This window comes from Esox lucius, chromosome 24 (genome assembly GCF_011004845.1).
Source record: "Esox lucius isolate fEsoLuc1 chromosome 24, fEsoLuc1.pri, whole genome shotgun sequence".
NCBI classification, from domain to species: Eukaryota; Metazoa; Chordata; class Actinopteri; order Esociformes; family Esocidae; genus Esox; species Esox lucius.
Window position 1 is genome coordinate 24,272,806 of NC_047592.1, and position 72,089 is coordinate 24,344,894.

The following is a 72,089-nucleotide window of genomic DNA, read 5'->3' on the forward strand; positions in this document are numbered from 1 at the left end:
ATTTTTTACTATTGACTGTAATTTCCCTGTAATGTTCTCTGATATCAATGTCCAGTAACACTGGACCATATATGGAGTGACTGTGAGGGTGTGTTTTGGTTCCACAGATCTAACAAATGTGGTCCAACAAACAGGAATAGGAAAAACATGAAAGGTTAAAGGCTTAGGTTTAGGGGAAAGATTTAGGGGTTAGGTTTAGGGTCAACATTACAATTGCAGTTAGTCTCAGAATTGGGGCGACTTGTTGGGTTTAGGCATTATAGGTTAGGGTTAGCAATTAGTGTTGGTTAAGTAAAAGCATACATTTTAGGTTATTGAGGTTAAGGTTACGGTTAAATTAAGGTTAGGGAACATGGATTTTTTATTTAGAAATACAAGGCTGTGTGCGCGTGTGTGTAGGGTGATCTCACTACAGGAAGCTCCAAGGGTGAGGGATTGGTCACTAAATGTGGCTGTGCCCAGTGGGTGGACTTGGCACACACACACTGCCAGTCTCTGGCAGATGTACTGCAAGAAGGGAAGGAGAGAGGGAGTGAATGAGGGAAGGAGAGAGGGAGTGAATGAGGGAAGGAGAGAGGGCGTGAATGAGGGAAGGAGGGAGGGAGTGAATGAGGGAAGGATAGAGGGAGTGAATGAGGGAAGGAGAGAGGGAGTGAATGAGGGAAGGAGAGAGGGAGTGAATGAGGGAAGGAGAGAGGGACGGATGACAGAAGTGGTTGAGGTCGGGGAGTGAGGGAACAACAAATGGTCAGTATTCTCTCTCAGTCGAGCCATCCCTCTCTCTCTTTCACTCTTCCCATTCCACTCTCTTCCCCCGTTCTCTCATTTGCCCTCGCTCTCCCTCTTCCCCTCTTCTTCACTCCCCATCTGTACATTTCTCTCTTCAGCTTTCTTTCCTTGTCCCGACCGAGTGATGCATAACACTCACAGCTTCCAGACATACAGCAGAGGTGTGTGTGTGTGTGTGTGCGTGTGAGTGTGCGTGTGAGTGTGTGTGTGTGTGTGGGCGTGCGTGTGCACGTGTGTGTGTGTGTGTGAGTGTGTGCATGTGTGTGTTGTGTGTGTGTGAGTGTGTGTGTGTGCATGTGTAGAGTGAGAGACAGAAAACTGCTGAACACAGATAAAAGGGTGCAGATAGTGGGGGGGGGGTGTTAGCCTTAAAAAAAGATTCAGTACCACACCATTTGAGATAACTAAGCTTACAAGCGTTTCTTCCATCTGGCTTAAAGTCCTCATTTTAGAATGATCTCCATTGTGCGCTTTTCAAGAAAATTCCGTTGCCATTTCACATGATGATGCCTTGCTTACTCAACGACCTCCTAACCTGACCATAGTTCCTGGTCAGATCTTGACCTTGGCAGCCTCTCCAGTTGAAATCCTACACTGCATAAACTTTTGTTACATTTCAGTCAGTGACTCAGTCCACTGCAACTGTTGGGATTGTTGTACAGTACATGATCATCTCTCACCAGAGTATTTCAGCCAATGACACGCTTTCTGAATGTGCCTTTAACGTGTTCCGGTTCTGGCCCAACCCATTGTTTTATGGGACCAGCCGAAATGTTTTGCAATCTAAAGATAGTTTTGGAGCTATTCAGGTCCAGGGCCTGGCAAGGACAGATCATGAGTTCAGGAAAACCTCTGGGACTTGAGTGACCAAACTGTGAAACCTGATCCTGTATATCTGTCAGTATGTCTTACTGTCTTTCTACATGTCAGTCTGTCAATTTGTCTGTTTGTCATCTGTCTGTCCGCTTTTTCAGTTTGTCTCTCTGCTTTTCTCTCAGTGTGCCTGCCAGTCTGATTGTCTACATTCCTGCTAAACTGTCTGTCTGCCTGCCTGCCTGTCAGCCAACCTGTCTGTCTGTCGAGGATGCTGCAGCAATTAAAAGATTCACGCTAAGGAGCAATTTAGCTAATTTAGCTGTAGCATAATGGTTTACACAAATGTAACTACTAGTGACGTCTGGGCTGTTGAGGAGCTTGTTGTTGCTTCACCAGTGGAACTAAGTGAATCACCAAAACCTGAATCATATTAACAGACAGAGAGAAAGACAGGCGGGCAGACACTCGTAATTTACAGTTTTGAGCAAAAGTTGGAATTTCGAAAACTCCAACGCAAGCAGAGTGGAAGAAACAGGAGAGAGAGGGTGAGAGATAGAGAGAGATAGAGAGAGAGATAGAGAGAGATAGAGAGAGATAGAGAGATAGAGAGAGATAGAGAGAGAGATAGAGAGAGATAGAGAGAGAGATAGAGAGAGATAGAGAGAGAGATAGAGAGAGATAGAGAGAGATAGAGAGATAGGGAGAGAGATAGAGAAGTGTATGTCCAATCTTTTAACACTGCGTTCTGTTCCTCTGAAAGCAGCACAAAAAAAAGGGTCAGTGTTGACACAGTTGTGACCCCGCCCCCAACACACACACACGTTGACCCCCCATCACACACTCCCTGCGCCCCCAAGTGTGAAATTGAACACCGGCCAGAAAACACAGTGGTGGAGAGGGGGTGGAAGAGTGGAGGACAGAATAGGGAGAAGAGGGCTTGTGTCAGAAGGAAGCAGAGGGAGGAGAGGAGGAGTTGGTGGCTGGCAGGGGGAGGAGGAACAAAATACTTTACTAAAACCATCATCCCATCAATCAAACACTCTGGCTAGTTTACATCATGTCCACCCTCTGCGGCATGACCCACAACAGGAAGCTCCGTTATTTTCAGGGGAAAGAGGACCCCTGTGCTGTACCTTCAGCTTTTGGACGATGACAAGGCAAACACTTCATCCTAACACTGCGTCCGTGTTTACTGGATTGGTTGGAAAGAAACATGTTGTTCCTTATCGCCAAGATCATGAATCTGGGAAACACCTTCAGGATGTTTCCTGTAACAGCCTCTATGTTAGAGGCCGTTACACTTTCTATCAGTTAAATCAGTTAAAACTTCAGGGAAATGTTGAAGCATCAATGATAGTGAGTAGTCTTTTGTAAAAGTTGTCTATGAGGCTCTGAATTCTTGCAGGTGGTATAGCTGCCCAATCGTCTTGGCACAATGCCTCCAGGTCATGCAAAGTCTTTGGTCGTCTTGTATGAACCGCATGTTTGAGATCTCCCCAGAGTGGATCGATGAAATTAAGGTCAGGAGACTGATGGCCACTCCAGAACCTTCACCTTTTTCTGCTGTAACCACTGGAGGGTCAACTTGGCCTTGTGCTTAGGGTCGCTGTCATGCTGGAAAGTCCAAGAGTGTCCAATGCACAGCTTTCATGCAGAAGAATTCAAATTGTCTGATGGGGTGAATTGGGTGATTTCTGTTATCATTATGATTTAAAAAGGAGCCAAACAACAATGTGATAATAAATGGCTTCATATGATCTCTATCCTTAAATAAAAGACAATTTTATGGTCATTGTTGCATGATCAGTCATATTTTCAAAATTTCTGCCAGGGTATGCAAACTTATGATCACAACTGTATATGAAAGGTAAAAAGCCCAGACTAGCAATTTTACTAATTAATCTTCAAGGGAATGAGGAGGCCATGTAATAGTGACATGTATCTGATTCTTACTAAGTCTTTAATACAGATCAGAATGAATAGGATGACGTACATTGGACGACCTGATCCCAGATCTGCCGTGGGCTTTACCACACTGACGCTGTGATGACGCCGGGGACATTCCTTCCTCCAACGAATGAATAGAGAGGAAGAGAGAGAAAGGACAGTTAGAGAAATGTCAGAGACAGATAGAGAGCGGGTGAGATAAACAGAGAAGAAAACAGGTTGATTCGAAAAAGCAGTTGACTCAATTTGGCATGAGAACCCACTGTACAAATACATGAGGTGGGGGGGTTACAATATTGAAGAGTCTAGCAATAACTGCACAGTTAAAACTGGCAAGAAAAAAAGATGTGTTCCATCAGGGCCAGGGGGTAAGACAACATTTATATCAATGAATTGGCAGAGGGCACGAAATCTCTACAGCACCTGGCTTCTTACCGTATGGGAATCGGAAATAATATATCTACTGTTTCTGGATGACCTGGTGCTTCTGTCTACAATCAGGGAGGGCCTACAGCAGCACTTAAATCTTCTCACAAATTCTGTCAGACCAAGGCCTCGACAGTGTTGTAACAATTCTGTAAGACAAAAATATTGGTGTTTTAAAAAAAGACCAGAAGTCAGGACCGCAAGCATAAATTCTAAAAACATGCCATTGCTCTAGAGCAAACAAACAATTACACCTACCATCAGCCTAAATATTAACACCACAGGTAACTTCAACTAGGCTCTGAATGATATGAGAGACAAAGCAAGAGAGTCTGAGCAGGGGCTGGTCTTAACTCCTATAGCCACACAGGTGAAAGAATAGCCCCCACCTATCCATAAAATCTTTCTATCACTACTTGATTTCCCATGTTGAATATTTAGACAGAGAATATAGCTTTTTTTTGTTTTGTTACTTTAGCTAGCTATCCTACACAGCTCAGACTTTTAGTTAACTAGCTGGTGAAGTTACACCCCCAAAGTCACAGATTGGTCGAACTTAAAAATGCATTGTGGTGTGTAAGTGACTTTTAAATTCCAAAAGACCAATTTTCTAAAATGAATAGATCACATATCAGCAACAAAAACGGTAGAAAAGATTTTTACCCTGTTCATGATTTTCTTATAATGATAAATGACAAATATTCTTGTGGGCTGCCACTGCAACCACTGAAGCTCCACCTCTGTATCGTCCAGGTAAAATGCAGAACCCCAAATAACTCAGAGAACTACTGATGACTAGACCACCTATAAAAATCCAGGAAATTAACAAAACTTCCATGACACATTCCTAAAGAAATGATAGAAGAACACAGGAAGGAATCAACCAACAAACAGAGCAAGTTGGAACACTACCTTGCCCTAAACAGAGCGTACACAGTGGCAGAATACCCAACCACTGTGACTGACTCAGATTCATTATAGAACATTTTCATATTGGTATATTAAACAGAAAAAATACAAAAATCAGGCAAGATTTATCAAATACATATCAGAATTTGGACAAACAAAAATGCAGATCAGATAACAAATAAATGATTGTATCTGCCTAAGAATTATTCCTCTACAGCTGCTACCCATGTGATGTCATAGTATTTTTATTAATGTGCCAGTTGCAAACAACTTGTCCTATTCATACATGGTCCTATAGCTCTGAAATAATTGTTTGTTAAATGTTTACAGAGAAAAATAAATTCAGCCAGGCTTGGTTTTCATATGACTGCTGAAACTAAAATGCCAACTGGCCATATGAAATGTGAATTTGCCCTGCAATTTTGAAGAATAACTGCAAGAAAACTCGTTTCCCCATTCTCCAGCTCCATCTTGACCAAAGTCTGGAACTAACAGGACAAAGTTTACGATGTTAACTGCCCTAAGTTCAGTCAGTGATCACAGAATTATTTTAATGTAATTTGCGAAGTTATCCAGACATTCAACAAAATTTAAGGGGTTCGTGAAGTTGGGTTGAGGAAATAATTGATTATGCTTTTAATGGTGGATGCAATATTCCTTAACTTCTGTATAGTGTTTTGACTGGACTGTGATGATAATGTTATTTTGATGAATCCTGTTAATGAACTGTTATTGTGGCCCAAATGTAGTGGGAGGAGTTTGGATTGGAATTTCAGACCGAAGAAGTAGCCTCAAAGTAACAGCAAAGACAGGCTTTTCTTAAATGACCTCTTATGTGGAGGACTTCACAAATAGTTCAGACAGTAATACAATAGCTTATGTGAGCTTTGTTTTTATTGCCAGTCAGATTTGTATGGCTTACATATGGCAAATATATGGCAAATATTTTTAGTTTAGTATAAGCTTGGTTATGAATTGATGTTTGAGGATACTGTACTCAAATAACTAATATATTGAAAGATGTATTGATAGTTCTGTTTCAGAACTATGTTGAGAATAATAATTGATGATGATTTATAATAATTATATATTTTTGGCTACAGACACCGACACCAAATAGGGTACCTATTTGCCGGCAATGGGCACAGTGTTTAATGGGCACATTAAGCTAACATAAAACCTGACTGAGAATCAAAGACTTATTTTACTACAATGCAATCACATGTGCTCACAGGACATACAATAGTGTTAATAAAAAGCAGCGCTGGTAAAAATCTTTATTAATGTTCGTATTGTTTTATTTGTTATGTTAGCCTAATCAGCAAAAATGTTATTGACTTATCACTATATACTGAAAATGTTAATACCTTTTACATTTCATCACAATACTGTTTTGGATGTTCCTTTTGGGTCAGATGACCAACTGATAATTCTACTTCTTCAGTGGGAGCTGATAATTATTTGGCCTACAGTACATTACTATACCTATAAAGAAGGAAAATAACTAGTAGTTAAAAATGTATCATCATTATGATGTTTTCAAATTTAGTTCAGATGCAGTTTAATGTTAAGTGAGTTAATATTGTGAGGAGTCCACAGAATTTTAGCTAGCTAATGATAGCAGTGCTAGCTATTCTTGTTTTTCTTAACAGAATTTTCTACCAAATGGCCACATTGTCATCTGTCAAAATATGTAGTATATCGTGATGACTACATTCTTTTGTCAAGTAAATATTAGCCTACGAAACAATGTTAGAAACAAGCCCCTGTAGTGTAATGTAGACAAAATGGTAATTTGCCACATTGAAAGTAATTTAGCAGCGCAACTTGTTGTCATCAATATGGTTGAGGTGTCTATAGAATGTTAGTAACAGTGACAATCCATGAAGAGCCTAAACAAACAATAATGCAAGCAAGAATTACAGAAGAGCAATTTTTATGGAGCCAAATTGAGCTCAAAAGTATTGACTGTAAGAAAAGAAAAACATAACTGAAATATTTCATAGTATGAAAAAACAAAATTCAATGGTATGACATTTTTTTATTCAAACGTGGAAAAGGTGTATGCTAAAATCATTAAACGGATTTTCGCGTCTGATCTTAAAACGTCTTTGTTCAAACAAGTTTTTGTTCGCTTCTTCTTACGATTACAATTTCTTCCCACCTTCCTTCGAATAATGTTTTTTCAAAACCAAGTTTTTATGCAATTCTTAAAATTCTCTCCACAGGTTGCATTTGGAAAGCAGTGAATGGAAAGGCTATGGTTTTCACCTTATAATGGTGTGATCAGTGCTTGACATTAATCACGGGTGCGCAAGGCTTCAAACAGACCAGCATTGTTCCTGTAGAAACCTAAGAAACCTTCCATTACCTGCCTGAATGACTACCGCTCTGTAGCACTGACTTCCATCATCAAGAAGTGCTTTGAGCGGCTGTTCAGAACCCACATCTGCTCCACCCTTCCAGACACTTTGGACCCCCTTCAATTTGCATACCGCCCCAATAGATCTACGGACGATGCCATCGCCCTGACCGTACACACTGACTTCTTCCACTTGGAAAAAGGCAACACACATGTGAGGATGCTGTTTGTGGACTACAGCTCAGCATTCAACACTGTTGTGCCCGCTAAGCTCATTCCCAAGCTCAGGACTCTGGGACTTAACACCTCCCTTTGCAATTGGATCTTGGACGTCCTGACGAGTAGACCCCAGGTGGTGAGAATGGGCAACCTCACCTCCTCTACACTGACCCTGAGCACTGGAGCCCCCCAGGGCTGTGTTCTTAGTCCCCTCCTGTACTCCCTGTTCACGCATTACTGTGTGGCCACACACAACTCCAATGTCATCCTTATGCTTGCAGACCACACAACCATCCTGGGTCTCATCTCCAACAAGGATGACACCAAATACCGACAGGACGTAAGTGACTTGGCTACATGCTGCCAGGACAACAACCTCCCTCTTAACGTCTGCAAGACTATGGAGATGATCGTGGACTTCAGGAAGCGGCAGAGGGGGGTCACGCCCCCATACACATCAATGGAGCTGAAGTGGAGAGAGTCTCTGACATCAAGTTTCTCGGTGTGTTCATCAAAGATGACCTCACCTGGTTCAGGCAAGCAGACTAGGCAGTAGAAACTGCTCAAAAGTGACTATACTTCCTGAGGAGACTCAAGAAGTTTGGCATGTCTGCAAAAACTCTCACCAACTTCTACAGGTGCACCACTGAGAGCATCTTCTCAGGCGGCATTACTGCCTGGTACAGCAACACAAGTCCCTCCAGAGGGTGGTGAAGTCAGCGTTGTGCATCATCGGCTGCCATCACCCCTTAGTGCAAGGCATTATTATTATAAATTGTTATGTAGATGTTGTGTGCCATGTCACAAGAATTCCATTGTTCAGAATGATGAATGTTATTTGGTGCACATGACAAATAAGACATTGACTTGGTCTTTTTTGTATAATGATTCAACCACTGGCTGCCGTAGCCTAAGAAGACAGTGCGCCCACAAAATTGGTTGGAAACAGAGCTACACTTCCTAACCTCCTGCCAAATGAATGACCACATTAAAGACTACATTTCTCACAGTTTAAACCAACAAATAATTTGACATACAGCAATGTGCTATCACAGCCGAAATATGTTTGACCCATTGCCATAAAAGAGTATAAACAACATTGTGATCACAATCAAAATGTATCTCTATTAATTTTCCTTTTTTCCGTTTATGGTACACATGGTTATAACGTTGTATGTAACTATTCATATAGCATTTGAAATGCCTATATCCTTGAAATTGCGTGTGTCTTGCGTCTGTGTAATTTTCAATATTGTTATTCCAGTTATTCATTATTATATATTTTTTTACAATTGCTAACAAGCGTTTACCTATACTTAAGTTACTCTTCGTAAAATCTAAACAAAGTAACACACCTACATCGACCAAACAAATTGATAGTTTTCTGCTCAAAACCACTTTCTGTTTACTAAAAAGCAACTCTACATTTCAAAATGCAAAAATACTTTCTTCACATAAACTAACTCTATCAAAACACGGCAAACCTGATTCAATATCTAATAATTCTGTCAAAACACAAGCAGATTTTCTGTCCAAAAGAAACATATTGTCAATCATAGCACAATGACTTTCAAAACACGAACAATTGATTGTATTACAGGTATGGCATTACTGTTCATGTGTCAGTTCTACCTACATACAATATGAAATCCATTGTTTCTTATAATTCAGTTTCCTTATACTGTAAAGCACTCTTTTTTTGTAAACACATTTTTTTTTGGTAGTGTTGAATGTGTGCATTTGTGGCAACATACTATCTAAAAGTTAATTAGTCATCTTTATAGTGAGTACAGTAGAAAAAATTTTTTTGTGAAGAATTGCTGCAGTAATAGCTTTATTAGCAACATGAAATACACTCACCTAAAGGATTATTAGGAACACGATACTAATACTGTGTTTGACCCCCTTTCGCCTTCAGAACTGCCTTAATTCTACATTATTGATTCAACAAGGTGCTGAAAGCATTCTTTAGAAATGTTGGCCCATATTGATAGGATAGCATCTTGCAGTTTATGGAGATTTGTGGGATGCACATCCAGGGCATGAAGCTCCTGTTCTATCACATCCCAAAGATGCTCTATTGGGTTGAGATCTGGTGACTGTGGGGGCCATTTCAGTGGACTCATTGTCATGTTCAAAAAACCAATTTGAAATGATTCGAGCTTTGTGACATGATGCATTATCCTGCTGGAAGTAGCCATCAGAGGATGGGTACATGGTGGTCATAAAGGGATGGACATGGTCAGAAACAATGCTCAGGTAGGCCGTGGCATTTAAACAATGCCCAATTGGCACTAAGGGGCCTAAAGTGTGCCAAAAAAACATCCCCCACACCATTACACCACCACCACCAGCCTGCACAGTGGTAACAAGGCATGATGGATCCATGTTCTCATTCTGTTTACGCCAAATTCTGACTCTACCATCTGAATGTCTCAACAGAAATCGAGACTCATCAGACCAGGTAACATTCTTCCAGTCTTCAACTGTCCAATTTTGGTCAGCTCGTGCAAATTGTAGCCTCTTTTTCCTATTTGTAGTGGAGATGAGTGGTACCCGGTGGGGTCTTCTGCTGTTGTAGCCCATCCGCCTCAAGGTTGTGTGTGTTGTGGCTTCACAAATGCTTTGCTGCATACCTCGGTTGTAACGAGTGGTTATTTCAGTCAAAGTTGCTCTTCTATCAGCTTGAATCAGTCTGCCCATTCTCCTCTGACCTCTAGCATCAACAAGGCATTTTCGCCCACAGGACTGCCGCATACTGGATGTTTTTCCCTTTTCACACCATTCTTTGTAAACCCTAGAACTGATTGTGCGTGAAAATCCCAGTAACTAAGCAGATTGTGAAATACTCAGACTGGCCCGTCTGGCACCAACAACCATGCCACGCTCAAAATTGCTTAAATCACCTTTCTTTCCCATTCTGACATTCAGTTTGGAGTTCAGGAGATTGTCTTGACCAGGACCACACCCCTAAATGCATTGAAGCAACTGCCATGTGATTGGTTGATTAGATAATTGCATTAATGAGAAATTGAACAGGTGTTCCTAATAATCCTTTAGGTGAGTGTAGCTGCCAGTAATAAAAAAATCCAACATACATGGCCCTTGGTTCCAAATGTGTAAAAACAAGAAACCAGGCAAGCCTAGTTCAGCCGGCCAGCAATAGAAAGTGTTGCCATCTCAAGATTATTTCACTAATTAAAGTGCAAATCAATTTATAGGTTTAAGGTTTTGACATGCGTTTTTCTGGATTTTGTTGTTGTTATTCTGTCTCTCACTGTTCAAATAAACCTACCATTAAAATTTTTGACTGATAATCTCTTTGTCAGTGGGTAAACGTACAAAATCAGCAGGGGATCAAATACTTTTTTCCATCACTGTACTCCTCTCCCTGGTCCAGCTACTCCTCTCCCTAGACCAGCTACTCCTCTCCCTAGACCAGCTACTCCTCTCCCTAGACCAGCTACTCCTCTCCCTAGACTAACTACTCCTCTCCCTAGACCAGCTACTCCTCTCCCTAGACCAGCTACTCCTCTCCCTAGACAAGCTACTCCTCTCCCTGGTCCAGCTACTCCTCTCCCTGGTCCAGCTACTCCTCTCCCTGGTCCAGCTACTCCCCTCTTTAGACTAGCTACTCATCTCCCTGGTCCAGCTACTCCTCTCTCTAAACTAGCTACTCCTCTCCCTGGTCCAGCTACTCCTCTCCCTAGACCAGCTACTCCTCTCCCTAGACCAGCTACTCTTCCCCCTGGTCCAGCTACTCCTCTCCCTGGTCCAGCTACTCCTCTCTTTAGACTAGCTTCTCCTCTCCCTGGTCCAGCTACTCCTCTCCCTAAACTAGCTACTCTTCTCCCTGGTCCAGACACAATTTGTTCTCTCTGCTCCTCTGTGTTGTTCTGTATCCACATAGAGCATAAACAATTCAAGAAGTCCCCTTTTTACTGTGTATATCCATGTAATTGAAATAAATTCAACACCAGGCTATGTCTCTGATTGAGATTGGAATCGGCTGGGGTTGGTTTATTTTACACAACCTACAGTAAATCAGCAATTTCTCAATGTTTCAATAAGCTGTTCATTGAAAAATGCTTATCAGCTGTTTCAATATCGCTTTTGAGGTGCTGTTGTTGCAAAAGTAGAGGCTTTATAATATATTTAAGGTTTTGAACATTAGGTCTTCATTTCTGGCATGCTGTGTGCAAGCATTTGGAAATAAGACAAGAAATATCCATCATTTTGGTATTGGGTAAGTTTGTATGCAAAGAAAAGTGAAGCATGTTCGAAACGTGTTAATCGACTGTATGTTCTGTAAAAACAATATGAATTGTGTTAATGGTATGTTCCGTAACAGAAGGATGCTGTACTAATTGTGTTTAGAGTTTTGAAAATATGACAACAGATTGGACCAAGCATGTTGTGACTGTAAAAAACTGTAACATTATTTAAATTTTACACATGCTTTGGTAAAGTGAATACATGTTTCCCGTGGTTATGCAGCAATGTAATTGAAAATGCAAAGGGGGTTGCCCAGAGTGATGAGGCCTCTTTCAGTAAAAACTCTTCCAACCACATTTCCCTACTGTCTCTCTCAACGAAGCGTTCCAGTTTTTCCCTGTTGCTAACAAGCATCGGTCAATACTGAAGTCACATTGTCAAAACGCTTCACACTGTCATTGAAACTGAAGTGTATCTGAACCAAAATGTGAATCATTTTACATTGCCTTCACATAAAATGCATTCAGCGAACAAATTCTTCAAAATCGATGAACTCTTTTCTCATTCATACTCCACCACCTACAAAAACAATATATTCACAGCACTGTTCCCAAAACTGTTAAAAACAGATTCAAAATAGAATGATGTCAACTGTTGTGCATTTCTGCAGTAACCAGATTGAAATATAAAGATAATGTTAGCAGAATATTTAGTCATTCCAAACACAGTTGATTGCAGTTTCAGCTGAAAACCTACCAAAGTGTTGTACACTGAACCCTTTGAAAGAAACGGTGAATGTATGAAAGAACTCCAGTATCGCATAATGTAAAGTAGTGTAAAACTGTGGATTTACTGGGTTTTTTGAGTAATGGAAATGGAAGCCAGTCAAACTGCACATAAATTCATCTTTGTGGATGAAGCTGGATTCAACCTGGCAAAAACACGCCGCAGGGGAAGAAATGTGATTGGTCAGAGAGCCACCTTGGATGTCCCAGGCCAGAGAGGAGCTGACATCACAATGTGTGCAGCACTGTCCAATGATGGTTTGCTGTTACACAAACCACTCATTGGCCCCTACAATACCTGTGAGAGTGAAAATAGTGATTATACTATACTTGTTGATGTTTGATTGTTATTATTGCAACCCTGGAATCTTGGGAAATTAGTTTTATGTTTAAATTTTTTTATTTTTCAATAGTATAATATGCAAAGATATAGAAAATATTAAGGATATTCCTTCGAATTGGTGCATTTCTGAATTATTATTGTTCCATATACATTAATACAGTCAATAACATGAGGTGTTTTTCTTATTCTATAATCAAATACTGATCTATGTGAAAAATGGTTTTTAAAACGTACAAAATAAAAGTTCGTAATTTATGTAATGCTCCCTGTTGTTAGTGTTTTTTATGTCAGTGTGATATGAGTGACAGTGTGTGTTTCTAAGTGAGAATTGTTGCCAGTGTTATGGTTGAACAAACTTATTTTGAGACATGTATGAAGTGTTTTGGTGGTTTGAATTAGTTTTGGAAGTGAGAATAACTGTTCAGCCTAGATGAATGCTAGAAAAGCATACCCTGTGAAGTGTTTTGCAATTGTAGTTTCAGTATTGACCGATGCTTGTTAACAATCGGGAAAAACTGTAAAAGCCCTGATAAAATCTTTAAGCCTAAAAAATGCCATCGAATTAACTCTCCCAGGCACGTCTGACAGGGACTTTACCAAGGGACCAGGGTGGGAGAGAAAATGAGACAGAAGGGAGATTCATGGGACTGAGCAACGGTACATTTTTAAGAAAAAGGTATGATGTGAGGCTAATGTTGTTGGGAGGAAGGAGGGGAAGCCGTGATGTAATAGCTGACCTATCCAACTGTTTTCCTACACTGTGTGTGTCTGTGTGTGTGCATATGTGTGTGTGTGCATGTGTGTGTGTGCGTGCAAACGTGTGTGTTTCTGTGCGTGTGTGTATGTGTGTGCATGTTTGTGTGAGTGTGTGCAAGTGTGTGTGTGTGTGTGTGTGTATGCGCATGTTCTTGTGTGTGTGTGTGCAGGTGTGCGTGTGTGCAGGTGTGTGTGTGTGTGCCCATGCTGACTCGGGACATTGCTGGCATTCTTCAGAGGGGAGCTGCATTGTGCTGCCGGGATGTTCCCATTCAGAGCCACCAGGACGGGAAGGAAGAAGGCACGCACGTGAGTGTGTGAGTGCGCGAGCACCAACTGGAGGACGGTGGACGGGGGAGGGAAAGGGGCAATCGGAGGTTGGGGCGGTGGGATGTGGGTGGGAATTGTCAACATGTTTATTTCATGTTTAAGTTTAGAGGAGTGAAATGCTGTTCAACAGAGGTGACATCAAATGCCCTCCAATGTTCCATAAGACCCAGTTCAATTCCACTGGTTATTATGACCCAATTCTATTTCCATTGAGTTATAATCTGACCATACTAACAGATTGGGATTGAGAGTCATAGTGACAACAGTTCATTCCACTGGATAATCTCACCAGTTGTTGTAATCCCAGTGTGATTTCTCATGTGTTTAGTTCCAACTACAATCATCCCATTGCCCCCATAGATGAGCTTTCGATTCCTAATCGTGAAATAAACCCAAATCGTCCAAACCCAATCTAGCTGTAATACTGGGTTATCCATCACTCAAGCAAACATATACCCCACCCCCAAAAAAAATATTATAAAAGATTAGAAAGTTTTCGTCCTTTAGTCAAACCTTCAGTTTTGTGATAGAATGCCCCCTAGTGGCCTTAGTTCTACAGTGCACAAAGACTCCAGAGCAGCTGACTACAGAGTTCAATGCTTTCCCAGTATCCTAACAAGTCACAACCAGTGACCGAGTGGCCTTTATGCCACACCCTCCATTCTCTAAGAGCACACACAGATTCAGCAGGCTCACTGTTGTCCTTAAGAGTCACAAGTCCATCCCCTCCCAAAGCCCATTAGCACGGATCATCTATTTCATCAGTCAATTAAAGAGGAAGTAAAACCCACAGCGGCGGGTAACAGGTTAACTGGGTAACAAGCTGTGGTAAAACACTGTCCGCCATGGAATTACACTAGACAAGGACACCTTTCTCTCTCTCTCCACATTACAAATCAGGTTCCCTCCTGCAGCCCAGAGAGTAGTTTTGAGGAATAGAGAGAGAGAGACACACACAGACACACAGACACACAGACACACAGACACAGCAGGGAAACAATGGAACTAGGGAGAGAGTAATTAATGAGTGTGTAGGAAGAGAGGAAGTTTGCTGCCAGGCTGCCAGAATATAACAGAGATATAAAAGAAGGGGCGCTCACGTTGCTTGCGCGAGCGTGCATGCGTGTATGGGGGAAGGAGGGGCACCGACAGAGGAGAAAGACTCTCTGTCAGCACTAAACACTCACACACAGACACACACACAGACACACACACACACCACCACCGCTGAAAGTATAAAAGAGAGCCGGAGGGCATGTTGTTGTAAAAACACTTCCTGTTTCTAACTAGAATAGAGAGAGAGACATCGAGAGAGAAAGGGAGCAAGGGAATACTGAGAAACAGGGAAAAAGACAAAGAGAACAGGGGCATGAATTATCAAAAAGAAATGGAAAAAGAAGGAGAGGAGGGAGGAAGAAGGAATGGGAATTTGGAAGAGAGAAGGCTGGAGACATTTTGTCCAACGCTTTTGGCCTCTCTTTCAGATTCAATATGCTTTAATTACACAGACGACAAGGTCAGTGTTGCCAAAGCACACATGCAAATTAGGAAATGACATCTAAAACCAATATGGGAATAATAAATCATATAAAAACAACAATAAGGATAGTGGATGTCAAACCAGCATTGGCAATAGTTCACAGCATATCTGGAAAGCACATACATAAAAAATGGACTGTACATACGTTTATTAGAGAGTGAGATGTGTACCATCAGTAACCAGTTTATTAGGTACGCCATGAAAAGGATGTGAACAGGGACATATTGTGGTCATACCCCCTTATCCACAGAGACTTCAAGTGCAGAGGGTGTACATTTTCATACCGGTCCTTTGTGGGAATTGAACCCACGACCCTGGAATTACAAGGTCCATTCTCCAGTTGGTTACACGGGACCCTACCCCAGTGCCCGTGGAATTTGAAAGGGATTTCATGACTGGCCAAAAAGCACCCTCCCTCTTTCGCACACTCTCGCCATATCTCTTTCTTCCCTCCTGCCTGTCTTCTTCCTTTCATAGAAAATCCATCTACCTGCCTCCCGCGCCCCCTCTCTCCCTCTGCCTTCATTTTGTGATCTACTGTTCATTTTATTCTCACCACAAAGCCTCTCTTTCACATCTTTCTCTCTGTCCCTCTCCATCGCCCTCCTCCCTCCCGCTCTGATGCGCTCTCTTTCTCTCTAAGAGTCAAATGGTGTCAGGCACACACACATTCCTCTCTTGACACACTTCATCATCTGTCGATAGAAAAGAGACCTTTCTCCTTCCCTCTCTCTCGTACTCCCTCTCTGTCAATCTCTTTTTGCGCCTCTCTTTCCTGCACTCACTCCGTTTCTTTCTCGCTATCCATCACTCTCTCCGCCTCTCCCTGGACTCCCCCCCCCCTCCCCCTTTCTCCAACCACCCGTACTCCTCCCCTATCTGCCCTCTAAAAATCAATATTACAGACACTGCTTGTTATCGCTCAACTGAGAGACCGGTAACGGCCAAAATTAAGGAAGAAACAACCGGTGTATATATCCCCTTCACATATTTGCTGCATTTTTTCCCCTGAAAGATAACAGCTAATATGTTTGTATGCTCCCCTTGTACACGGAAAGATGTGTATTCCTTTCTTTTCGAAATGCACACTTCATATAGTCCTTGATGTTGATGGGAATTCTGGAAGAGGAAGTAGATTATAGATAATGCATACATCAGATGGGTGAATCACTCAGGGGTCCTGTTGTTTGGTTCATGATCAGACTGTTATATTCAGCTGGGATTCTAAAAACCTGTTGGTCAGGTTTGTGGTCCACTAGTTGAACGGTTACTGGCTAAAGAAGGGCTAGAGACTGATGGAATGTTGCTGATTGGCTGCGACAGACAAGACAAAAAGGCCCTCAGGGCGATGTGGCATCGTGCTGCCACCAAACGCGGTTTCCATAGAAATTGGCTATGTAGTACAAAATTCACAAACGCTGACTGTTGATGTTTCATGTGTGAAAGTGCGTTCAAGACATGTTGGGAAGACAGAGCCTTCCAGTTCCTTTGTGGTTACTGCAGCTTTAAAGCATGTGTTCTGCTTTCTCTTGTCAGACTGCAACCCATGACGAGAAAAAACTATGGAGGTTAATCACCTTGTTTGGTCATCTCTTTAAGGTTACCAGTATGTCCATTTCCCATTTTCCCATTCAACTCTGTTAGTATAACACACACACAGGGAGTAAAAGGGAAGATTTGCAAAAGGAGAAAAAAAACCTGCTGACTTTGTTGCCGACATATCTTTCAGATAGAAAGAAAGTTGGAGAATAATTTAGGGCATGGTTAAATTGGCTTTTAATATGAAAGGGCGTTGAGACACCACAATCCGCCATAACAGCTTCAATGTGTCTGGAACTATTGGAAGGATACAACACTATTCTTCCACAAAAAATTCCATGATATTGTCTCTGTTGGTGGAAAATGCTGTCATTGGCAAGGCTATAGAATCTCCCATATGTGTTCAATTGGGATGAGAAAGTCTAGCTATCTTCGTCATTGAAACTTCTGCCAAATGTGCCCCAATAATCATTCTAAATCACTGAAGTCTCTTCAAACCATGATAACCAAAGTAAAAGTTAACTAGGGCTGTCTGTTTTCATATACATGACCATCAGCATAAGTGGATGTTAATGATTCCACTCTGCCAGTCTGTTTGCAATGGACTTCATATCCCACATATACTCTAGTGTTTCCTTTATTTTGGTAGTTCCCTGTACACCAGACAGACAGAAAGACCCCTCACACACACACACGCACACACACACACACAGTTATTGATCTGTCTGGAAAAACGCTGTCCTCAGTCCTCTTTTTTATAGAGAGAGTGAGGGACAGGGAGAAGGAGACGTCAGACTACAAGACTCTGTTTGTGTACCTGTAGGCTTCGACATTAGCTCATCTCTAGACTCAGACTACAAGGCTCTGTTTGTGTACCTGTAGGCTTCAACATTAGCTCATCTCTAGACTCAGACTACAAGGCTCTGTTTGTGTACCTGTAGGCTTCGACATTAGCTCATCTCTAGACTCAGACTACAAGGCTCTGTTTGTGTACCTATAGGCTTCGACATTAGCTCATCTCTAGACTCAGACTACAAGGCTCTGTTTGTGTACCTGTAGGCTTCAACATTAGCTCATCTCTAGACTCAGACTACGTTATGTATGTGTGCATGTGTATTTATAATGCATAGCATCAAAGTTACCATTACTTAATTGATATACTCTATAGATAACATGTCTATATATTAATGAACAATACACGATTCTGTAAGATACTACATTTTAAATGCAATCTAATGCCGCGGTCGCTTGGCCTAGCTAGCAGATTGGTGTAGTGATGTTTTTTGAGTTCTGTAGTAAGTCATGCCTGACTGCTATGTATGACATTCAAACAGCTAGGTCAAATTTTTACCCCCCCCACCACCCCCCGAGTCTACAGGTTCAGACAACAACATAGTCAAAACAAACCTGTATCTGTTATATTACACAATGTTATATACTATATACTGAAGGGCCCCACTTCAGACAAGAGCTCTATGGGCCATGGATAACAATAGAGCACTACATAGGGGAAGAGTGCAATTTGGGACACCCGTCAACTGTGGCTGTTGGAATGTAATATTGCTTGTGTGTACAGGTCAAAACTCTCTGCAAGGGTAGACAAACAAAGAAACTCTGACCTTGTTGGGATATTTTGCCTATCCCCCCATGGGAGAAGGAAAGTCTATTTTCAGCCAAGGGGTCGTGTCAGTATCAGAATGGCTTTCTAAAGTACATTTACACACATCCAGACATTTGCTTGTGTGATAAGGTGCTGCGGGCATTAAGAACAGTGTACGCCAGACAGAAAAATGACAACAAACCTACTTGAGTTGACACCCATTCATAAGAACCAATAAGGGCATGGTGATGTATCACTCCTTCTTGACCAATTGCGTCACACACCAATGTTGCTCCCACGCTGACCAGGGAGGTCGGCAGTTGACCTCTGCCCCATGACACGACCGCGGTGCCTCTCCGCTTTAATTACCCGCTTCGTCCACAACCACAAACTCGTCACGGACAGCACTCAAATCAGTCTTCGCGATTCTCCGTGGAGAAAATGGATCAGGTCATGAGCATCACAGACAGTACATCATGCAAAATACTAGGTACGTCAGAGGACGGGTAGGGTAGATATAATGCAGAGGTGAGGATGGAGTTCTTATTTGCAGTACTGTATGGTAATATACATGTAAACATACGGCAGTGACACTTTACCTGAGCCTACTAGCACCACAACTCCTTCACCATGTCAGTGTTGTGGTCATCAGGGACTCCAAACACTATTTTCTTTCTAACACCTTAATTTTTTTTTTTAAAAGAACGAGTCTATGGTTGCTGCACTGTCGGTATCTCGGCAAATATTTGACCATCTTGGATCATGTTTTGATTGATACTCTGAAGGCAAGCTGTTCTCCCAAACCATGTCCACTGTTGCAGTTCCTTGGTCTTTGAAGAATCAACGATGGCCACCTCTGAGTTAGAGGACAATAAAAGTCTATCTCAGTATTTAAAGGACTACAACAGATAATTGTGCCGCTAGACCATGAAATCAGTCTTGATTTACAGTAGTTCACGTACTAAAATGTCATTTGACTTCCTGAGCGTCACTGACAAGATTGATGCCATAAGATCTTGCATCTTATCTCCAGATCATGACCCCTCTGATTTAGCCACATGTTCTGCTCCTTTTAACCAGTTTAAACCTGTATCTCTTTCACGTGTGATAGACATAGTCTCACGCATGAAGCCTCCTAACTGCCCACAGGATATTGTTCCCTCAGGTCTTTTTAAGGAAGTGCTGGACACTATTGGTCTCAGATGATTGTCCATAATAAATAGTCATCCAGACCCTTATTAAAAAGCCTAATCTAGACATAACTGTTCGTAATAATTTCTTTCCCATTTCAAAATTGCCATTCCTATCAAAAGCTCTAGAGAAAGTTTTTTTTTTCCCAGCTTTCTTTCTTTTTAAATGAATATTCTGGATACATTTCAGTCAGGTTTTAGGGCATGCCATAGTATTGAGTCAGCTCTTCTTAAGGTGTTGAATGATTTATTGTTGTTTAGGGACAATAGAAATGTTTCTTGTTTATTCTGCTTGATCTTAGTGCTGCCTTTGAACAAATGATTATACTATTCTTGTAGATCATCGTAAGCAAGAAGTCGGCATTCTGGGTACTGCCCTTAAGCTATAAACATCATATTTCAGAGACAGGACATTTTCTGTAAACATCTGGAATTTCTCCTCCTCCTCTGCATCAATCACCAATGGGGTACCTCAGGACTCTGTCCTAGGCCCTACAGTATCTTATTCTCATTATATATGCTTCCTTTCGGCTCCAACGTTCAGAAATACAACATCTCTTTCCATTGCTATGCCAATGACACACAGTTGTACCATCCCCTGAAACATGGTGACAAGAAACCTCTGAAATAATTCTCTGATTGTCTTAGAGACATAAAATATTGGCTAACTAAAAACATTCTTCAATTAAGTTGTTGTATTTGGCCCCAGAGACTCCACCAAAGCTATTATTAATAACTTAGGGACCTCTATCTATTGATGTATATAGCTATGCAAAAACCTCTTTGTTATTTTTTATTCTGATCTCAAATTTGATAAACAAGTTAAGGCTGTTGTCAGAGGTAGCTTTTTCCAGCTCCGGGCCACGGCCAAATTGAAACCCATTCTTACTTTCAAGGATTTGGAGACAGTTATTCATGCATTCATTTCCTCCCGTCTGGACTATTGTAACTCATTGTATATGGGAGTCTGTCAGTCTTCCTTGTCCCGCCTTCAGCTTGTCCAAAAGGCAGCTGCTAGGGTTTTAACCGGTACAAAGAGAGAGAGAGCATCACCCCTCTATTGGCCTCTCACCACTGGCTACCAGTTAAATCTAAGTTTTATTTGAAAGTTGTTTTATTTGTTTTTAATGCACTGCATGGATCAGCATCTTCCTATATTTCTGACCTCCTTAGCCACCACTCTTCCTCAAGGACATTTAGGTCTTCCAGCCAACTGCTTTTGTGTGCTCCACAGTCCTGATTAAAGTTTAAAGGAGACCTACATTTTCTGTTGATGCTACAAAGATGTGGAATAGCTTACCTTTATATATTTGGCCCTCCAATAGTAGTGACATTTTTATATCTCACCTAAGACCTGCAAATGGGTAGGAAGTTGTGTTAATGACTGTCATGTCCTATGAATGTATGTTTAGTTAGCTATATGTTTTATATATGTTTTTCTTTTTGCTGTCCTAGACACTTCATTGTACAGCACTTTGGTTGACACTTGTTTTTAAATGTGCTTTATGAATAAATGCAATTTGACTTGACAGTGTTTCAGTTTTATTTACCAGTTGTCCCTGTTGAAGTTTTGAATGATTGAGCTCACAGTAGATCTAGACAGATTTGACAGAATGCGCTAACCAGCTTCAGACCTGGTCAGTTCATAGTTTATGGTCAACTACTATTGCTTGAATCTCTTCAGATATAGCTCCGGGTCTTGTTCCCCTCTCAGAGCCTCGTCCACCTTTCTTCTCAAGAGTACCCTACCTCTTCCTCACCAAACGACCATTGTGTCTGCTACCTACATTAAATTCACTTTTAGTCCATTTTTTAAACAGTGAAGACATTGTATTTAGAGTTATATAATTGCTAAAGGTTATGTAAATGGATTTAGGGATTTGATCACTGCTTTTATGATGCGAATACTCATGTCAACCTTTTTGGAAAAAATATGTATGCTACTGAGTATAACGTGAATGTTTGGGATCCAAAAAGGACAACAAAAAGGTAAGTGTGTGTCTGTGTGTGTGTGTGTGTGTGTGTTTGTGTCGTTAATGTTATTGCTACGGTATGATGTGATTCTACTGCCACCTATTGGCAAATGTTGGCAGTTTTGCAGTTTTTCTAGATTGCTTAGCCAGTTTTTCACAACTGCTAAGACAAAGTTTCTGAATGTGTATTTCATTTTCTCAAAATTATAAACATCTCAAAACTTACACCAAATCCAGTAAAATACAGACCTCTCACAAAATTACACATTATACTCATAATCATATTGTCCATCATATACACTGATGAGCCAAAACAGTATGAATATCATTATGACAAGGGCATATGTCAAGGACTGGGTAGATTAGATGGCAAGTGGACAGTCAGTTATCGTAGTCATCATGTTGGTTGCAGGAGAAATGGACAGGAGTAAAGACCTGAGCGACTTGGACAAGACAACATTGTTATGGCCAGACGAATGGGTCAGAGCATCTCTGAAACAACAAGTCTTTTGGGGTGCTCCTGGTCAGGACATTGTCTGGACCATGGAGCAGTGAAAAAAGGTTGCCTGGTCCGATGAGTCCCGTTTTCTTTTACATCAAGTGGACGGGTGTGTATGTGTGCCATTTACCTAGGAAAGCAATGGCACCAGGATGCATTGTGGGAAGATGACAAGCCGGTGGAGGGAGTGATGCTCTGGGCAATGTTATGCTGGGAAACACTGGGCACAGCCCCACCTGTTGTCAACAGAAAGAACTGGAACAGAATTATATTATTTTTAGTTCTAGAAGATTACTTCCTATAATTTATTATCTATGAATATAGCATCTTCCTAAATTGCCTATCATTTGTGTTAGGATTTTATTTCATGTTCATTGGTCCCTGCCTTGCTGCTTCAGACTGCGTTCTGCCGATTCGAGTTCGCAGTAGTAGGCCATAGGCTAAGCATGAATTTGGGGCTGGCCCCTCTCTCACAAGGCAATGTACATTGTACGTGTGAAAATATTAATACGCATGCTCAGAATGTTAGTGTGATCAATGTAGATCACACGGATTTGATGCCAAGTGGGGCTCGCAGCCGGTAGCCCCACTACAGCGTAATTTCGTATTTCAGACCTGATTGACTGTCTGTCTGGCGCCAACATTAGTTGGAAAGAAGAGCGAGGAGGGAGATTGTCTTAGCTAGCTTGTTAGCTTCACAAACGCCAGATAACTTGAGAAAATGAATAAAGTGGATTTCATACTCGAGCAACGGTTTGAAACCCTTAATTTGGAGGAGAAACTTGAAGTAAAGCGACTTGGTGCCCATCGGCCAGGGGATATTGTCATCACTCAAACTGCTGGTTTAAAGAAAAAGAGGCTAACAGTTAGCATACAAAAGAAGGCACTCTTCTGTTTTCCATGTCTGCTATTTGGTGGAGATGGTACTTGGTCGAGGACGGGTTACAAAGATTTGAAACATCTTTCTGAGAGGATTGCAAAACATGAGAGCAGCTGGAGTCACCTGGACAATGCTGTGAAATTGGGCTTACTTGGAAGGGTAAATGTGGCAGCCCAAGTTGACAGTGCATACAGGCGCTCCATTGATCAGCATAACAAACAGGTGGAGAAAAACAGGTGCGTTCTCAGTTGGATCATAACATATTAAACTGTGTGGAAAATGTGAAACCGCACTGCGGGGGCACGACGAGTCGGTGGACTCCCTGAATCCTGGAACATTCAGATGCATTTTTGAGACAATGTGTGAGGGCCATTAGAGATATTAGAGGCACTATGACACTCAGCCCATCTTCAAAGGGACATCTAGCACTGTACAAAACGAACTAGACTGTATTTATGAAGTGTACAGGGAAGAGATAGCAAATTGATGAGACATCATTTGTTGCCATACAGGCAGATGAGACAACTGATGTCTCCTATAAATCACAAATGGTGGTTGTGTTGTGATACATGTTGCCTGACAATACAGTGACAGAGAGGTTTTTGGAGTTTGTGGAAGTCAAAGACAAAACTGGACTCGGCCTCTCTAATAGCATCAAGGGTGTGCTGGAACCACTGAAGCTGGGAGAAAAGCTGATCGTTCAGACTTATGATGGTGCGGCTGTAATGAGTGGAAACGTCCGAGGGCTACAGACACTAATGAAAGAGACAAACCCACATGCCTAGTTTGTTCACTGCTATGCTCACCAGCTGAACCTGACCTGAACTTTGTTCAGCAAGGATGAGCATCCTGAAGGTGTTTTTTGCAGATTTTACTGCTTTTGCCACCTTTTTCTCTGGCGCTCCAAAACGTGTTGCGGCACTTACTGAGACAACATAGAGACGCATTCAAAGGCCACCCGCTGTACGATGGAACTTTAAAAGTAGAACTGTCAATGCAGTTTGTGAAAACTGTGCTGCCCTGCTCCTGTGTATGGAGGACATACGCACACAACCAGGATGGGATGAGGCCACCATAAGTGAGGCATACAGCCTGTCAAAAACACTTTCACTTCCTTATGCCAGAGGTTTATGTTTTATACAACACTCTGTAAAAACGAAGCATCGATGCATCTGGCATTAGCAGTGCGCTCACCTGTTTCAAGAATATGCGGAAGCAAACGTCTGTTCACGATGGAACAGACGAGCCAGGCTGAGGAGTAACCAACACAGCGCCGGTGATGAAGGAAGCATGCGACACAGTCATCTCCCAGGTAGAGCAGAGGTTTTCACAAAGTGACCACCTCTCAGCTCGCGCTTCCCAAAATGTGTCCTGACATTCCCTACATCTGAGCTTGACTGTGTGGTGAAACAATGGCCTCTAGGAAACGAGGAAAAGTTGAAGTCTGAGCTGACCACTCTGTACCGCCAAACTGAGCTTCACACTGGTAAGACGGCCCAGTCTCTGTTAAGATCCATCCATGAGAACAACCTAGAGGAGTCTTTTGCTGAGACCGTCACTCTGCTGAAAATTATCATAACAACACCTATAAATACATCTGAGTCAGAGAGGAACTTTTCCATCTTGAAGAACGTAAAAACCTTCACTCACAATACCATGGGACAGCCGCAACTCACCGCATTGGCCATATTGTCCATCAAAAGCCAGCTGATTCAGGAGCTACATGACTTAATTCCCAGATTAATGAAAAAGTGCCACCTTTCTCTTCAAGTGAGCCGTCAGCCTTGATGAGTGAAAGCATATATTATCATCCTGCCTTTGTGGTGCTGGTCCATGCATTGGTCATATTTTTGTGCTGGATCGATTGATATAGATGATAGGTGTCAGTGTGTCCATGCTTATCTATTAATGTATCTGAATCCCCAAAAAGTTGTCTTTCCGCTTTGTTGTGGCCTTCAGTGGTGTTGAGCTCATTGCTGTTTGCGTATGGCCCTGTAGGCACATTGGTTCTGAGCTTGGTTGCATTCCTAATTTAGGCTTGTAAATGTGACAGTGGTAATTTTACATGTGTGAGAGAGAAGGAGAGGGAGTTTTGTTGCTTTATTGGTATGTGTCCTATATTTTGAAATGGTTTGTGCCCCACCAATTTATTACATATAAAAACGCCACTGTTCATCAGTGTACAACTAATGCAAAATCATAACTTTGTTTTCTTAGAAGCATAACATTCATTTACTCTACTGAATAGCCCCTTGCACACTGCAGGGAAAAATGTAAAATAGAAAAAGTTGTTAATGAATCAAAAACCATAAGGTGTTCCAGAATTTCCCCTATACATTTATCACTTTACAATCTATACATTATGAGGGTATGCTGAACTCTACAGAAATCTAATAAATACCATAATTGTTCCTTTTTTTGGGAGGGTGGTTGTACTGTAATTCAAGTCCAGAAAATGCTTGAATTACAGTACAACCACTCTCCCAGAAAAGGAACAATTATGGTATTTATTTGGTTTCTGTAGAGTCCAAATGCAACAGTGAAACGGAACAGGTTTGATTGCACTTTTCACTGAATTCTCGAGAACGATCACAGGACCCCTTAACTAGAGTATACGTTCTTTATTGATGTTTACCGGCAGCCTGGAGAGATGTTTTGCATAGCACGGTTCTCTACATAAGTAAAGACACCTTCCTGTTATATAGGAAGCACCAGAGATTAGAACACAAAACAACATTGTAAATGCAACATTCAAGGACGTATACTGTGCCAGCGAACAAGACCTTTAAAGGAACATTCCAGAATCTTTCTTACAAGCTCCTCCCTAGACAGCACATTATAGGTGAAGAGTTCACAACATACTGTATGTCATTAACATGTGGTCTCCATTTATTCACCACCTATGACCTACAGTCCTATAGAGCTTAACATCATCATGTACAGTCATTTGGGTCAGGCAAGGGACAATCCCATAGGTAAATGTCACAGTTTTTACGGCAGGGGGGGGAATTACATTTCCCAGGTTATCGTTTCTTCAGTGACTTGCTACTTCTATTAGACAGCCCTTGATACAGCACCTTCACGTTTTATCCTTTTCTTCATGTCCAGGTGACGGAATTAAAGAATATCATGGTCCAGGTCAGCTGCAGTGACGAGATGTGATTGATACAGTCCCAGAGAAAGTTGAGCCGGTAGCCCCACTACAGCGTAATTTCGTATTTCAGACCTGATTGACTGTCTGTCTGGCGCCAACATTAGTTGGAAAGAAGAGCGAGGAGGGAGATTGTCTTAGCTAGCTTGTTAGCTTCACAAACGCCAGATAACTTGAGAAAATGAATAAAGTGGATTTCATACTCGAGCAACGGTTTGAAACCCTTAATTTGGAGGAGAAACTTGAAGTAAAGCGACTTGGTGCCCATCGGCCAGGGGATATTGTCATCACTCAAACTGCTGGTTTAAAGAAAAAGAGGCTAACAGTTAGCATACAAAAGAAGGCACTCTTCTGTTTTCCATGTCTGCTATTTGGTGGAGATGGTACTTGGTCGAGGACGGGTTACAAAGATTTGAAACATCTTTCTGAGAGGATTGCAAAACATGAGAGCAGCTGGAGTCACCTGGACAATGCTGTGAAATTGGGCTTACTTGGAAGGGTAAATGTGGCAGCCCAAGTTGACAGTGCATACAGGCGCTCCATTGATCAGCATAACAAACAGGTGGAGAAAAACAGGTGCGTTCTCAGTTGGATCATAACATATTAAACTGTGTGGAAAATGTGAAACCGCACTGCGGGGGCAACGCGAGTCGGTGGACTCCCTGAATCCTGGAACATTCAGATGCATTTTTGAGACAATGTGTGAGGGCCATTAGAGATATTAGAGGCACTATGACACTCAGCCCATCTTCAAAGGGACATCTAGCACTGTACAAAACGAACTAGACTGTATTTATGAAGTGTACAGGGAAGAGATAGCAAATTGATGAGACATCATTTGTTGCCATACAGGCAGATGAGACAACTGATGTCTCCTATAAATCACAAATGGTGGTTGTGTTGTGATACATGTTGCCTGACAATACAGTGACAGAGAGGTTTTTGGAGTTTGTGGAAGTCAAAGACAAAACTGGACTCGGCCTCTCTAATAGCATCAAGGGTGTGCTGGAACCACTGAAGCTGGGAGAAAAGCTGATCGTTCAGACTTATGATGGTGCGGCTGTAATGAGTGGAAACGTCCGAGGGCTACAGACACTAATGAAAGAGACAAACCCACATGCCTAGTTTGTTCACTGCTATGCTCACCAGCTGAACCTGACCTGAACTTTGTTCAGCAAGGATGAGCATCCTGAAGGTGTTTTTTGCAGATTTTACTGCTTTTGCCACCTTTTTCTCTGGCGCTCCAAAACGTGTTGCGGCACTTACTGAGACAACATAGAGACGCATTCAAAGGCCACCCGCTGTACGATGGAACTTTAAAAGTAGAACTGTCAATGCAGTTTGTGAAAACTGTGCTGCCCTGCTCCTGTGTATGGAGGACATACGCACACAACCAGGATGGGATGAGGCCACCATAAGTGAGGCATACAGCCTGTCAAAAACACTTTCACTTCCTTATGCCAGAGGTTTATGTTTTATACAACACTCTGTAAAAACGAAGCATCGATGCATCTGGCATTAGCAGTGCGCTCACCTGTTTCAAGAATATGCGGAAGCAAACGTCTGTTCACGATGGAACAGACGAGCCAGGCTGAGGAGTAACCAACACAGCGCCGGTGATGAAGGAAGCATGCGACACAGTCATCTCCCAGGTAGAGCAGAGGTTTTCACAAAGTGACCACCTCTCAGCTCGCGCTTCCCAAAATGTGTCCTGACATTCCCTACATCTGAGCTTGACTGTGTGGTGAAACAATGGCCTCTAGGAAACGAGGAAAAGTTGAAGTCTGAGCTGACCACTCTGTACCGCCAAACTGAGCTTCACACTGGTAAGACGGCCCAGTCTCTGTTAAGATCCATCCATGAGAACAACCTAGAGGAGTCTTTTGCTGAGACCGTCACTCTGCTGAAAATTATCATAACAACACCTATAAATACATCTGAGTCAGAGAGGAACTTTTCCATCTTGAAGAACGTAAAAACCTTCACTCACAATACCATGGGACAGCCGCAACTCACCGCATTGGCCATATTGTCCATCAAAAGCCAGCTGATTCAGGAGCTACATGACTTAATTCCCAGATTAATGAAAAAGTGCCACCTTTCTCTTCAAGTGAGCCGTCAGCCTTGATGAGTGAAAGCATATATTATCATCCTGCCTTTGTGGTGCTGGTCCATGCATTGGTCATATTTTTGTGCTGGATCGATTGATATAGATGATAGGTGTCAGTGTGTCCATGCTTATCTATTAATGTATCTGAATCCCCAAAAAGTTGTCTTTCCGCTTTGTTGTGGCCTTCAGTGGTGTTGAGCTCATTGCTGTTTGCGTATGGCCCTGTAGGCACATTGGTTCTGAGCTTGGTTGCATTCCTAATTTAGGCTTGTAAATGTGACAGTGGTAATTTTACATGTGTGAGAGAGAAGGAGAGGGAGTTTTGTTGCTTTATTGGTATGTGTCCTATATTTTGAAATGGTTTGTGCCCCACCAATTTATTACATATAAAAACGCCACTGTTCATCAGTGTACAACTAATGCAAAATCATAACTTTGTTTTCTTAGAAGCATAACATTCATTTACTCTACTGAATAGCCCCTTGCACACTGCAGGGAAAAATGTAAAATAGAAAAAGTTGTTAATGAATCAAAAACCATAAGGTGTTCCAGAATTTCCCCTATACATTTATCACTTTACAATCTATACATTATGAGGGTATGCTGAACTCTACAGAAATCTAATAAATACCATAATTGTTCCTTTTTTTGGGAGGGTGGTTGTACTGTAATTCAAGTCCAGAAAATGCTTGAATTACAGTACAACCACTCTCCCAGAAAAGGAACAATTATGGTATTTATTTGGTTTCTGTAGAGTCCAAATGCAACAGTGAAACGGAACAGGTTTGATTGCACTTTTCACTGAATTCTCGAGAACGATCACAGGACCCCTTAACTAGAGTATACGTTCTTTATTGATGTTTACCGGCAGCCTGGAGAGATGTTTTGCATAGCACGGTTCTCTACATAAGTAAAGACACCTTCCTGTTATATAGGAAGCACCAGAGATTAGAACACAAAACAACATTGTAAATGCAACATTCAAGGACGTATACTGTGCCAGCGAACAAGACCTTTAAAGGAACATTCCAGAATCTTTCTTACAAGCTCCTCCCTAGACAGCACATTATAGGTGAAGAGTTCACAACATACTGTATGTCATTAACATGTGGTCTCCATTTATTCACCACCTATGACCTACAGTCCTATAGAGCTTAACATCATCATGTACAGTCATTTGGGTCAGGCAAGGGACAATCCCATAGGTAAATGTCACAGTTTTTACGGCAGGGGGGGGAATTACATTTCCCAGGTTATCGTTTCTTCAGTGACTTGCTACTTCTATTAGACAGCCCTTGATACAGCACCTTCACGTTTTATCCTTTTCTTCATGTCCAGGTGACGGAATTAAAGAATATCATGGTCCAGGTCAGCTGCAGTGACGAGATGTGATTGATACAGTCCCAGAGAAAGTTGAGCTGTCGAAAAAGGCGTCCCCCTTGACCCAACAGACCTGAACATTCCAGGCCCGGTAAACCCAACAGTCATCCTGATCCACGACCACAACTGCCTCTCCTCCCTACTTGGCAGGCACATATCATACCCAGATAGACCCCGGGGGTGGTACATCAATGCAAATCCCTCTGGTCTGGGACCACCTTTATTTTAGATTTGACACATGTCCCTCACAAGGTCTGTGCACTGGCCTGCTACGTGGACATATAAACATGCATTTTTGAATTCCCAAATTATAGCTTATTACTCTTCAGTAACAGAGAACAGAAAATATTTAAATAAATTGCACCATGTTGAATTAGTGTGTGTTGAGTCGGCAAGGGTGAAGAAAAAGCTGAAGTAAAATAGCATTAATAATCAACAGAGGGCACAAGTCCATATCTATGTAATTGCAATCCATATTCACAGACAAAAAGTTCATCAGTTGGATACATTTTGGTATGTTATCAATGCATATGCTAATTGGCTAACGTATCCTTTGGCATGTGCAGTTTAATTCATTAAACTTTTGGTTTATGAAAATGCCATGTATTGCTGCCAATTTAAAAGGATTGGAAATCATGGATACAGGAAGTCAACTCGGAGGGGTTGGGTTAAAAAACACATTTCAATTGAGGCTTAAGTGAAATGAATCCTCAATTACAATCTGCACAGTGCAAAATAAATCCATTCTAACTGGTGATCATTCTCTAGGATGGATCAAATTTGCTACACCCTCATGTGAAATGTATTATATTGTTTTGTTAAGCAGTACTTGGCAGCATGTCCTATACAGAATACAACACACATTAAAGGACTTCCAGCAGAAAAACAGCAAAAATAACAAATACTCCTGAGATTTTTGGCAACACTCCATGATCTAAACATGTAAATATATAGCTAACCACACTTCATATTACATTACAAATGTTTGTTCACTTTCACAAATAATGCACATGATTAAAATACCTGAAGGATTGCAAAAGGCACATTGAAGAGTGTCATTAAACTAAAGTGGTGAGTTCTTGACACACTTCAATTTTAAGTTCTGTAGCAAACGTCCTGCACAATATTTCCCTAAACTGAAAAGCTGAACACATTTTTGAAACAACCCAAACTTAAAGAACACTGCAAGAACACTGACCACAAGTAGCAGGACCACAAGTGAAACCATAAATGGCACACAATGTCTGGCTACTTCGGACTGCTTTGCTTCAACAATGAGAGTGACCGCCTTTGGTTCTCCTATCTGTCTATCAGTATTTGGTCTGGAGGAACATAGGTATGTCCCCTGGTCAGAACTGTGCACACTGGTGAGACTGAGGGTAAGATCTCCCCGTCTCCAACCTGTCATGCTCACAGACACTCTGCCCTCAAACCCAGGACCATAAGTTGCATTTCCTGCTGTGACAATAAGCACATGTCCATTTTTTGTCCATTCAATGTATTTCTCACTCTCCTTGGACAGTTTGTCAATTAAGCTGTGGCATGGAAGGGTCACACTGTCCCCAACATAAGCAAATTTTTCAATGGGCGACAAAACATTTAGTTCTCCCTCATGCAGAAATTTACCATTGCAGTACACCTCAAACCATCCACTGTCGTTAAAATCAACCGAAACGATGCTGAGATAAAGAGATTCATTCACACGTTTTAACCGGTCTTCAAACCCCGACTCTGTGTGGAACCCAGTAACTTGATCATGTCCAGCGACCAATCTAGAATCCTCTTTATATTCTTTTAATCCAGTCGCCTGACGATGTTTCCATTCAATTTTCCCGTCGCATGTTCCCACGAAGTAAATTGTAACATTACCGTTCACAACTGTAGTTGCAGGAAGTAGAACACTTGAGGATTCCGTAGGTGGAATAAAAAAGAGGAAAATAACTAAAACACCCTTTTTTAAAGAACAACTCATCATTGTTAGAGCTGGTGCCCGCGCAGTGCCTTAGTCCGATCCTTGACACAGAAAGCGGGATGCCGATAGTCCTCTTTCGTAAAACAACTTTTTCAGAAAAAATCTAACAAGCGAAATGTTTGCTTAACGAACACACTTCAATAAATACGCAATATGTCTCGCGTTAATGTTAGTGAAACAGGTATAAACTGGTATCAACCGGTATCAACACAACCCAACCCTTACCCACAATGTGAAGTGCGGATAAAGGCATCTTGAGTATGCCTGTTACCTCGTTTTTGTGTTTGCAAACAGCGATTACATTTTCTGTGGGCGGAGCAGACCTGGGGCCTGTTGCACAAAAGTAGAATGAAGAAATCCAGGATAACTGAAAAAGCGCAGCTTGACTTAGCGTGATCCGCTCATCGCGGCTTAATCGGTTGCACGTTTGCCGAGCCAGGATGAGAAGGTGAAGCTATGTCAAGCCAGGTGTAGATAGTCGGGATAAGTGCACGTCCACGGCGTTCTTGAATAGACCACGGTATCGATCACAGATTCACTGATTCAGAAATGGAGAAGACGCGTGCGGCATATTTTTCACCCGAGGAGCAGCAACTAATAATGGAAAGTTATGAGGAGGTAAAGCATATAATGTGCAGAAAAGGAAATACGGCGGCTGTTATTAAACTGAGAGAAAAAGCCTGGCAGACAATAGCGGACCGACTGAATGCGTAAGTATTTAAAAATATCTACTTTCTAGAAAAGTTTTACACTGTTTTAATTGCTTTTAATATGCTTGTTTTATGTGTCGGTTTCAGTGCTGTATCTCGTTGTGTGCTAAATGTGCTGGTTGTACTGTAGGTGTCTTTGAGTGTGTGTGGGGGGGGGGGGGGGGGATGTCTGTAAGATGTCTGTATACATGACATCTGAACAAGCAAATAGAGCTGGCAGATGCACAGATTGCTGTAAGTTTAAGGACTCTCCAGGATCTGGACCTTGGTATAGAAATCAAGAATAGAACACTGAGGAAAATCCAGAAACTTGAAAAATAAGTGACTTCAATCCACACTGTTAGCTCATCTGTAAAACAATGTATTAATCATGTTTTTATTTCTCTCTCCCAAGCTCCAAACTGGCAAGTGACAGCACTAAAATAAAAAGCTTAAGAAGCATTGTGGTGTTCCCTGTGTGATGAATGTACACTACACTATGCAAAGTTATTAGTTCAGTGAGGAGAGATGAAAATTGAGGTTATGAAACCAAAGTAAGCTACTATAATATCGAATAAAACATTAGGCCTAATTAAGGAGTAACACAAACAATCCTTTATTGGAGAAGGACAAGACAATGAAATCACTCATCTGAAATAATGTATTGGTCTCTGACCAGCCTGCCATTAATGTCATCTGGGAATATAGCTGCATTGTCCCACTCAATCTCCGGTGCCACTGCTGGACCCCTTTCCTTTCTCAGACAGGCAATATTGTGTTGGACCGTGCAGGCTAAAGTAATGTCACAGGCCCTGTCTGGGGTGACCTTCAGGTGGTGGAGACACTGAAATCGTGACTTGAGAAGGCCAAATGCCATCTCAATTCAGGCCCTTGTTCTTGCATGGGCAAGATTTTATCCTTGCTGTGCTGCTGTCTGAGGGTCTGCAAGGGGAGTGAGAAGGTATGTCTCACAGGCATAACCCTTGTCTCCCAGCAGAATGCCAGATAATTCACCTGAGAATACAAAATGTAATCATTACAACTACACAAGTAAAACCTTTGACACAATTGTGTTTATCAGTGAAATGTGTGTGGCCTACCTTGTGATAGTCGCTGGGAAATGGTACTGGGCCTTAAAACTCTGGAGTCATGGACTCTTTGCCTCCACATTGGTAAAGATGCAGGCAGCATCACAGATCATCTGAAACAATGCAATGTTTCCTATTCAGTATACATGTCATGCACAGAATACATTTGGGCTAATTTTTACATGAAATATTGATACTGTGGAAGGATTTTCTGTTGACACAATCTCCCTCATGGGCCCCTTAGGGGCGTTTAATGTGGATCTGTGTGCAGTCCAGCGCACCAATGACATTAGGGAAAGCTGTAACACAAAATAGTCTGAGTATATCCTGTGACTATTGTAATGTAACACGTTTTTGTAATCTGCAATTCATGTTACCTGAAATCTCTTTGATGAAGCACATTCTTCTGTGGCCAGCGAAGGTAATAAAGATGTGTGCCAAGGATTTCAGTGCCAAACACACTTCTGACACAACGGCAAATAGTGCCTTTATTTAGAATTTCGGCATGTCCCACGGCATATACAAACATGCAGCTTCTAAAAAAACGCAGTGCCACACAATAACGGATTCCATCTCCAGTAAATCCATACCTCTCATGCAGGTACTCGTCGGGAAAAGCTAAAGGGTCTGATCTGTCCCGAAACACCCTCTCACGTTTGAAAGCACGTCTAAATATCAGCGCTTCTTCATCCAAAACGTCATTCAGAAATGGGCATGCCATGGTGCAGGGAGGAACACAGGTGAATGGGACTTGATATTTTGCCCTCATCACTGACTTAATTGAAATCCCTGTTGCAAATTCATCAACCATTTCAAACCATCTAAACTGCAATAGTAGGATTTAAATCAAACTCGTCACAGCAATAGTGACAAGTAATGCGTGTTAATAACAATAAAGCAGAACACATTCAGAAGACAACGGAACAACAGACTGTTGAGCGAAATGGATTACAGCAGCCACATAATTGGGAGTCAGCCTCAGAACTATATGTCACCTTGAAAGAAATAGCTGGCCTATAAATATGGTCTACTGCAGTCCACTCTTAAAGGCCAGATGTTAAAGGAAAACATTCTCAAATGTGGCTTAGCTGTTTGAGTATCATGTTTGGCAAGTGGAGTTCAGTATATGCAGTGTCATATCAGAGTGGAGACATACATTAAACTCAAATGTAACTCCCAAACTATATTTGTTTATTTTCGGATTCACCATCGAGTTAACTGTGTGTCAATTGTAGGTCTGAACAACCAAAGAAACGTGGTTCTTTTCAAGAGGTATTGTTAACAAGCTTGTTTGCAAGCACAACATGTTATACACTGTTTCAAATGTGAAACTACATACATTTTAGCTGAGTACAATTTTACTGTTACTTGTAATGTGACCTGTACTTAACATTTTTTCTGTGATTTTTCATTGAACAAAGTAATGAACAGAAATAATACACATTAAAATACTTTGAACTGAGCATGCACTCTTATGCTTTATAAACTACAGATTTAAGACTGGGCAAAATCCAGACTTGGCACATCATTAAATGCACCCAAAGCCTGGAGAATTCTGTAAGCAAAACTCCATGTTTGTCTAAAAGACACTGTAGGTCTCAAGGAAAAGGAGCTTTAGGGCATTTGCACAGGTGTTTGACATAGGGAATGGCGAATTTGGTAAGAACTCGATGCATGGTAGTGGTGTTATTCCAGCAGGTGGAAGTGATGCGAGCCCTGTAGCAAACAGCCGGACATCCTCTAGGGACACAGCAGTTGCTTTTTCTGAAAAGGAAAAGTCAACATTGTTTTTGTATCTTTATCATCTAACAACTAAATTATACATCCTGAGAGGGTCAAGCCAAAGGGTTTCAGCTTATCGTATCCATCTACATGCCAAATGTAGTTTGGACCCATGGAGTGATATGTACGCCTCACAAACCTCCGTCTTGTTCTCGCATCCGTTCCTTGTGGATTTAGTTGCTTCAGCAGTTTCATCACTGTGTGTCGTTTAATACGTAGATTGTGTTTTTGCTGTACTTGCCACATAGTCCGATAGCGGAATAGTTGCCCTGGGCCATGCAGCTCTGTAAGGATGGCACGTCTCACCTCATCCAGTTGTGAATAGTTTTTCCTTCTGTACAACCCTGCTTCTCTCAAACGTAACTTCAAAGTGCGTATACTCATCCTGATGTTGTGATTGTTTGACAACATATCAACTACCACGTCGTATGTATGCCCTGCATCAAAATAATTCATTATAATAGCGAAAGTATCTTCGGGAGTACTCATGTTTTGAAAATAGGCGCTTTTCCGTATTTTTCACCCCTCCTTCCTGTTAAAAGACAGGCGGTCCTTCTGTCAGGAGGTTCTGTCCTCTGCTAGATAGGCCCTACCTTTTCCGTTAGAAGTTAATGTCGTTGTGTTTCATTATTTGTTGAAGTGTTTTCGTATTTGCCGTTGTGTTTTCATATTTGCCGTTGTGTTTCATGATTTGTTGAAGTGTTTTCGTATTTGTTGTTGTGTTTCATGATTTGTTGAAGTGTTTTCGTATTTGCCGTTGTGTTTCATGATTTGTTGAAGTGTTTTCGTATTTGTTGTTGTGTTTCATGATTTGTTGAAGTGTTTTCGTATTTGTTGTTGTGTTTTGCACTTTTAGTTGTCAGACCTTTTAACAGGAACGTGGATGATCTAGAGCCTTCCACAATTATTGTAATAGTTTGTCTATACGGCGTCTATACGAAAGCAAACCTCAATGCATACAAATGTCTTGATGCATACACTTTCTTACTTTTTGGGCATGTCCGGGATATCTAATATCGAGATTTGTCGAATTACTTCTGTGTATATACGGACCGATGTAATATACAGATGTAGGCTAATACACAGCGACAAGGACAAAAACGCAGTTATACAAGACGTGGGCTAAAATAAGTATAGTTGTGTGTAAAATGCAATCCGTACGCGTAGAATTTCAATTTGTGCAGGATTGAGATCCATACGTTTTTCATGTATTTGTAAAATTTAAACGTGTATTTTGTGTTCACAGATCTCAAATTTACCTACGGATTGCCAATCTTCTCATACAGATTTTAAATTTACGCACAGATTGTCAATGTGTTCACACGGATTGTCACTCTTCATACAGATTGCACATTTACACACGGTATATCTGTTCACACAAATAATATTGCGACATATCTAACGCCATATTTTAATTCTTAACCTTTTGCTTTCAAGAAGTTTGATTTTGATCTCAAGAACCAAGGGGGGTTAAAAACAAACAAAAAGCGTATTACAGAGACAGAGGTATACAACTGATATCAATTTATAATGTAAACAATATTTTATCGTAACAATATTGTTCTAAATGCTTCTGAAAGGCAAACTTGTACTGGTGAATGTAATACGTGGCAAAAAAAAAAGTAGCAGATTCATTGAAAAGGTGGCCCTTTTGTTATTAAAGATATTGTTATCAAGTTAGCCCAAGTAGACACCCTATTGGTCAGGTTTTAGAACATCACAATTCTTCTGTTTTATATTGAAATGTAAGCAGTTCAGCTCTAGTGAATAACTTGAAATGTTTCTAAGGTAAGCGGTAACTGCCAGAGATAAAAAAAAAAAAGTTAAAGTTACAAAATCTGAAGAAAAGAAAATACATTTCAGAGTTGGTAAAAAAAGGAATTATCAGGGGACAAATAATGGGTTAACAACTTATAGCTCTTCTGCAGCAATTGATGCAAATTAAGCTTGGAAAGTTGCTAACAATTCCTCCAGGTGTTCCAACTTTTGCTGATTACTTACAAACCCCCTGTCTGTATAAAAGTGCGGATGAAAACAGACTGTGTTATTTCGCCCTCTTAAGAATTATGTGGATAGTATCGTACTCCAAGAAGTAGTATATTTCTATCATAATGGTGAGAAAAAGGCAATTAACAAAGGAAGACACACCATTATAACCCTTAAGTGTAGGTCTTTCCTACAGAGAAATTGCAAAGAAAGCCAAGGTGTTAGTGGGCACAATTTCCTACACTATCAAAAGGCACTTCCTGTCAGTTTTCCTGAAAGGTATGGCAGACCCAAAGCCACAACCGAATCAGAAGACAGGTTTCTGAGCAACAGCTTGCGTGATAGACGGCTCACAGAACAGCAGTTTTAAGCACAGCTTAACACTGGTTGAAGTAAGCAAATCTCAGTTTCAACTGTGAAGAGAAGACTTCGAGCTGAAGATTTGACAGGTCATGTGGAAGTACGAAGCCATTGATAAGATGGCAACACAACAAAGAGGCTTGCCTGGGCCATGAAGCACCACCAGTGGACCACTGAAGATTGGAAGGTCTTATTGACCGATTAATCAGAATGCCCCAAGCTGGAGTAAGGGTGATGATCTGGGTCTCTTTTGCTGGATCCGGATTCGGCGACTTGCACAGAGTGAGTGGCACCCTGAACCAAAACGTCTACCACAGCATTTTGGAGTGCCATGCAATTCCCTCTGGTGTACAGCTAGTTGGTCAGGGGTTTATCCTACAGCAAGATAATGACCCAAAACATATCTCCAGACTCCAGAAAGTACCTTACAAGAAAAGAACAGTAGCCTTCAAATCACGGAATGGTCGGCACAGATTCAGACTTAAACCATAAGCGTGTTTGGGATGAACTGGGCAGTAGGGTGAAAGCAAAGCAACCTACAAGTGCAACACATTTGTGGCAATGTCTGCAACAGTTTTGGGAAGACCTTTCCCAACGATATTTGATTTCTATTGCAGAAGGAATGCCACGAGTGTGTTCAACTGTTACATCTGCAATATGTGGCTACTAAAATGAGTCAAAAATATAGATAATATTTTGTTAAACAAAACAATTCCATTATTTATTTTGTTTCCAAATGTTTATTTGTTCTATGCTTTAATTTCAGAGTACATTAAAACATTCAACTGTGTGAATTTCAATAAAAATGGTAAATTGGAATTTGAGGTGTTAGTGTACATTACATTCATAGCAAATACTCAATTGGAAAAATCAATCCAGAACACTTTGGAATAAACACAATCCCAAACATCATCAGTTTCATCACGTTACAAAAAAGAATAGTAAGGGTTAATATTAGCGTTGTACCACACTTATTTGCTTCTTTAAAGGATAATGCTTTTGAATAATCTTGTATCTAGACAGAAGATGCTGTCTCTGTAGCTAACCCTAACATAGCTGTCACTCCTACTGCTAGATCCTAACGTAATTGTCACTACTACTGTACTGCTTGAGCTGAGCCTCTAACAAATGCTGAGCCTCTAACATAGCCTTCCCTCCAGATTTCAGATGTAAGAGTAATTCTACTTAAAGATATGTACACAACATATTACACATCCCGCTTAAAATGGGAGGTTTAAAAAAATAGCTTTGTAAACAGAATGCATCTTAAACTGACAAGCACTACAGTGTAATTTCCTAGGTATATATGAATTACAAATTATTGATATTGTCCTTACATAACTTTTGATTGAAGAAAACATTGTGGCCAGTGTTAGTTAAAGATGCCTCCTGCACATTTTCAGAACTATCAAACTATTTTCTTAAACTTCCCATTTTAGGCGGGATGTGTAATATGTAGTAAATATCTGCACAACATGTAAGAGTGCTCTTACTGTCACGGTACGGTGAGCAGCAGCGCCACCCTACCGTGCTCCTTAGTTCCCATTTTAATCATGCACACCAGGTCCCGGTCACATCATTTGTAAGTGTTTAAATGTTTCCCCTCTGCTCCCTGCATTCGTAGATCATTGTTGTGCTTGCTGTCGTCGTGTGTGTTGCCGCTAAGTGTACGTTTCTTTAGAACCATTTTTTACAGTCGTTTTGCTGCTTAAGTCAGCCCTTTACTTTTGTTGTTTGGTCGTGTGTGATTTTGTTTATTAAAAATCAAAACCGACCACATTCCGCCTGCGCCTGGTTCCTTACTCCTGCACCCTGTGACACTTACCTCCGAAACCTGGAGAGCAGGTTATGTTTGAAACTATGCATCTAACAGAAGGAGTAACGGCTGTGTAAGGATTAGCTACACTTAAAATAAGCTACAACAGCACTACTTTCCTGAAAGTCATGGAACCCATATTTAATGGTAGAACATTCTTTGTTACAATTGAAGCTGCCCTTTCTTGGGGTGTCTTGATGATTCAGACTTTTGTCGTTACATTCATTGGCAAAATTTTTGGTCTAGTTTCATGGTGCAACCGAGCCAACTGCAAAAGTGTAATTCCAATATGATTTACTTACATGAGCAACAAGACTGTGTAATTACTAAAACAAAAATCACGTGTAATTACACACTTGAAATAACCGCCTACAGGATGTTTTGTAATTACCTCTAGTTCTTCCACAATCTAATAACCTGTACTGATAAATCATTGTATAGTAATTAAACGTAATCCCTGTGGTATTACATTGTTGTTAATCAAGGTGTTAATGTTTTTACATAGAAGTTACATAGTAATAAGTATCAACTTAAGGGAAAGTATTACCCAATTTGTCTTACTGAGTTCCTAAGTAAGACAAATTGTATCTTCTGATTACTAGTTGTACAGTTATTCAATAAACAACCATAGTCAATGTATGTATCCTTTGTGTTAATAGACTGCACTACAGTTTTTACCCATGGGACCTCTTAGTAAAACTATAACACCACTGGTAATTGCTTTAAAGACAATAGCATATTGTTTTGGAGTCACAGGAAAGTAATATTCATTAAGAAATTCATAATGGATTTTTATCTTTGTACGAATAATGACCTAAGATTTCAAATGTATTGATAAGATTTCTTTAAGATGATTATTCTTTTTCCATATGAAAAAATATTTTATTAATTTCTTTTTACAGACTAACTGTGGGACATCTAATGCCATGGCTTGGTAAATGACTTGAGATAAAGCATCAGCTTTTGTTAATAATAATCTTCAAAAGATGGATAGGTCCCATTTCAACCCATCAGGTCTAAGGCTAAATTTGAACATGTGCAAGCTTATTACCATACATGTCTCCCCATTAGAATAGTTACATTAGGTCCCTATAAAAAGCTAAAGGTTTGTCCTGGATATCTGTAGCTCTTCCTCCTAAATACATTACAATGATCAGACAAAATAATCTCTTGTGACAATTGCACGTGATTTAACCCTTAATTGTCCATCTTCACATTTTTTGCTTCTAAATTGGCCTTCCTTTATATTACAATGAAATGCTATACATCTGTAGAATCTCAGCTACAAGGACAACTAGCCTTTGTGAGATAACATGACAATGCCAATAAATCTAAATACGTAAGTATACATATTTCTTATTTTATTGTGTAAAAATAGCAAACTATAATAAATGAGAAAGTAAAAATAACATTGGGAGCCCTCATGGTATAAATGAGTTTAAACAGTCCAATGCGAGTTACCATTGTATGCCATCAGATTCTTCCACAGACTCATTTTATGTGAAGGGTTTACCATGAGGACACTAGAGGGCACACTCACCCCACCGGCCTTCAGATGATGTGTAAGGGGGCATCATTGAAGCAAAAATATTTACAAATGTGTGTGGAGAGTTGTGTAATCAGAATTGTATGTGTAAAATATTTGTAAGTGTATTTAGATTTGTAAATGTGTGGACAAATCTGTAAATGCACAAACAAATCTGTAAACGCTTAAACAGACAAGTCATCAGTTACAACTCAGACGGGCCTCTCATCCGCTGTCTTTTTACATGTGACACGTGACAGATCTGCAAATGCGTGTGGAGATTTGTATGTTCTGCCACTAGGCGGCGGTAGCACGCACTGATTTTATGCGTGACATTGATGGGCTGGTAACGTTGTGGTTTAAGAGAATGCCATTTAAGTCTATATAAAATAAATAAATATGGCTCCCAGAAAAGCTTCTCAGAATTATTGAGAGAGGCTGCCAACCGCCTCGACGGGACGGGGTATCGGCTCTAATTCAGGACATCCTGGCTTGCACATCATTTTGATTCAGGTATAAGAGCTTTAGCTAAATTTGCTTTGTAAAGTGAACATCATTACTTTCGTATTATATGTATGTTAGCTATCTAGATGTTTGTTGTATGTAAACCAAATTAACATGATGACACTGTGGACACAAGTGACGGCAAAATGTTAGATACAGCAGCTAGCTCCAGTCCTAAAGCTACTTATGCTTAAGTGTGCTGTCAGCAATTGTTTTTGCTAAATAACAGTACAGTAACATAATGTTTGCTAAGTTAGTCTCATACCTAATCGTTAGTAATAGCAAATGCTGCCAGTAATGTGTATCTTGTTAGTTAATCAATGTAAACAAGTGCAACCATAGCTACCAATGAATCATGTATTTATTCAATTCAGTTGCTTCAGATACTGATATAGCCTAAATTGCCTTGATTCTTGGTTGATTCAATTGCTTGAATACTGACTTACAAATTACTCAGTTTTTTATGTTCACCACTAGGAGATAGATGTACCAGGATAAGTGTGAAGAACCAGGGCCCACTAACTGTTGATCATCCTGTAGCTGGTCTATACACCGTTGTGGGTGTGACAGGCCATAATGTCCAGCAGAGCAGGTAGCCTAACCACCAACTCTTCTCTATAAGGTATGGAGGCTGACTATGTCAGCTTAGTTTACACACAATGTATGTACTGCTTTTATTATAAAGGTTGCCTTGTGGGAGAGATCAGGATGTCAGGCCAGACTACAATTTCTCTTACTACAGGTGTGTTTGTAAGGCATAAGTAAAAAGGGGCATTGATTTGGATTGGATGGTAAATGGGTATCCAGACTGTTTGTGGTCTCCATAGGTCCCATGTCACTGATTGTAAGGGGAGGAGTGTTTACCAGTGTGATGGCAATACGTAATATCATAACAGCATGGACACCTAATCATCCCCAGCTTCCAATTGGTTGATATTCTCTCCTCCTGTAACTATTTCCCAGGTTGATGCTCTAAATTATACTTTTTTTTCAGGCAACATACCTGGTAAATAAAAATCTCACCTACAAAACATTTCATTCATTTATCTTAATTGCTCTATTTATCTTTAATGTTTCAGTCCATCCCAACACTCACCACAAAGGTCCTATCTCTTGTTTTTTCAGAGCTCTGATGTTGCAGACTACCAAAGGACAGACAAGGCCCATTGCAACGGTACTGGGACTGAAAGATATTAACAGAACAATATATCCGCTCACATCACCCAGTAATTAGGAAAACCGGAGAGTAGGCTCGCTTTTAGAGTCATTTGCTTGTTAAAATTCTCCAGGTTACATGGGGAAACATGCCTCTGCCTTTATGCAAGGCACCTAATCCTAAATACTACAGTAACTTGCCCTGTATAATAGTGTCTGATAAATGACTCAAATGTAAAACATTTGTACAGATTAACGGTGGGTGGGGTGATCAATTCCAAATAAAAAGGGCCTTGCTGCTTAAGGAAATAATAATAACCAGACAAACTGTACAGTATAAGTCACTGTTTTTGTCACTTCCCTGTCTCATAGCTTTCCATTCTTCATCTCAACCTCTTTCCAGGTTGACTGCCTGGGGCCCTACACTCTGTCCCCAATTCTGGCCACCAGGGTTCTGGATCACCATGTTCCACCGTGGGTCCTGACTACTGAGAACACTACCGGGCTAAACATGCTCAGAGACACATGTCACTTATCCTTCTACTGATACCAAACATGCATCTGTGTATTCAACTATTCCACAGTATTACTTAGATACTGCATACCACATAGTCTCCAACACCCCCGTCTCAGTCCTTAGTTTTTATGCTGCGTTTGTGCCGGGGGACAAGGGTCAGTCTGAATTCTGAAGTATCCTTTTGGAGGAATGCCCCTGATAATTACTGTTGTGTCCTGTTGAATCTTAAGAGAACCTAAGTCCTCGGACTGTGTTTGAGGGTTACCTGGCCTGATGCCTCCTAGTTGTCCCTGCTCAAAGTCCACCTGGTTGTGTTGCAGATCTACACAATGATGATGGGCCACCTGGTCACCCATCTTTGTCCACCTGGTTGTGCAGCTGATCTGGATTCTGACCCGCCAGTAATTGGAACATGCTAAAATATTGGACCAAAAAGGTAATGTATTCTTATGAATTTCCCCTAGAGCCCTCAAACGCTGTCTACTCTCTAAGTTTCTTCTTAGGTTCCGTTCCCACTAGTGCCAATGCAAAAAGGGTTCTGTAAAATTAATTGGATGAACAGATAACACCAGTGGGTGAGTGGAACAATTTATAATATGAGAATCACATGAATAACTGGACCTGTATACCACACTTATTTTGGGGTCATGATTCTTTCATAAAATATAATATCACCAACATTGTAAAACTGTGGCAGAACAATTAAAACTCCCCAGTTGAAATCCTGCCTCGGTCTGAAATAAAATTGATTAAACACTAGTGTGAAATGTGTAATTTACATTAGTGATGAAATCAAGATCTTAATGTTGTTAACTCTATCACCTGATTAGTACTATAGAATTATAAACTGAGTTGTTCAAACACTAAATGTTCATTAGCTATAGGATCTGGTAAGTAAGTAAGTAACAAGTTTCTAACAGTAATAACGCAGGACGTTTCAGGTGAATGGCTGATATACAAATGTGAAGAACTGTATCCAGGCATTCTGCGTCACATCGTGCCTAAGAACAAACCTTAGTTGTCATTTATTGTTCATATACTACACCCCTTCCTGTCTAATTGCTGAAATATCTTACATTACTATTTATTATTCAGAGACAATTTAAGTATGAATATTGAAGAATGACTGACAAAGAGGTAATTCAAATAATTGTATGCATGTCAAACACACATACAGACCATAAGGGCCATGATAATGACTGAGTCTGTATATGTCAAAGCTGTATCCAACCACAGGACAGCATCCATTCAGACTGGAAAACAGTTATTGTTTCATAGAGAGGATAAAACAGGCCAATATTAGCTATTATGGAAACCAGTGAAGCTTGGTGCCAAACTGATGGGTTGTTTTTCAGATTGTGTGAGATTGGCTGGAACTGTAGAGGTACTGGGAGCAGTAAACTGACTCAGGAGGACATGCCCTGAAAGTAGTCTGGTCCTCATTCCCTCAAGGTATCTAGTGTTTCCCTCTGCACACTTGTGTGTCTAGGACTTAAAGAAAATCAGCAAGAAATAAAATGTTCAATCTTAACAGATGTCCATGTAGCTACTACCAGAGGCAAGGTACTGTAGATTTACTAGTTTGGATTCTGGACTGGAGATTACATGGTGGGTGGATTTTTGCAGTGGTTGTCAAAACTCCTCTGGAACCCCCAGTTATTCCATGTATTTTAAATACTCAAAATACAACAACTTTGAATGAAATAAAAAAATGTCCAGAATTATTCAAGAATTTTAAGACATTTCCAGAACTCCAAATGGGTTTAAAGCCACAGCCCTGTTTCCAAAATAGTTGGTATGCTGTGTTAAATGTAAATAAAAACACAATGCAATGATGTGCAAATCATTTACATCCTATATTCAATAGAAAGTACTACAAAGACAACATATCAAATGTTCAAACTGAGAAATGTTATTGTTTCTTGAAGAATATATGCCCACTTTGAATTTAATGCTAGCAGGGGCAAAAAAAAAACTGGAGTGGTTGTGTAATGGAAAAAACAAACCTGGTGGAACATCTCACAACTAATTAGTTTAATTGGCAACAGGTCAGTAACATGATTGGGTATAAAAAGAGCATCCCAGAGAGGATGAGTGTTTCAGAAGTAAAGATGGGGAGAAGTTCCCCACTCTGTGAAAGACTGTGCAGGCAAAGATTGCAACAATTTTAGAATAAAATGTATTTCTCAATGTAAAATTGCAACAATTTCTGGAATTTCATCATCTACGGTACATAATATAATAAAAAGATTCAGAAAATCCAGAGAAATACGTACGCAAGGGACAAGGCCGAAAAAACAAATATTGGATGGCCGAGATCTTCGGGCCCTCAGGCAGCACTGCATTAAAAAAAACACATGGTTCTGTAGTGGACATCAATGCATGGACTCAGGAACACTTCTGAAAAAATACTGTTTTTATATTTATGACTGTGTTAATTTGTCCAATTACATTTGAACCCCTGAAATAAGGGGACTTTGTATGAAAATGGTTGCAATTCCTAAAAGCTTGATGCAATATTTTTGTTTAACCCCTTGAAATCAAGCTGAAAGTCTGCACATGTCGGTTGTTTCATTTCAATTCCATTGTGGTGGCGTACAGAGCCAAAATTATGAAAACAATTTCAGTGTCCAAATAATTTGGGACCTAACTGCATAAACAAGATCCAGAAACGCCACTGCATTCTCTGGACCCGAGCAGACTTAGGCAAAGTGGAAAACTGTCATTGGTTTTGGGAATCGTCCTCCAGGCTAAAGAGGGGAGGAACCATTCTGCATGTTATAAGCACACAGTTCATAAGCCAGTATCCGTGATGGTATGGGGGTGCATTAGTGCACTTCTGTGAAGGCACCATTAATGCTGAACAATATATACAGGTTTTGGAGCAACATATGTTGCCATCCAGATTATGTATTTTTTTAGGGAAGGCCTTGCTTATTTTAGCAAGACAATGCCAAACTACATTCTGCACTTATTACAAACGCAAGGCTCGGTAGTAAAAAATTCTGGGTGCTAAACTGGCCTGTCTGCAGTCCAGACCTGTCACCCATTGAAAACATTTGGCGTGTTATGAAATGAAAAATATGGCAAAGGAGACCCCAAACTGCTGAGCAGCCAAAATCCAATATCAAGCAAGAATGGGAAAACATTTCACTTGTAAACTACAGCAATTGGTCTCCTGAGTTTCCAAACACAGAGTGTTGTGGAAAACATGCCCCTGTCCCAACTTTTGTTGCTGGCATCTTAAGTGAAAATGGAAATTTTTCTAAAAACAGAATTTCTGGTGGGGTTATGGAAGCTACTTCTAGCTACATCAGGACGAAATGTCCATGCTAGGGAGAGAAGATTTAAAGAATTCTAAAAGAATTACAGTGGATGATTAGGCCAGTTCTGATATGCCTTGAGTTTAATGTCCACAATTAACTCAGATGTTGATTTAGGGGAGGACTCAATTGCACCTGAAATAAACCTTCCTGTAAAAACATAGAACATTTGTAAAATATGTGCTCAGGTATCTGAAACCATGCTTGTCACAGGTTCTGTTTGACCTTTTAATTTATTTTGATGTTTCCTCAATCACCAAACAATCCACTGAGATAAGTGAAAACACTCAGCAAAGAAATAAAAATCAGTCAGACACAGGGAACATGATTGAGGCCATTGAGCAGCTGAAGACGTAATACATTTTTGATGAATGTAGTAATCCTCAGTGGACACAGGATCGAGGGTTCAGGGTCTATAGGTCTGTTTTAGCATGGGCAGCGCCACTGAGGACATTCACCATTTTGAAGTAGTCACTTAGGGTTATTTGCTGTAGCTTCGAAAAATACAAAATAGGTATGGGAATTACCTTAATTTAAACATTTAAAAATGGACCATAAATGTATTTAAATGTAGGCATATTCATATATAGGCCTTAATATATAGTTTTAAATGATTGTGGGATCATAACAGTAAACCAAAAAAAAAAAGGATTTGAGGGTTCTTTACATATTGGAAGTGGGTGGGAGCCCCTAAGATCTTCCAAGAACCCTTTTAAAAGGATGAATGCCAAGTGTTTACTGTTTCATAAAACTGACAATTAAAATGGTTGCTTGTCCTGCTGTATCAATTATAGAAGTAGATACAAGGAAAACCAAGCTTTTACTCTGCAAAAGAAATTAGATCGAAATGACCAAAATACCAGAAGCACTATGCTAATATGAAAGGTTAACAAGGGGAATTGACTCCAGGTGTGCATAATGGTGACTGAAGAGCCGGAACTGGGCCTGGTGGCAGCCCGGTGGCAGCCCGGGGACCGATGAGGCCGAGCGCTGGTATGGAGGGGAGGCAAGGCCAGGTTACAATACCCTATTGACATTTTCTTTGAAGAACTTATAGGGCCTTTTCTTTTTAGAGAGTGTGCCCCACACACAAATCTCATACAGGGTTATTAACCACCACAATATTAAAGGGGTACGATTTTTACCGTACCACCAGCATGAACACCAGAATTAATGACAAGATGACATGTGCAATTAATGAGTAAATATTATTGGGGAAAAAATACCATCAGAGACACTGAGGTGAACATCAGTTGGGTAAACCAGGGCTTCAAAATAGTCGCATCTTTGAAACCACATGAAACTCAGGGAATGACCATGACCACTTCAAGAATGTAACATTCCAGATACCTCTTCTTGAAAAAATGTTTGGGCTGAGACAAAAAAATGAAAAGGATTGTGATACAAAAAGATTTGTTGTTTAAAGTGATTAAGACTAGCGTTGCCAACATCATAATGCTGAATGTATTTGTTCTGGTACATACTGTAGCTCTGCATGAGTCTCCCTCTCTCGCAATATATATGTCTAGAACAGCCCAACAGATGGAGTGGATTAAATTCTCTCTTTCTTCCGGCTGGGACCGTCACCCTGTTTATGATAATAAACCAATGGATTAATTATGTTTTACATTCATATTAGCGGTTGTGGAGTGGAAGATGCCTCCAATTAAATACATTTATAATGAATGCTTTTGAATTCAGCGCCAGCGTAATTATAAGTAAAACATTTTATATTTTTGAGTATACTAAGACTTAATATTCTTCTTATTTATAAATAAAAAAATCCCAAAGTAGCAAAATACTATAAAAGAAAAACAGTATTAAATAATTTAAGTACCTTCACTACTTTCAACCAGAGTCCTTAGACCCTTTTAAACATTTTGACCCTGTTAAACATCAGCTTTAACGCACGATTCGAAATAGAGATGAATAGAACAGGGGCTATTTCCATAAACGACGCCCCTGTAGGACATATATGCTAACTTGGGAATCGTAACACTTGCGTTCACTTAAATTTGCCATTTTATTGCAGTTGTCTATTGGAGCCCATTTCACTAAAATATTCAGAGAACCCAAGTACATTTCTGTACGCAAGGGACAAGGCCGAAAACCTGTATTGGATCGCCGTGATCTTCGTGCCGTCTGGCGACACTGCATTAAAAACAGACACGATTCTGTAGAGGAAATCACTGCATTGGCTCAGAAATACTTCTGAAAAAATACTGTTTTTTTCACCTACTGTTGTTGTTTTTTGCAGATTTTTGTTTACATTGTTATCTGCGCGCGCGAAAAGTTACACATTCTTTATGATGTCACCTCGTTGCCAATCACCTGCTATGTATTTCTAAAACCAGTGCTACATTTAAATATAACAACAAAATATTCAGTGTGATAGGCCTATTGGAAAGTAGGCTACATGTGAAGCTAGATCATTTTTATAGATTCGGAAGATATGGCGACTCACTCGGCCGAACAATCGCACCTGAAAAATTGTGACAGTGGGAACTTACCCTCAAGAGAAGTAATCATAGAACTAACGGTTCATGAACCGTCTAATAATACGCTGTTAGCAGACACTGAAACTCCAAACAATGTAGCTGGGGACGTCGATTTTCGTGTGGATAAATACGCGCCACCTATGTTCAGATGTCGGAAGAGGCCTCGCTATGAGCCGGACATGGTCGTGAAATTTAGCAATTCCTTCTTCAATCAAGATTTCCCTACGAGGTTGTGGAAAATAGTGGATTCTGACTTGTTCAAGTCGGCCACATGGGACAAGAACGGCATTCACATGTTGCTTGACGAGGAACTGTTCATCACAGAGGTGTTGCAAAGAAAAAGCATACGACCTACACTTTCATGTCTCAACCTTACGGAATTCGAACAACAACTAAGGCTTCACGGGTTTCAAAAACTCACCTCAGTTGCACCAAACTCAAAGGTATGGGCCTAGTTGATTAAACAGAAATAAGTCTAGCTAAATGTGTTCTTGCTGTAGTTATGACTAATGTGGAGACGATTATATCCTGAATAATAATAATTCATTTGTGAGGTTATCTCCTACTGTATCTCATTGTGGATTAAAGATTGCACCTTATAGCCTACAATTTTATCAGTTTCGCATACAACAGCACTGGTAAAAAGTTGTGCGCTACTCAGAAATACAGCATAGTTTTTTGGGGGGACATTAAGCCTAACGTGCAAAACTTATTACATTTTGCTGTAGTTATCATTACATTTAAATCTGCTGTAATGTTTTAGCACTTCTGCTTTAATTTGATCATATTTAGGAATTTCTATCTTTATTAATAAATCTAACCTGTCTGTCTGTGTTTTTCAGTTGTCCATGTATTACCATCACAGCTTCAGGCAGCACCAGGAGAAGCTTCTGAGGAACATCAAGGTCCAGGTGTTTGAGGCAGATGAGAAAGAGGTGGATAAAGAAAAGCTTGAGGAGGAGGATGAAGACGTGATGATCATCGGGGTCATCCCTGCTCCTCCTCGTCATCCCGGCCCTCCCCCTCCAAACACGCCTTCCGTTCCTGGGAAAGGTGAGACTTGGGCTGTCCAGACTGAGGAAGTGGATCTTTTACGGGCCAATAAGGACCTGGTTGCCAAGATCAGCTCAGTGGTCCACCTAATGACACCCTCCGCTGCCAACGCCCCACCCGACACCACCCCAATCCCAGCACCGACCCCGGCCACCTCCTCCATCACGAGCTCACATGTGACCTTTGTGGCCGGGGCATCCTTGCCGTGCGCCAGGTCCAACATCGCGGAGCAGAACGTCAGTAGGAGCAACAACACTACAGCCCACCACGGCTGGGTCAGAGTCAAACATAACCAATCCTGCCAGGTATCAGAACCAGCCCTGGGACGTTCACTGACCACCTGTCCCCACTCCAGTGTAGCCCATTCGGAGGTCTTCCCACCCTCCACCTACCATCAGCTGGGTGTCAGCCAGGTCCAGTTCAAAGAGGCAGCAGACCAAGCACATCAGGTCCCCAAGGTACTATTCCCGGCCCAGCAGACCAAACAGGTCCAACAGTTTCAAACCAATCAGGCCCAACTACCTCAATCTCACCCAATCCAACAGGCCCAACAGACCCAAGCCCAGCATTTCCAACTGGCCCAAGCCCGTCAAGCCCAACAGTCCCAAGCCCAGGCCCTGTACCAACAGATGGTCCAGGCTCAGATAGCATGGATGCATGGAGCGACCTACAACCCCTGGGTCCTGCAGGCTTTGCAGATACAGACGGCAGCCTACATGTTCCCCCATACGCAGTGTCTACACCGACCACCAGGGGGCATCTCCACCGACCACCACATCCACCCAGTCTTTCACACCAGAGGAAGCAGTAGAGTTGCTGAGGCCACCAGGCTTAGGCCGGAGTCGAGACGCTACTCACCTGATCTGACCTCCTTACCACCCAGCCAGAGTTACAGTCAGTGAATGAATCCATCATACATCCAAAAAGGAGAAAGCCTGAGTAGGCCTGAGCCCAAGTACTATTGGAATATTATAGAGAACTTTAGATCATAAAAAATATTTTACATTTGGTTCAATTGATGGTTATTGTGTGGATAATTTGGGTTCAGGAGAAGGGGAAACATTTTCATCAGTACATTACAGAAATAATAACATATTGCCACAGAGATCAAAGTATGTAATTTGGAGACAATATAAACTTTTTTTTCAGAGAAATATTTCATGTTTTTTCCCCAAAGTATATCCTGTATTAAGGGGTAGTTGGTAAAACAGGAAAAATACAGAACCAACCGGTTTTGAGAACAGAGTCTAACTCTTTTCATGAATACTCAAAATGCTTCATCCTGTGGACAACCAAAGGAACATTCTAATTACCCCAGCCCACCTGGAAACGTGCTTTCATTTGGTTTACTTGTTATAGTGTAACATCTATTCATCATCTTGCAGTGATGGGCTGAAACACAGTAAGGCCGGATTAAACATGCTGTTCAGTGTTTTTTTAAGGAGTTATGTCATTGTCTAACACCAGATAGTCTATGTTACAGATACAGATCATTGTCTTAACACCAGATAGTCTGTGATGTCTGTACTGGTCAGAGTTACTGCAGGGAACCCCCACTGAACCAGAGTCTAGTAGAATTTAACTCTCTGGGCCAGAGATATTGAACCTGTGATGTCCGGAATGGCTTCTGTTGTGAAATGGACAGTCTCTCTATTTCAGTTCATGAATGAAAAGAAGCCCTGAATAGAGAATCCTCATCCTAAACGATTTTAGGCTGTATTTTATGACGAGCCTGATTAAGTTGTCAGCCTTGAATTGAGTTATTTTAAACTGAAAATATTGTGTGGTTTTAACACATACCAACAGCATCCATTGTTAATGAAGACAAAAGACAGAATTCTGCATGAAACATTTTATTATTAATCAATAATCAATCGTTCATGAGAGGATATATTTCCCTGGTGGTTTCACAGAGTTTATTGTATTGTCCTTCCCGTCCCTTCGTCTTTCTGGGAAACACGTTCAGCTGTCGAGATGTGCACCGCCAGCTCCTCCATCTCTAAGTTAACATACGAATCATCCATCTTCTTTTTCTCTCCCCATCTCAGAGGTTCATCCTCTGTAAAATCATCATCCAAACCCTCTCTGCTGCCTTCTTTTTTTGTATAACATTTATAAATACAAAATCCTGAAGTCTGTAGTGCTATAGTAAGGAATATCCCCACCCATATCCACAATGCCACCCACCACGTGGATTCATCTTCTTGAGTGTCTTTGACTGTGAGAATGACAGCATCAGGATTTCCCCTATTTCCTAAATTGAAGAAGCACTCATAAATGCCCTGATCAGAAAGCTGTATGTTGTCGATGGTAAGGGACAGGTCTCCTTGTTTGTAAGCATCCTTGGACACATGTAACCTGTTCTCAAACCCTGGACCAGTGGTCAAATTATCTTCTTTGACAGACATAACTGTCATATTACCTTTTGTGTACGAGACATTGTAAGGAATTTGTTTGTCTGTCAATCCGTAATAATTAAGTGTGACAGTGTCGCCAACCTTGGCAGATATTTTCACGGGGACCAAAACTTCTAGTTTCACATCCTGTAAAACGTTGTTGTCGCAGACACACTCATAGTAACCGTTATCATTGTACACAGCTGAGGGGATGATGAGACAGAGGTCTCCATTGAGCTCACTGTCTTCGTGTCGGACCAAGATCTGATTCAGGTTTTCATGCCTCCTCCACACATGAACACCATGACATTTTCCCGGGCAATGAAGAGAGACAGAATCGTTCAAAAGAACTGTTTGACGGATAATAGTAGAATGGGAGGAGGTCATTGCATTTAGAAGGACAAGCAGAAATACTGGAAATGCATGGTTCCAATGCATGGTTACTTCTTGGATAGTAGGCAACTACTACTTCTATGGTTTGGTATAGTTTGTACTGTCAGTGGCAGCTGGCTGGTATAGCGGACTGCCCTCTTCAACTTTTCGCGAGAACTGAAAAAAGGCTCTGACTTCACGTCCGCTTCAGTGTAATTCAGGCTTGACCAGTAGAGAGCTTAGTGATGTTCCATGGTCCAACCCGTAGATCGCTTGAGTATTTTATAAAGTGCAAGTATTCTATAAAGTGCAAGTATTCCCGTCCAATATCGTGCTGCTCCCAGCCAACACTTGTACTAAATTTTCTGTCTTGACACTCAGCAAATCAAATGAGTCACTGCCATACAGCATTCCAGTACTGGCTCTCCCTAACACCAAAGCTGATAAATGACTATTTACCTGAAGGGCTTTCAGCTGGTGTCCAGTGCTGGAATCAAGCTGTGTTGCGAAGAAGCTCCATGTTGATTGTGTGGATGATTACATTAATGTACTAAAAACTCCACAGGAGTCTTGTCAGCCACAGTCAATTAGGGCAATGGTTGCACCACTTCATTAACAATAAAATATTGTCAAATACAATAGAACAATGTAAACACTAAACCAACACTAATCACTTGTTTTACATATTTTAAACATGAATAAAAACAGGTTAAAACTTCAGTTTTAAAACGGAAAATGCTACCCATAATCCTTCACGCATCTTGTGAAACAGGTAATACTTGTGGCGGTGATTCAGTCTGTTAACCTTGCTCAAGGGGTTTGCAACTCTGCACTGCCCTCATGTGTTTAAAGCACTGATAGACGCATGGCTGGGGAGACTTCATTTTAAATTTATATCCAGCCTATGGAAAAGGGTTGAGAGTTGTTATACAGAGACTTTTGAGTTGTATCCAAGTGTCTCTTTTATGTGCTGATAGAAATGTATATTTTAACACTTAATGGTACCTTTCCATACTACATTCTTCAGAGAATGGTTTAGACAGATGTCTAAACCATGTCTAACAGATGTTACCATAACCCTCAGGGTGTTGTAGGATTTCTCCCTAATAAAGGGGATGTTGTTTTTCAAATCTTTCTTCTTGCCGCAAAAAACTACCACATACACTCCTATGAAAAACACCTATAACAGAAAAAAGTAGATTTTAAATGTTAACAATACAGGGTTTCAACTGAAAATGTACACATTATAGAAGAATTATCCAACATTATTAAACGTTCTCTGATCAAAATATAAAAAACAGAAGAATAGACAACATGTTATTTCCTTAATGGCCTGAGGTTGCATTTAGGAGATTGGAGGAAAGGATACAGGGATTTGGACTGAGTACCAGAACCCAAAGCCATCTGGGTCACCCAAGTCGATCATTGACATTTGTTTCTGACTGAGAGACATACACATTCTGAGCGACCTCGTTGCCCAAACAGGACAACTGCTTCTCCACCTGGGGAGGCAGGGGTGGATGTGGTGGCAGGCTAACCCCCCCCCCCCCCGTGATGGTAATTTTATCGATCAGAACTCTTTTAGAAGGAAGTACAGAGACGAAATACTCTTGGCACAAATTAACACTTCATTTATTATTTGCAAATAAGAGAGACGCATCAAACGCTTACATACATAATCATCCGAGGAGTCTCTAAAGCATTGGGAAATACATTCAATACTTATAGAGAAATGGGTGGGGTTAGGAATCCACATGGTCACACCATAAAACCACCTATGTTCCTTATCCTTCCTACCCCCTGTTGTGTATCTTCCCCTACCCTCTCCTAAAACCCATTGATCTGCATCTACCCCCGTCCTGCTGGAGCTTCATGTTTACCTCAACACCTCATACTTCCTTTCCCACAGCACTACCAACATTCCTTTTCTCATCTAAACAGTTGCTCAGTCGTTTAATCAGTTAGAATACATTATTAAAGAAATGTCACTGACACCCCCCCCCCCCCGCTGGTCACTGCAGGCATGGGAGTGGACATGAGTAGACCATCATCTGCATTACCTCAGACCAAGTGTAGAGCAAACCTGGGCGTAAATTACCATTCACAAGTTTGGGGTCACAGATATCCTTGTTTCGGAAAGAAGAGCACATTTCTGTCCATTAAAATAACATCAAATTGATCAGTATACAGTAAAGACACTGATAATGTTGTAATTAGCACATGTAGCTGGAAACGGCTGATTTTTTATTCAATATCTACATAGGCATTCAGAGGCCCATTATCTGCAAACATCACTCATGTATTTCAATGGTATGCTAGTTTATAATTTTTACAGGCTAATTCATCATTAAAAAACCTTTTCACAATTATATTTGTAACACTGAAAGATGTTGTGCTAATTAATGAAGCAATTGAATTGGCCTTCTTTAGACTAGTTGAGTATGTGTGAAAGCTGCAAATGACTCAAAATGGCCAGAAACAAAGAACTTTCTTCTGAAACTCATCAGTCCATTCTTGATCTAAGAAGTAAAGGCAACTCCATGTGAGAAATTGCCAGGAATCTGAAGATCTTGTACAACACTGTGTACTACTCCCTTTACAGAATATTGCAAACTGGCTCGAACCAGAATAGAAAGAGGGCTGGGAGGCACCAGTGCACAACTGAGCAAGTGGACAAATTAATTAGAGTGTCACCTCACATGTCCTCAACTGGCAGCTTCATTAGATTGTACTTGCAAAACACCAGTCTCAGCATCATGCCATATCTCAGACTGGCCAATAAAAAGAAAAGACTAAGATGGGCAAAAGAACACAGACACGGGACAGAGGAAGACTGGGGAAAGTGTAGTTTGAAGTGCTTGGATCACAGATAATATTTGTTAGATGCAGAGCAATTGAACATATGCTGGTGGAGGGCTTGATGCCATCTGTCAAGCATGGTGCTGGCAAATGTGATGGTCTGGGGGTGCTTAGGTAGGGGTAAGGAGACCTTGAAGAAGAAAGGCTATTACACCATTTTACAATGCCATGCCATACCCTGTGGACATTGCCTGGTTGGAGCCAATTTCCTCCCACAACAGGACAATGACCAAATGCACAGCTCTAAAACATGCAACAACTGTTTAGGCAAGAGGCATTCAGCTGCTATTCTGTCTATAATGGAGTGGCCAGCACAGTCTCAGATTTTGAGCTGTTTTGGAAGCAGCTTGACCATATGATAAGAAGTGCCAATCAAGCCAATCCAATTTGTGGGAGATGCTACAGGAAGCATGGGATGAAATCTCTTCAGATTACCTTACAGAAAGTAATCTAGCTAAATTAGTTAGTGCTGTAGCTATAACTATACAGTGGGGAGAACAAGTATTTGATATACTTCCGAGTTTGCAGCTTTTCCTACTTACAAAGCATGTAGAGGTATGTAATTTGTATCATAGTTACACTTCAACTGTGAGTGACGGAATCTAAAACAAAAATCCAGAAAATCAAATTGTATGATTTTTAAATAATTAATTAGCATTTTATTGCATGACATAAGTATTTGATCACCTACCAACCAGTAAGAATTCCAGCTCTCACAGACCTGTTAGTTTTTCTTTAAGAAGCCCTCCTGTTCTCCACTCATTAACTGTATTAACTTCACCTGTTTGAACTCTTTACCTGTATAAAAGACACCTGTCCACACACTCAATCAAACAGACTCCAACCTCTCCACAATGGCCAAGACCAGAGAGCTGTGTAAGGACATCAGTGATAAAATTGTAGACATGCACAAGGCTGGGATGGGCTACAGGACAACAGGCAAGCAGCTTGGTGAGAAGGCAACAACTGTTGGCGCAATTATTAGAAAATGGAAGAAGTTCAAGATGACGGTCAATCTCCCTCGGTCTGGGGCTCCATGCAAGATCTCACCTCGTGGGGCATCAATGATCATGAGGAAGGTGAGGGATCAGCCCAGAACTACATGGCAGGACCTGGTCAATGACCTGAAGAGAGCTGGGACCACAGTCTCAAAGAAAACCATTAGTAACACACTACGCCGTCGTGGGTTAAAATCCTGCAACGCACACAAGGTCCCCCTGCTCAAGCCCCTGCGTCCAGGCCCGTCTGAAGTTTGCCAATGATCATCTGGATGATTCAGAGGAGGAATGGGAGAAGGTTACGTGGTCTGATGAGACAAAAATTTAGCTTTTTGGTCTAAACTCCACTCGCTGTGTTTGGAGGAAGAAGAAGGATGAGTACAACCCCAAGAACACCATCCCAACCGTGAAGCATGGTGGTGGAAACATCATTCTTTGGGGTGGCTTTTCTGCAAAGGGGACAGGACGACTGCACCGTATTGAGGGGAGGATGGATGGGGCCATGTATCACGAGATCTTGGCCAACAACCTCCTTCCCTCAGTAAGAGCATTGAAGATGGGTCGTGGCTGGGTCTTCCAGCATGACAACGACCCGAAACACACAGTCAGGGCAACTAAGGAGTGGCTCCGTAAGAAGCATCTCAAGGTCCTGGAGTGGCCTAGTCAGTCTCCAGACCTGAACCCAATAGAAAATCTTTGGAGGGAGCTAAAAGTCGTATTGCCCAGCAACAGCCCCGAAACCTGAAGGATCTGGAGAAGGCCAAAATCCCTGCTGCAGTGTGTGCAAACCTAGTCAAGATCTACAAGAAACTTATGATCTAAGGTAATTGCAAACAAAGGTTTCTGTACCAAATATTAAGTTCTGCTTTTCTGATGTATCAAATACTTATGTCATGCAATAAAATGCAAGTTAATTACTTAAAAATCATACAATGGGATTATCTGGATTTTTGTTTCAGATTCCGTCACTCACTGTTGAAGAGTACCTATGATAAAAAAAGTACAGACTTTTACATGCTTTGTAAGTGGGAAAACAGTGTATCAAATACTTGTTCTCCCCATTGTAACTAGTTGTATCCTGAATAATATTTAATTTGTGAGCATATGAAAAGCTTGGCTTTTACATGTGAAAAACCCATTCCCCTTACAACCATTCTCATATACCGGCCACCTAAATCACACCCATGTTTTATTTCAGAATTAACTGAACTACTTCTGTCAGTGTGTACCACATCAAACAATGTGGACATTCTTGGAGACTTTAATATCCATGTTAATTCTCCCACAAGTCTATATACTACTGAACTACTACAACTTCTTGATACACTCAATCTCAGATAACTCGTGACAGTACCTACTCATACAAGAGGACATACATTAGACCTCATTATAACACATTTTTCTGGAAACAATGTCCATGTACATGATTTAGGCATATCTGATCACAATGCCATATCATTCGATTTTTCAGTCCTGACTTCACTTAACAACCCTAAACATAACATCTGCTTTCGCAAAACAAAATAAATTAACCCTGAACACCTGTCTTATGACCTACAAAACCTGGCCATATTCGCCCATCACTCTGCACCTGACGCGCTTGTTGACCATTACAATATTGGACTGCAAGGGATACTTGATGCCCATGCGCCCCTCAAGACACGGACTGTAACATTTACACGTTCTGCTCCATGGTACACTGGTGCGTTGCGTAGACAGAAGGCGGCTGGGAGGGTCCTTGAGAGGCGCTATGTTGCCTCTGGGCTGACTGTCCATAAAATTGCTTATAGAGAGCACCAAAGAGCATATTCCAAATTACTCAGTCAGGCACGGTCACAATACTATTCCAACATCATCAACAATAATCCAGGAAATTCAAAACAGCTTTTTAAAACAATAAATTATCTTCTCAGTCCACCAAACCCGAGGCAAAATAACAATACTGACAATATAGACTTTAATCTTTGACTAGGAGTGGGGAAACAGAAAAAAATTCAAGCTCAATGAAAAATACAATGGAAATGTTCATTGGGTTTGCTTTTTAGTCCAGGACTATGGCTGATCTATGTCTCTATGGGTAAATGTTGTTATGGGCTCCAGGCTCATTAGGCTGTATTTTATGATGAGCCTGATTAAGTTGTCAGCCTTGAATTGAGTTATTTTAAACTGAAAATATTGTGTGGTGTTAACACATACCAACAGCATCCATTGTTAATGAAGACAAAAGACAGAATTCTGCATGAAACATTTTATTATTAATCAATAATCAATCGTTCATGAGAGGATATATTTCCCTGGTGGTTTCACAGAGTTTATTGTATTGTCCTTCCCGTCCCTTCGTCTTTCTGGGAAACACGTTCAGCTGTCGAGATGTGCACCGCCAGCTCCTCCATCTCTAAGTTAACATACGAATCATCCATCTTCTTTTTCTCTCCCCATCTCAGAGGTTCATCCTCTGTAAAATCATCATCCAAACCCTCTCTGCTGCCTTCTTTTTTTGTATAACATTTATAAATACAAAATCCTGAAGTCTGTAGTGCTATAGTAAGGAATATCCCCACCAATACCCACAATGCCACCCACCACGTGGATTCATCTTCTTGAGTGTCTTTGACTGTGAGAATGACAGCATCAGGATTTCCCCTATTTCCTAAATTGAAGAAGCACTCATAAATGCCCTGATCAGAAAGCTGTATGTTGTCGATGGTAAGGGACAGGTCTCCTTGTTTGTAAGCATCCTTGGACACATGTAACCTGTTCTCAAACCCTGGACCAGTGGTCAAATTATCTTCTTTGACAGACATAACTGTCATATTACCTTTTGTGTACGAGACATTGTAAGGAATTTGTTTGTCTGTCAATCCGTAATAATTAAGTGTGACAGTGTCGCCAACCTTGGCAGATATTTTCACGGGGACCAAAACTTCTAGTTTCACATCCTGTAAAACGTTGTTGTCGCAGACACACTCATAGTAACCGTTATCATTGTACACAGCAGAGGGGATGATGAGACAGAGGTCTCCATTGAGCTCACTGTCTTCGTGTCGGACCAAGATCTGATTCAGGTTTTCATGCCTCCTCCACACATGAACACCATGACATTTTCCCGGGCAATGAAGAGAGACAGAATCGTTCAAAAGAACTGTTTGACGGATAATAGTAGAATGGGAGGAGGTCATTGCATTTAGAAGGACAAGCAGAAATACTGGAAATGCATGGTTCCAATGCATGGTTACTTCTTGGATAGTAGGCAACTACTACTTCTATGGTTTGGTATAGTTTGTACTGTCAGTGGCAGCTGGCTGGTATAGCGGACTGCCCTCTTCAACTTTTTGCGAGAACTGAAAAAAGGCTCTGACTTCACGTCCGCTTGAGTGTAATTCAGGCTTGACCAGTAGAGAGCTTAGTGATGTTCCATGGTCCAACCCGTAGATCGCTTGAGTATTTTATAAAGTGCAAGTATTCTATAAAGTGCAAGTATTCCCGTCCAATATCGTGCTGCTCCCAGCCAACACTTGTACTAAATTTTCTGTCTTGACACTCAGCAAATCAAATGAGTCACTGCCATACAGCATTCCAGTACTGGCTCTCCCTAACACCAAAGCTGATAAATGACTATTTACCTGAAGGGCTTTCAGCTGGTGTCCAGTGCTGGAATCAAGCTGTGTTGCGAAGAAGCTCCATGTTGATTGTGTGGATGATTACATTAATGTACTAAAAACTCCACAGGAGTCTTGTCAGCCACAGTCAATTAGGGCAATGGTTGCACCACTTCATTAACAATAAAATATTGTCAAATACAATAGAACAATGTAAACACTAAACCAACACTAATCACTTGTTTTACATATTTTAAACATGAATAAAAACAGGTTAAAACTTCAGTTTTAAAACGGAAAATGCTACCCATAATCCTTCACGCATCTTGTGAAACAGGTAATACTTGTGGCGGTGATTCAGTCTGTTAACCTTGCTCAAGGGGTTTGCAACTCTGCACTGCCCTCATGTGTTTAAAGCACTGATAGACGCATGGCTGGGGAGACTTCATTTTAAATTTATATCCAGCCTATGGAAAAGGGTTGAGAGTTGTTATACAGAGACTTTTGAGTTGTATCCAAGTGTCTCTTTTATGTGCTGATAGAAATGTATATTTTAACACTTAATGGTACCTTTCCATACTACATTCTTCAGAGAATGGTTTAGACAGATGTCTAAACCATGTCTAACAGATGTTACCATAACCCTCAGGGTGTTGTAGGATTTCTCCCTAATAAAGGGGATGTTGTTTTTCAAATCTTTCTTCTTGCCGCAAAAAACTACCACATACACTCCTATGAAAAACACCTATAACAGAAAAAAGTAGATTTTAAATGTTAACAATACAGGGTTTCAACTGAAAATGTACACATTATAGAAGAATTATCCAACATTATTAAACGTTCTCTGATCAAAATATAAAAAACAGAAGAATAGACAACATGTTATTTCCTTAATGGCCTGAGGTTGCATTTAGGAGATTGGAGGAAAGGATACAGGGATTTGGACTGAGTACCAGAACCCAAAGCCATCTGGGTCACCCAAGTCGATCATTGACATTTGTTTCTGACTGAGAGACATACACATTCTGAGCGACCTCGTTGCCCAAACAGGACAACTGCTTCTCCACCTGGGGAGGCAGGGGTGGATGTGGTGGCAGGCTAACCCCCCCCCCCCGTGATGGTAATTTTATCGATCAGAACTCTTTTAGAAGGAAGTACAGAGACGAAATACTCTTGGCACAAATTAACACTTCATTTATTATTTGCAAATAAGAGAGACGCATCAAACGCTTACATACATAATCATCCGAGGAGTCTCTAAAGCATTGGGAAATACATTCAATACTTATAGAGAAATGGGTGGGGTTAGGAATCCACATGGTCACACCATAAAACCACCTATGTTCCTTATCCTTCCTACCCCCTGTTGTGTATCTTCCCCTACCCTCTCCTAAAACCCATTGATCTGCATCTACCCCCGTCCTGCTGGAGCTTCATGTTTACCTCAACACCTCATACTTCCTTTCCCACAGCACTACCAACATTCCTTTTCTCATCTAAACAGTTGCTCAGTCGTTTAATCAGTTAGAATACATTATTAAAGAAATGTCACTGACACCCCCCCCCCCCCCGCTGGTCACTGCAGGCATGGGAGTGGACATGAGTAGACCATCATCTGCATTACCTCAGACCAAGTGTAGAGCAAACCTGGGCGTAAATTACCATTCACAAGTTTGGGGTCACAGATATCCTTGTTTCGGAAAGAAGAGCACATTTCTGTCCATTAAAATAACATCAAATTGATCAGTATACAGTAAAGACACTGATAATGTTGTAATTAGCACATGTAGCTGGAAACGGCTGATTTTTTATTCAATATCTACATAGGCATTCAGAGGCCCATTATCTGCAAACATCACTCATGTATTTCAATGGTATGCTAGTTTATAATTTTTACAGGCTAATTCATCATTAAAAAACCTTTTCACAATTATATTTGTAACACTGAAAGATGTTGTGCTAATTAATGAAGCAATTGAATTGGCCTTCTTTAGACTAGTTGAGTATGTGTGAAAGCTGCAAATGACTCAAAATGGCCAGAAACAAAGAACTTTCTTCTGAAACTCATCAGTCCATTCTTGATCTAAGAAGTAAAGGCAACTCCATGTGAGAAATTGCCAGGAATCTGAAGATCTTGTACAACACTGTGTACTACTCCCTTTACAGAATATTGCAAACTGGCTCGAACCAGAATAGAAAGAGGGCTGGGAGGCACCAGTGCACAACTGAGCAAGTGGACAAATTAATTAGAGTGTCACCTCACATGTCCTCAACTGGCAGCTTCATTAGATTGTACTTGCAAAACACCAGTCTCAGCATCATGCCATATCTCAGACTGGCCAATAAAAAGAAAAGACTAAGATGGGCAAAAGAACACAGACACTGGACAGAGGAAGACTGGGGAAAGTGTAGTTTGAAGTGCTTGGATCACAGATAATATTTGTTAGATGCAGAGCAATTGAACATATGCTGGTGGAGGGCTTGATGCCATCTGTCAAGCATGGTGCTGGCAAATGTGATGGTCTGGGGGTGCTTAGGTAGGGGTAAGGAGACCTTGAAGAAGAAAGGCTATTACACCATTTTACAATGCCATGCCATACCCTGTGGACATTGCCTGGTTGGAGCCAATTTCCTCCCACAACAGGACAATGACCAAATGCACAGCTCTAAAACATGCAACAACTGTTTAGGCAAGAGGCATTCAGCTGCTATTCTGTCTATAATGGAGTGGCCAGCACAGTCTCAGATTTTGAGCTGTTTTGGAAGCAGCTTGACCATATGATAAGAAGTGCCAATCAAGCCAATCCAATTTGTGGGAGATGCTACAGGAAGCATGGGATGAAATCTCTTCAGATTACCTTACAGAAAGTAATCTAGCTAAATTAGTTAGTGCTGTAGCTATAACTATACAGTGGGGAGAACAAGTATTTGATATACTTCCGAGTTTGCAGCTTTTCCTACTTACAAAGCATGTAGAGGTATGTAATTTGTATCATAGTTACACTTCAACTGTGAGTGACGGAATCTAAAACAAAAATCCAGAAAATCAAATTGTATGATTTTTAAATAATTAATTAGCATTTTATTGCATGACATAAGTATTTGATCACCTACCAACCAGTAAGAATTCCAGCTCTCACAGACCTGTTAGTTTTTCTTTAAGAAGCCCTCCTGTTCTCCACTCATTAACTGTATTAACTTCACCTGTTTGAACTCTTTACCTGTATAAAAGACACCTGTCCACACACTCAATCAAACAGACTCCAACCTCTCCACAATGGCCAAGACCAGAGAGCTGTGTAAGGACATCAGTGATAAAATTGTAGACATGCACAAGGCTGGGATGGGCTACAGGACAACAGGCAAGCAGCTTGGTGAGAAGGCAACAACTGTTGGTGCAATTATTAGAAAATGGAAGAAGTTCAAGATGACGGTCAATCTCCCTCGGTCTGGGGCTCCATGCAAGATCTCACCTCGTGGGGCATCAATGATCATGAGGAAGGTGAGGGATCAGCCCAGAACTACATGGCAGGACCTGGTCAATGACCTGAAGAGAGCTGGGACCACAGTCTCAAAGAAAACCATTAGTAACACACTACGCCGTCGTGGGTTAAAATCCTGCAACGCACACAAGGTCCCCCTGCTCAAGCCCCTGCGTCCAGGCCCGTCTGAAGTTTGCCAATGATCATCTGGATGATTCAGAGGAGGAATGGGAGAAGGTTACGTGGTCTGATGAGACAAAAATTTAGCTTTTTGGTCTAAACTCCACTCGCTGTGTTTGGAGGAAGAAGAAGGATGAGTACAACCCCAAGAACACCATCCCAACCGTGAAGCATGGTGGTGGAAACATCATTCTTTGGGGTGGCTTTTCTGCAAAGGGGACAGGACGACTGCACCGTATTGAGGGGAGGATGGATGGGGCCATGTATCACGAGATCTTGGCCAACAACCTCCTTCCCTCAGTAAGAGCATTGAAGATGGGTCGTGGCTGGGTCTTCCAGCATGACAACGACCCGAAACACACAGTCAGGGCAACTAAGGAGTGGCTCCGTAAGAAGCATCTCAAGGTCCTGGAGTGGCCTAGTCAGTCTCCAGACCTGAACCCAATAGAAAATCTTTGGAGGGAGCTAAAAGTCGTATTGCCCAGCAACAGCCCCGAAACCTGAAGGATCTGGAGAAGGCCAAAATCCCTGCTGCAGTGTGTGCAAACCTAGTCAAGATCTACAAGAAACTTATGATCTAAGGTAATTGCAAACAAAGGTTTCTGTACCAAATATTAAGTTCTGCTTTTCTGATGTATCAAATACTTATGTCATGCAATAAAATGCAAGTTAATTACTTAAAAATCATACAATGGGATTATCTGGATTTTTGTTTCAGATTCCGTCACTCACTGTTGAAGAGTACCTATGATAAAAAAAGTACAGACTTTTACATGCTTTGTAAGTGGGAAAACAGTGTATCAAATACTTGTTCTCCCCATTGTAACTAGTTGTATCCTGAATAATATTTAATTTGTGAGCATATGAAAAGCTTGGCTTTTACATGTGAAAAACCCATTCCCCTTACAACCATTCTCATATACCGGCCACCTAAATCACACCCATGTTTTATTTCAGAATTAACTGAACTACTTCTGTCAGTGTGTACCACATCAAACAATGTGGACATTCTTGGAGACTTTAATATCCATGTTAATTCTCCCACAAGTCTATATACTACTGAACTACTACAACGTCTTGATACACTCAATCTCAGATAACTCGTGACAGTACCTACCCATACAAGAGGACATACATTAGACCTCATTATAACACATTTTTCTGGAAACAATGTCCATGTACATGATTTAGGCATATCTGATCACAATGCCATATCATTCGATTTTTCAGTCCTGACTTCACTTAACAACCCTAAACATAACATCTGCTTTCGCAAAACAAAATAAATTAACCCTGAACACCTGTCTTATGACCTACAAAACCTGGCCATATTCGCCCATCACTCTGCACCTGACGCGCTTGTTGACCATTACAATATTGGACTGCAAGGGATACTTGATGCCCATGCGCCCCTCAAGACACGGACTGTAACATTTACACGTTCTGCTCCATGGTACACTGGTGCGTTGCGTAGACAGAAGGCGGCTGGGAGGGTCCTTGAGAGGCGCTATGTTGCCTCTGGGCTGACTGTCCATAAAATTGCTTATAGAGAGCACCAAAGAGCATATTCCAAATTACTCAGTCAGGCACGGTCACAATACTATTCCAACATCATCAACAATAATCCAGGAAATTCAAAACAGCTTTTTAAAACAATAAATTATCTTCTCAGTCCACCAAACCCGAGGCAAAATAACAATACTGACAATATAGACTTTAATCTTTGACTAGGAGTGGGGAAACAGAAAAAAATTCAAGCTCAATGAAAAATACAATGGAAATGTTCATTGGGTTTGCTTTTTAGTCCAGGACTATGGCTGATCTATGTCTCTATGGGTAAATGTTGTTATGGGCTCCAGGCTCATTAGGCTGTATTTTATGATGAGCCTGATTAAGTTGTCAGCCTTGAATTGAGTTATTTTAAACTGAAAATATTGTGTGGTGTTAACACATACCAACAGCATCCATTGTTAATGAAGACAAAAGACAGAATTCTGCATGAAACATTTTATTATTAATCAATAATCAATCGTTCATGAGAGGATATATTTCCCTGGTGGTTTCACAGAGTTTATTGTATTGTCCTTCCCGTCCCTTCGTCTTTCTGGGAAACACGTTCAGCTGTCGAGATGTGCACCGCCAGCTCCTCCATCTCTAAGTTAACATACGAATCATCCATCTTCTTTTTCTCTCCCCATCTCAGGGGTTCATCCTCTGTAAAATCATCATCCAAACCCTCTCTGCTGCCTTTTTTTTTTGTATAACATTTATAAATACAAAATCCTGAAGTCTGTAGTGCTATAGTAAGGAATATCCCCACCAATACCCACAATGCCACCCACCACGTGAGTGTCACTGACTGTGAGAATGACAGCATCAGGATTTCCCCTATTTCCTAAATTGAAGAAGCACTCATAAATGCCCTGATCAGAAAGCTGTATGTTGTCGATGGTAAGGGACAGGTCTCCTTGTTTGTAAGCATCCTTGGACACATGTAACCTGTTCTCAAACCCTGGACCAATGGTCAAATTATCTTCATTGACAGACATAACTGTCATATTACCTTTTGTGTACGAGACATTGTAAGGAGTTTGTTTGTCTGTCAATTCGTAATAATTAAGTGTGACAGTGTCGCCAACCTTGGCAGATATTTTCACGGGGACCAAAACTTCTAGTTTCACATCCTGTAAAACGTTGTTGTCGCAGACACACTCATAGTAACCGTTATCATTGTACACAGCTGAGGGGATGATGAGACAGAGGTCTCCATTGAGCTCACTGTCTTCGTGTCGGACCAAGATCTGATTCAGGTTTTCATGCCTCCTCCACACATGAACACCATGACATTTTCCTGGGCAATGAAGAGAGACAGAACCGTTCAAAAGAACTGTTTGATGGATAATAGTAGAATGGGAGGAGGTCATTGCATTTAGAAGGACAAGCAGATATACTGGAAATGCATGGTTCCAATGCATGGTTACTTCTTGGATAGTAGGCAACTACTACTTCTATGAGGGAGTATAGTTTGTACTGTCAGTGGCAGCTGGCTGGTATAGCTGACTGCCCTCTTCAACTTTTCGCGAGAACTGAAAAAAGGCTCTGACTTCACGTCCGCTTGAGTGTAATTCAGGCTTGACCAGTAGAGAGCTTAGTGATGTTCCATGGTCCAACCCGTAGATCGCTTGAGTATTTTATAAAGTGCAAGTATTCCCGTCCAATATCGTGCTGCTCCCAGCCAACACTCAATTTTCTGTCACTCTGGAAATCACAAATGAATCATTGCCATAAAGCATTCCAGTATTGGCTCTCCCTAACACCAAAGCTGATAAAAGACTATTTACCTGAAGGGCTTTCAGCTGGTGTCCAGTGCTGGAATCAAGCTGTGTTGCGAAGAAGCTCCATGTTGATCGTGTGGATGATTACATTAATATATAAAAACTCCACAGGAGTCTTGTCAGCCACAGTCAATTAGGGCAATGGTTGCACAACTTCATTAACAATAAAATATTGTCAAATACAATAGAACAATGTAAACACTAAACCAACACTAATTTTTTACATATTTTAAACATGAATAAAAACAGGTTAAAACTTCAGTTTTAAAACGTTACCCATAATCCTTCACGCATCTTGTGAAACAGGAAATATTTGTGGCGGTGCTTGCTCAAGGGGTTTGCAATTCTGCACTGCCCTCATGTGTTTAAAGCACTGACAGACGCAGGGCTAGAGACCCCAAAACTTTTGAGTGGTAGTGTAGGTGTCTTTGAATGGTAGTGTAAGTGTCTTTGAATGGTAGTGTAAGTGTCTTTGAATGGTAGTGTAAGAGTCTTTGAATGGTAGTTTAAGTGTCTTTGAATGGTAGTGTAAGTGTCTTTGAATGGTAGTGTAAGAGTCTTTGAATGGTAGTGTAAGTGTCTTTGAATGGTAGTGTAAGTGTCTTTGAATGGTAGTGTAAGAGTCTTTGAATGGTAGTGTAAGTGTCTTTGAATGGTAGTGTAAGTGTCTTTGAATGGTAGTGTAAGTGTCTTTAAATGGTAGTGTAAGTGTCTTTGAATGGTAGTGTAAGTGTCTTTGAATGGTAGTGTAAGTGTCTTTGAATGGTAGTGTAAGTGTCTTTGAATGGTAGTGTAAGTGTCTTTGAATGGTAAAGTAAGTGACATACCAGGCCTGTAGCTATACATTTTTAAAGAAATAGAATTATTGTTCAGGATGTAAATTCACAATTTCAGTTGGATTTGGTTGACATGAGTCCTTACAGTGTGGAAAACAATAACATTAAATGTTAACATGCATAGATGTATTAAGCAAATACGCATGGATACGTGTGCTGAGAAATAAAAGTGCTATCGAGGTAAAGTGAGCATTTGAAGTCATTAAAAGAAGGAAGAACACTACAAAAAGTTCAAACGGACAAGAGGAAGGAATTATTTAATTCACATTTTGAAATGTTAATGAAGAAGTATAACATAAAAAAAATTGCTACAGGAAATTATGTCAAAGCGAGTATCGTTGAGAGATTTAATAAAACAATTAAATCATGAATGTGGAGGTATCTGACAGCAGCCAACACTCACCGCTATGTTGAGGTTATTCAAGATTTAGTTCATGGGTACAAACATAGCTACCATCGGTCTATTAAGATGAAGCCTGCTGACGTTTGTGAAGAAAATGTTAGATTAGTTCTCAAGAACCTGTATGGCACAACATTAACGAGAAATGGTAATCAAAGCTACGAGTTCCAGGTTGGGGTAACTGTGAGACTCTCAAAGAGGTGCGTTTACAAAAGACTATGAAAAAGGGTACACAGATGAATATTTTCAATAACAGAATGCATTCCTCGGGTACCTCCTGTATTTAGAATAAAAGATAACGATGATGATGTGATAGTTGTTACCATTTATGAACAGGAATTACTGAAAATAATCATGGCAAAGGATTAAACTTTTAATGGATGAGAAAGTACAGAAAGGGAAGAAAAAGACTCTTGTGAAATGGCTTGGTTGGCCTAAGAAATTCAACAGCTGGATACCATCGGAACAAGTGCTTGACCTAGAAATTGGATAAAACTCCAGGATTTACAGGATCACGTCATTTACATTGACTGCAATCAGCATGGGTGACGGTGGCTTCTACATAACGCTGCCCAGTAACTAATCGAGACATGTTTATCCAAACCATACAAGTTCAAGCTATACCACAACATTTGCTTAAAACATATTGGGCTTAAAACCAGGCGATCGGTGGTATGCCCCATGGTACCGAACATTCCCCACAGATATTCTGGCAGGCTTTAACACCCTATACATCCACACAGATATAATAGATTTTTCAAAGTGTTGGTGACAGTCATGTCCCACTATTGAGAACTGTACATATTGCAGGGAAAAAGAACGAAGTTGTCACAGTGAAGTACGACAAGCCACACTACATATCTCTTAGTAAGAGTCAATTTGATGATCTGTATTGAAGTAAAATCTGATCAAAACCAGCTGGTTTCATTCGTAGCGGGGAAGGTGATTGCAAAATTACACTTCAGACCTGTCAAACAATCTTTTAGATTATAAGATGCAGCCTCAGAATCTCTACGATGATCCTCAAAGGTATATTGAATACTACACAACACAGGCCGGTAACGGTTTACCGGGGTATCATGGTAGCTCAGCAATGTATGGGGCAGGTCTAGGGGGCCTTTTCCCGAGGGCTTTTCCGAATGGCAATACCTTTGTTGAAGCATGGGTTCTTAATAGCAAAACCACCTCTGAAGAATATGGCTAGGAATATAGTCGGCGATGTTGTCAACAGTTTTATGTCACGACAAACAAAACAGCAGGATGGTTCTGGATTAATGGTTATGTCTCGAGGTGTTAGAAAGAGACCACCTGGTAGGCGGAGCCTACCCAAGAGTAAAAAACGCAAGAATGAGACAAAAACAAGAGCCAAGGTTAAAAGAGGACATACACCCCGGAGGACACTCAAAGGGAACACGACAAATCTGATTAAGAATATATTTTAGAGAGATGGCACTCCTACACCGTATGTCTGGCGAATGTATGAAGACAGAGTTGGATTTATTCACAGTCCCCTTCACACAGACATCTATCGAGAAAAATACATACGTTGAAATACCGACCCTATCAGCAATATCAGACGCAGCCCCTCTGGAGTTCTTTATTGGCAGGAATGGTGAAGACTACGTTGATCTAAACAATACTTTGCTGTACCTACGTGTAAAAGTCACTAAACCGGACGGAACTAATATTGATGCCGGAGCACGTGTTGGGGTTATCAACTCTCCGATAGCCACCCTATTTTCACAAGTGGATGTCTCCTTGGGTGATCGTTTAATTAGCCAGAGTAGCAACACATACCCCTACAGAGCCGTTATAGAGAGCATTCTGAATTATGGATGTGATACATTAAAGACAGTTCTCAGCTGGTTTGTTTTACAAGGATGCCGCAGGTCACATGGATGTTATAGACCCTGCAGGCGAGGACAATTGCTGCCTATTCAGCGGATAGTACAACATTTGAAATGATTGGCCCTGTTCATAGTGACATATTCTTTCAAGAGAAACTCATGTTAAACGGCGTTGACATAAAGTTTAGGATGGTGAGCAGTAAAGATGAATTCTGCCTTATGGGGGCCGGGGATGTGCGTTATCGTTTGCATATATTATCTGCATTAATATTTGTCAAGAAAGTGACTGTATCACCAGCTGTGAAACTTGGACACGCTCAAGCGCTACTCTCAACCAGTGCCAAGTACCCAATTGAAAGAGTGTGTATGAAGACATTTAGTTTACCGGCTGGGGGTCGTGTTTGTAACCAGGAAAACCTATTTTTAGGACTTCTGCCAAAACGTACTGTCATCGGATTGGTGGACAATGACAGTTTTACCGGAAGTTACAAAAAAAATCTATTTAATATCAAACATTATAATTTGGAGTATATGGCTATGTGTGTAGATCAAGCGTGCCGCACAAGCCCTGAAAAGTGAAGCCAAAACGTCTCGATCGCCCCCTGGTGAGTGGTCCCAGTATAGGTCATAAACCCCGCCCTCCCCATGTTATTCAATGGGACGCGAGACCAACTAAACAATTAAATTACCCTTCAAATATATTTTTTCCGAAGCTGGTTTCTGTCATTTACTGTAGTTTGTATCACGCTAATGTAAATTCAAGAGTTTGTTTTTAAAATAAGTTTGTTTTTAGTTAGTTATTTAATGCTCTAAAAACGGTGGTGTGACGTCGTGATTCACAGCTGTGATTGACAGCTATCTGAGCCGAGGAGCCACTGAATCTTCGGAGGACTGAGGTGATTGGAACTTTACATTTAATCTCTAAATTTCTATAATTGATATAATTTCACATGGACATAATGGGTTGTTCTGCAGTACATTGTGCTAACCGATCTGGCATTTCCAATCGATTTTTTCGGTAAGTTAAATTTATAAGCTATTTAATTAGTAAATAACTGTAATGGGCTAGCTAACGTTAGCTAAAAGACAACAAGCCTCGTTAATAGCCATGTTAATAGCTAGCAGGTGATCGTTAGCTAGAAGTTACCAATTATTTTTGTATTAGGCCTATTCTAAATTAAGGTTAAACATGATGTAAGTTAGGCTATAACATATCGTCTAGGTTTAACAAGCAAAGGTTGTACTGTACTTGGACTTGCGATTGATTACGGTATGCGCATTCTGCGAGGGAGAGAGAGGGCGGGGCACAGGGGTGGCCGTTGATTTCGCGGCTTTACGGCTTTACTTCCTTCTCGCTACTGCGCATAACTACTGCGCAGAACTGGTCCCAAGATCGCTATCTGCGCAGACGCAAGTCCAAGATGTCAGCGCCGTATCAGGACACTGGTGGCTTCATTTTTCACCAATGGAAAAGAGCGAAAGGGCGTCGTCCATTATTTATACAGTCTATGGTGTAGATGGTCAGCAATTTCCTAGCAAACCATTCCAACCAAATTACACAACAGGGTCAGCAGTGCGTGAATTTTACCAATTAGCTTCAGGAAAACACCTGAAGGACCAAGCCTTGGCTATTGACAGGTCTGACTTCTTACACGGCTATGCCCTTTATGCATTCAACTGCGTGCCGGATGAGGAATGTGGTCAGCACCTATCCTTGATCAAGTCAGGGAATGTATGACTTGAGATGAGGTTCAGGCA

The 72,089-nt window shown here is 40.9% G+C and overlaps 1 protein-coding gene and 2 long non-coding RNA genes across 4 annotated transcripts; 2 read left to right on the plus strand and 1 right to left on the minus strand.

Moving 5' to 3' along the window:
• Window positions 1–34,432: 34,432 nt before the first annotated feature.
• LOC114830305 lies at window positions 34,433–35,836 on the minus strand. Its single transcript, XR_003777983.2, has 2 exons — window positions 35,430–35,836; window positions 34,433–35,272 (listed from the first exon to the last, which is right to left on the minus strand). It is a non-coding gene; the product is annotated as an uncharacterized LOC114830305 (long non-coding RNA).
• A 5,488-nt stretch (window positions 35,837–41,324) lies between these two features.
• LOC114830306 lies at window positions 41,325–43,905 on the plus strand. Of its 2 annotated transcripts, XR_003777985.2 has the most exons (4): window positions 41,325–41,490; window positions 41,959–42,103; window positions 42,607–42,655; window positions 43,040–43,905. It is a non-coding gene; the product is annotated as an uncharacterized LOC114830306 (long non-coding RNA). The 2 variants fall into 2 exon arrangements; XR_003777984.2 differs by having other exon boundaries at window positions 41,959–42,655.
• Window positions 43,906–48,601: 4,696 nt separating this feature from the next.
• LOC105027662 lies at window positions 48,602–51,710 on the plus strand. The gene is made up of 2 exons (XM_010899843.5): window positions 48,602–49,417; window positions 49,817–51,710. Exons 1-2 carry the CDS (start codon window positions 48,929–48,931, stop codon window positions 50,927–50,929), a joined length of 1,602 nt encoding a protein of 533 aa, XP_010898145.4. The 5' UTR covers window positions 48,602–48,928; the 3' UTR covers window positions 50,930–51,710.
• Window positions 51,711–72,089: the final 20,379 nt, after the last annotated feature.

Excerpts from the sequence above, each read along its gene's own strand:
- LOC105027662 (XM_010899843.5), top strand. The coding sequence starts at position 48,929 with ATGGCGACTCACTCGGCCGAACAATCGCACCTGAAAAATTGTGACAGT. Across the intron at positions 49,418-49,816 it reads CAGTTGCACCAAACTCAAAG|TTGTCCATGTATTACCATCA; the intron begins GTATGGGCCTAG and ends TGTGTTTTTCAG.